General features: G+C 40.8%; 3 protein-coding genes across 4 annotated transcripts in view; 2 read left to right on the top strand and 1 right to left on the bottom strand.

Annotated features, from left to right (window-relative positions):
- Positions 1–18247: 18247 nt before the first annotated feature.
- On the top strand, positions 18248–60239 carry LOC143733093 (transmembrane protease serine 9-like). Its single transcript, XM_077224652.1, has 19 exons — positions 18248–18466; positions 18608–18690; positions 19432–19455; positions 19530–19701; positions 19791–20065; positions 35341–35498; positions 38320–38551; positions 41567–41694; positions 43503–43781; positions 45163–45258; positions 45375–45507; positions 45649–45773; positions 45864–46142; positions 46260–46352; positions 46455–46590; positions 48027–48228; positions 49669–49937; positions 50067–50212; positions 58761–60239. The coding sequence occupies exons 2-19, from the start codon at positions 18651–18653 to the stop codon at positions 59202–59204; spliced, it is 3231 nt and encodes a 1076-aa protein (XP_077080767.1). The 5' UTR covers positions 18248–18466; positions 18608–18650; the 3' UTR covers positions 59205–60239.
- A 2707-nt stretch (positions 60240–62946) lies between these two features.
- On the top strand, positions 62947–66375 carry coa3a (cytochrome C oxidase assembly factor 3a). The gene is made up of 2 exons (XM_077224677.1): positions 62947–63234; positions 65612–66375. The coding sequence occupies exons 1-2, from the start codon at positions 63030–63032 to the stop codon at positions 65704–65706; spliced, it is 300 nt and encodes a 99-aa protein (XP_077080792.1). The 5' UTR covers positions 62947–63029; the 3' UTR covers positions 65707–66375.
- A 312-nt stretch (positions 66376–66687) lies between these two features.
- wnk4a (WNK lysine deficient protein kinase 4a) overlaps positions 66688–72089 on the bottom strand; it is a 74819-nt gene continuing 69417 nt past the window's right edge. Inside the window, exons 18-22 of one of the 2 annotated variants that reach the window (XR_013201267.1) lie at positions 71059–71541; positions 70968–70987; positions 69586–69791; positions 68512–68615; positions 66688–67348 (exon numbers count right to left, since the gene is read on the bottom strand). Coding sequence is in view for 1 of the 2 variants with exons in the window: in XM_077224640.1 (XP_077080755.1) it covers positions 67346–67348; positions 68512–68615; positions 69586–69791; positions 70968–71541 (887 nt within the window). In the remaining variant the exon portion in view is untranslated. Of the gene's footprint in view, positions 67349–68511; positions 68616–69585; positions 69792–70967; positions 71542–72089 lie in introns of both variants that reach the window. The other variant, XM_077224640.1, reaches the window with a different exon arrangement.

The following is a 72089-nucleotide window of genomic DNA, read 5'->3' as shown; positions in this document are numbered from 1 at the left end:
GACTGTGAGTCTGTCTTCCGGGTACCATCCACAAACCAACGGACAAACCGAGCGAAAAATCCAGGATATAGGTCGGTTCTTGCGTACTTTCTGCCACTCCAATCAGAACATCTGGAGTCGGTATCTCATCTGGGCAGAATACGCACAGAATTCCCTCAGACAGTCATCCACTCAGTTAACCCCATTCCAATGTGTCCTTGGTTATCAACCTCCGCTATTCCCATGGTCCGGAGAACCTTCAGAAATGCCTGTTGTCAATAAGTGGTTTGAGGAAAGCGAACAGGTTTGGAATCAAACTCACCATCATATCCAACAAGCTGTCAATAGACAACAACAGTTCGCTGACACACGCCGACGATCTACTCCAGAATACCAACCTGAACCTGGCTTTCCACTAGAGATATCAGACTTCGGCAGTCCTGTAGAAAACTAAACCCCAAGTACATCGGACCCTTTCCAATCGTCAGGCAAATAAATCCAGTTACTTACCAGCTCCGGTTGCCCCCTTAATACCGCATCCATCCCACGTTCCACGTTTCTCTTCTGAAACCCCATCATCCACCGGTACCCCAGTCAGTCAACGAGGTCGTATCCGAGAACAACCCCCCGATACCACCCATCGAACCAGATTCCATCTATCTCATCAAGGAGATCTTGGACTCTCGACGTCGAGGGGGTCAACTAGAATATCTCATTGACTGGGAAGGATATGGGCCAGAAGAGAGAAGTTGGGTACCTCGTAAAGATGTTCTTGATCCCAGTCTGCTCTTAGAATTCCATGCTCAGTATCCCGAGAAGCCTGCACCAAGACCCAGAGGCAGACCCCCACGACGTCGAGGTCCAAGGTCCGCTGGCGCGGACTCTGGAGGGGGGGGTAGTGTCAGGAGCCAATCAGAGACCTCACAAACCACCACGCAAAGATCCCTGTCCCCAGATTATTAATCACCAGCACCTGTTTTCCACTCAGCGATCACTTCCCAGCCAGTATAAAAACACCCAGTTTACTCACAGTCATCGTCAAGCCTCCGACAGGAAAAGACCCTTATCCAGTCTCCACTTATCACGCTCTGAGTCATCCTACAGCAACGGACGGAACGTATATCCACCTGTAAGATACTAACCCTGTTATCCTTGTTCTGCTGTTCCCAGGATATGCTCCACGACTCTCGTTCCCCGTCTCCTGGAATCTACAAACGAGTCTTACGTCCCTCCGGATACTCTGCAAGTGAAAGTGAAAGTATCATTGAACTGGTTAAGTTATCACCGATTGCACATACTGGATCAACTCACCTGGAGCCCTTCTTGAATCCTGTCCGTCCCGAGATGATCTGTGAAGAGAGAAAGGAGGGTTACTGATCCACGAGATTCACTCACGTTTCTGCACTAAGAAGAGGAGTTACTCACCTGGATTCGTTCCTGCCACGCTCCCTCTTACATGAGCACTTATGAGCATCTGCAACTTTGAATACTTACCTTTGTTTGAAAATAAAGAAAGTTTGAGTTCATCACTTACCTCTGTCTCCTGGTCTGAATCCTGACAAATGGGTTATGGTTCGTCATTAATATATCAATAGTCTTATTACAGATCGATTATATGAGATAACCTTAAATGGAATTAATTTAGTTATCGAACAATCTGTTCGTCCAGCAAACGGCCGTAAGATTAACTTATCAATTTTCAACAAAAATTATCTCTTTCTTATAATTCAAAAAAAAGCTATTTTCTGGCCATGAAAAATCACCTTCTTGTTATTATAAAATTTAGGTTACTGAAAAAGTAACGAATTGTAAAGCTTTGTAGCAAAAGGGTCGAACACTTCATTGACTTTGTAAAAATGAGAACTTTAGACAATTAGCAATCAAGAATATAATGGTTTTAATAAAATGAAACTACGGATACAGAATTCTACATTTAAACCCGGGATACATGTATGTACAATAAACAGTAAAACTAACGAGACAAACGAATAACAACGGGAGTGAGAGAGAGAGAGATTTAGTGAGAGAGAGAGAGAGAGTGAAATATATATATATATATATATATATAGAGAGAGAGAGAGAGAGAGAGAGCGAGAGAGAGAGAGATAGAGGATGAGAAAGTGAAACTAACGGTCAGGATGAGAGAGATCACCGGGGTGATCGCAGCATGGCAAAAATCACAGACAATAACCCTTAGAGAGGCAACAAGAAATCACATCAATCAAATCAAATCAAATCAATAACCTATACTTGCGTATATGGTTCTCTTTGTGTGAGCTGAAGAACGCAGAGTCGTATGCGTGTTTGTCCTTCGGCGCTATAGGCTTGTTCTCTCGTGTCTTCCGGGGCGAGCAGACTCGCGGGAAGTTTTAAAGGTTCACCGAACGTGAAGTTACCAAGGAAATAGTTCAGAGTTCATCTCCCTCGGGAGGGAGAGGCGAAGAATGAAAATAAAACTTAGTAAAGAAAGGAAAAGAAAAGAAACGCGGTGTAATGCTCCCTAAGGAGCCATGGGACCGGACACCTCTCACAGGGAAAGTGCTCTCTTTTTTTTTTTTTGAGAAACTCCTGTGTCAGTTTCTTATAGAGTGGAGGGGTTCACGCCTGCTTCGCGTATGTGAACCAATCATCTTAGAGCATCTCGAGCGGGAAAAGTTCTTCTTTGTCTTGTCAGGATAATTGATGATGCTATAAAATTTTGTCATTTCTAGCCAGAAAGATTGTACACACAGAACAATACATTTTACTGTAATATCCTATGTATGACTGGTTTAGTCAAAACAAGACGGTCAAACAGGTACCAAGAATGGCCGGAAAGAGTAGAAGAAACATAAAGTTACATTCATATGGAGAATTACACACATTTAATGTTCACTCACACGACTTTAAAGCCATAATACCGGCTACCATGACCTAGGAAAGATCAAATTCATGTTTATACATTTCTTAAGTGGTTATACTTATAGAAAATATATAATTGCAGAGTCTATTCCTCTTTCTTTATCAGAATTCAAGTGGGAGCTGTGATTCCCTTGGAATTCCTTTTGGGGGTCATAAAGTTTTATGACCTAGCAAGAGGGAGAGTTTACAGAAGATGATACTGTTAGGTAATCTTTCTTTAGAAATACACTTAAGATTTGAAGTTACAGACCAGTCTCCAATTACATCTATAGAATAAGACTAAACTAATTAGATATGCATGCATACAGGAAGGTTAGATACAATTCTGTGTTATATACATTAAGGACATTCCTATCCTAAGTTGCACACAAAGGACGTTTGTGTGCGGGTATGTGTGGTGTGTGTGTGTGTATCCTTAGGGCATATTGTCCATCCGTGGTGTGCACCACGTGAGGGTTTCGAGAACAACGGGGACCTGTTTCTTGATTGCGCAATGCGTCATAAATGGAGTTAATCAATGACCGGCTGACAGACATTGGGGCACCATTTCACATGATTCAAGGTTTTGTGAATTAAACATATATGTGTTCATATTTGTTCAGTAGTGAAAGGAAAACAGGATTCGGTCAGTCGCTACATATTCCCCCTTTTCGTCGGATGAAGTCCCTGTGTGAACATCATCGGACGACAATCATCACAATGGCCGACTGGCAGGTGAATCCTGATGGTCATGTAGCAGGTGGACCATGGTAGTAGGCTAGCAGGTGGAACCTGATGGTAGGATGGCAGGTGGAACCTGACGGTAGGATGGCAGGTGGATCTTAAAGCTGAGGATTCAGCTCGATGAGGTTTGGCGTGGTCTCTGACTTGGCACCCCCTTTCCGGGGATTCCATCTGAGACCTTCAGGCACGGCTTTCGTGAGCTCGGCTGTGTCGCATCTGGTGGAGTCTTCTGTACAGAATGAATGCCACGCATAGTGTCAGAGTGTGGCTGATTACCTGTAGAGATGCACAGCACAATGTCGGCTGAGGTCCAGCCTAGGACCGCAGATGAAGTGTTCAGAACGGGCAGTCGAGACAGTGCTTGGATGGCTGTGTTGACCGGAGAAATGTCAATGAATTGGGACCCCCTTTCCTCGATACAGAGTTCCAGTTCTGGATCTAAGGTGAAGTTGTAGTTCTTGAAGGATGGGAGTTCCAGTGCTGTCTGGTACTCTTTGCTCGGAAGATTGTACAATGCCAGATCACTCAGGTGGAATATGGCACCTTTCGGGGCTTGAATCCACGTACTGTGGTTGAGCATGTTGACACGGCTGGTTGTGTCATGCTGGTCGTAAGTGAGAGTAGCTGTACGCACAGGTGTGTTAACGAGCCACCTGTCACCTACAATCTCTGCTTGCGTCTCTGTGACTTTTGCTCGAGGCTTAGCTTTGGCTGGGCAGCGTGTGTCGCTGACCAGGGGTTGCAACCCGCAGGTTCCTTAAGTGTTGTCTCTGAGGAAGGGTTTGCTAGGGCAGAGATAGTGAATGAATTTGGTGAGGTACACATGTGCAGGTTTGGGGCCAGGTGCAGCTGTCGTGGTAGGCCACCACATCTGGAATGTGTGCCTTGTTGTGGATGTTGCTTTTCAAAAACCTGACATTGGCAATGTCTTTAAGTCTGTAGACTTGGTTTGACTCGCTGATGGATTGGTTCAAGAGCACATCCACTTCCCTCTGCTCGTGATCGACGTAGAGTAGGATGGCGCTACCCAGAGAGTAGGCCAGGTGTATTTGTAGAGGATCAGTTGGCCTGGTGATGGCGGAAACCAGCATAGTTAACACAAGGCTTAAGGGTTTCAAGTACGGTGGGATTCTACCCGTGGTTGGGCTGTCATTTGAGGAGTTAACCTCCCAAGCATGTCTGTTATCAGGGCTGTAACCAGCTGAGTTTGGGCAAAGTCATTCTGGAAGACAGTAAACAGCGGTTTCATGCAGTTCATGGTCTGATTCAGCAGGACGCTGTGAATGTTGAGAATGACCATGTTCTTCTCAATGTCTTGCCGATGGTTTGGAAAGATGCACTCTGCGTGGTGAGTTGCTCTTTTAGCTGTGAAAGTTCAGTCTGGATTTCAACCACATGCTGTTTCACAGTGGCTATGTTTGCTGTCTGGACACTTGGCATACCAGTGTCGAACAGAGTTCTGGCGGCAGCTACGGCTCCGAGCAACGCTCCCAGGAACCGTTTTGAGTGTTAGTTGGTGCTTTAGAGTCCTGATTGTGTAACAGTCACTTTCCCAAGTTGGTTGGACATGTGTTCGACCTTGGCCTTGGCATGAGAGAGGGAGTCCTCTGTCCATCGGGCACTTGCCCAGCTGTATTTGGCTACGGTGCTGGGGTAGTGTGCTCTGTAGGCCTTGTGGGGCTGGATGAGTCGAACATGCGCTTGATGGGTGTAGGTCCTGCAGTCGGTGATCAGGAGTCTCAGTCGTTATCTCGGTGGCAGCTGTCCTCTGGATGGCTGACAGCACGGCATGGCAAACCACAGCAGCAACCTGGTACAGACAACAGGGAGAGAGAGAAAGAAGGGGGAGGGAAAAAAAAACAGCGAGGGTTGTCTTTGGTTGGACTGGGCAGTCTTTTTATTTCATGGGTGGCAACTAGGTTTTGCTTGCCTTGGCCCATGTTTTGCCACATCTTGCTGCTGGCATGTCGCTTGCTTCAGTGTATTGTCAGTGGCTCTGGTGCTGTGGTTTGTAGCGCATGATGCGTCATGGACGTACATTGGCCTTATCCCCCCTTTGCGCCGTTGCATTACACGTCTTTGCGTTGTGGTGTCAGACGGTGCACACATAGAATTTAGCTCTGTGCATGCAGCATGTGCTTGGTGTCATGTCGTGTTCTGAGTAACTGGTTGTCAGTGAGTGTAGACGGCAGTCAAGGGTTGGTTGGAGGGGTCTGAGAGGTGGTGAAGCAAAGTCTTTATTGTGTCAGAAGCCCGCATGTTCGTTATGTTTGTGTTTGTAAACAGCGGAGCTAGCGTAAACTGCTGTGAGGTAGACAGTTTAGGTTGTAAAGTTCTTATGCTGTGTGTAATCACTTCAAACTTCAGGGTGGGTGGGCGGGTTTGAAGTGACCACAGCTAGTCGTTAAGTGCGCCAGGCTTGGGGAGGGTATGGGTTTGGTCATTCAAGTCTTTATCAAGGCCCGGTTGCCTTGAGTGTCCTTTCACCTTTTTCCAGTAGACAATCATGTTGTTTGTTCTTGTGATGTCATCGCATGCCTGGAACCGGTGTTGGTGTGTGACAGGCATGTGGTTTGAAGTCTTACAGCCATTTTGTTTCCAGCCTGGAAGTTGGTATGGGAAACTGAGTCTGGCATAGTTAAAGTCTGTGCCCATAAGGAGTTCTTTGATGTTATGTGTCAACGCGATGTGCAGCGTTATGAGGATGGCTGCTACCTCAGCATATTGTGATGACTGCGGGCCCAACTTGAAGTATTGTGGTGGGCACGGTATGTCATTTACCTACAGCATGCCCGCACCTGATTGACGGGTGCCCTCATGGTGGTAGGAATATCCATCGATGTAGGGTGTGAGCATACCTTGACACGCATTCTCTTTAAAGTACCTGTGACAGGTCAGTTGTTGTTGTTGGGGTTCTTCTACATTCACCGTCGCAGCTGGTGTGTTATCAGAGCAGTTTTGGCAGGCTGCCAGGCCGTGGCCTAGCGCACACTTGTGATTTTGAGCATAAGTGCCTCAACATTGCGCCCCTGGAGGGCCATTAACCATGTGTCTATGCGTGAATTGGTGACCACGCCATCTCGGATGCACTGGCTCCAATGTAGTTGGAGAATCTCTGGATGGCCCATACAGTGCAGAGCAGGGCTTTTTCACAGTCTGAGAATTTAGTCTCTGGTGGGAGAAGTGTCCTGCTGACATATGTAACGACTCCTTTGTCTTGATCATGCCTTTGGTACAGGCCAGCACTGAGACAGTGGTTGGAGAACCCAGCTTCTAGATAGAACTCTTTTTGTTGGTCAGAGTAAGCCAGACATGGAGCTGTGCATAAGTGTCGTTTTAGCTCATTCAAGGCATTGTCTTTAACTTCTGTCCATACAAATGGGCAGTCTGTTTTCAGAAGGGCAGTTAGAGGTTTCGCAATGTCTGAGTAGCTTTCGCTGAACTGCCGTGAGTAATTGCGCACCCATAGAAAGCTTGTAGCTTGATATGTTGGTGGGTGGCTTGATGTTTTGAACAGCTTGAATACGGCTGGACTGCGGTTCGATGCCTTTGTGATCCGATGAGTGGGGCCACATAGTTGACTTTGGTTCGACACCACTGTCCTTTGTGGAGGGCGTTCTTGGCACCGGCAGTGGATAATTGGTTGAAAACATAGTCTAGCTCTTTCAGGTGGTCAGCCACTGTTGTGCTTTTCATGAGAACATCATCAACGCACATAAGGTTACCTCTCATTCTGGCATCTGGGCATGCCTTGTTCAGGAAGATGTTGAACTCAGCAGGTGCGTTGGCATAGCCCAATGGGTACCTGGTGAAAGTGAATTGTCTGTTGCCGAACGTGAATGCTAGCTTGTGCTGGTCTTCTGGATGCACAGGTATGGTCCAGAATCCAGAGGCCACATCAAGTGTTGAGAAGATTGTGGCTTTTCTGATTCTGGGTATTTCTTGCTCCAGCTGGGTCATGGGCCATCGGGACAGTGGCACCTGTTGATTCAGTTTCCTGCAGTCAATGGTGGGTCGCCACTTGCCGTTTGGTTTGAGGACGGGCCAGATGGGGGCAGAATGGGTGCTGTTGCATGGACGGATGACACCTTTTTCAAGCCTGGATTCGATGATCTCTCGCACCGGTTCGTGTGAAGCGATGGGGATCTTGCCTGACTGCCTGACAAAAGTGGGAGGAGCATTAGGGTGCGTTGGGATGCGCACAGTGTGGGGTTCAGTGAGACCACAATCTAAAGAGTCTTTGGCAAAGGATGCTTTGAACTTGTAAAGGACTTGTCTGAGTCTTTGTAGATCTGCATCATTTTTAATTGCGTCAGCGTCTTTTAGAATTTGCTGAACTTGAGACTCAAATCCTGGGTACGGCTCCTCTGTTGGTGTGTCGTCTGTCGTGTTGGCAGGCAGAGGTGCAGCAGTGTCGTCAGTCTCGCAAGCAAGCTGTCTGGAGACTTTGTATACTGCAAGGTATTGGTCCTCTGTCAGTGCTGTTCTGCATACCTGGTCTTTGTCCATTGGCATGACCGAAGTGATGGAGATGTGTTTAAAGGGTGCTGTGAACACTGTGTGGTTTGTGCTCCCTTCGGGTATCATTGAAGATGGGATTGGCCCAATGATTGGTAGTGTGAGTTCAAAGTCATGGAAGTCGTGGCTCACTAGCCATCCCACCCGATAGACTTTTGGAATGGTGGTGTCCATCGCCACACAGTTGTTGAAAAGGATGTAGACTACACGCGATGACACTTCAGAAAGGGGTGTGGCTTCCAGCGTGAGTCCAAGTTCAACACATTCGGGTGAAGGTTGAAAGAAGCCCAGCGTGTGGTTTTAGGGTTTGACCACAACGCATGTTGAGCCGGACGGCGACCCCTTTGGTGTAAGCTGGTATTCAGTGTCCTATTCGTTGATTAGGGTGCCAACCTCAGGAATGGTTTGACCTGACAGGAGGTTCTCAGTGTTGGTTGGAACAACAGGGGGCTGTAAAGTCAATGGGGCCCACACTACCTCATTAATGATGTCCACATGAGCCTTGAGGTGAGTCAGGATGTCTACCTCAATGTAGAAATCATGGGGCGGGTCCGGAAGGACCAGGAAATAATGGGTCAGACACCGGTGGTTCCAGTTCAGGTTCAAAGCGAAGACACCTTTGGCCGTCATCATGGTTGATGGGTACGTGTTTAAAGGAAAACGGGTGCGCTTGCTGGCAGAAGGAAGGTCTGGTGTGTCTTAATGAGAGGATTGAATAGTGAGACACTGATGGCTGAGTTGTCTGCCCATAGTGCAAGTACAAAGTCAGTAGTGGTTACATCATTCAACTGCAGGTCAGTTGTGACCTTGGGGCAGAAGGAATCAGAGTCTTTGGTGAGCTGTAAGGTGCATGGTAGCGGATTCGAACCTACAGTTGGTGTTGAGTCTGTGTCTTCATGGCTGGCTGTGGGAGTTTCCGTGAACTCTGTGACTTGAAAGTCTGGTTTTGCTGGAATTCCCGTGACCTTTGTGATCGACCGTCTGGCTGTGTCTGGAGGGGGTCAAGTTCTCGTACTTGAGCCCAGACTTTGAGCTGTTTCAAGTCCAGTAACGGTTCAAAGCGATCTAGCACGTCTTTGCCAATTAGAAGTGGGTAAGTGTTCATTTTTTAGGTGTGCACTGGGTGGATCAGACTCATAGAATCAATTGTCAGGTGGATGGGAGCTACCTGTTTGAGCCGGATGTCGTTCTGGCTGTGGGATTGCACGTTCAGTTCACAAGTTTGAGGTGTAAGAGTTCGATCTTGTCTCTTAGCTTGAAATTGGAGTCTTTTTGAAAAGGTGAGATGAGATCACCGTAAGATGTGATGCTGTGTGTTCCCTGTTCACTTCCTTTTCCAACGTGATGTTCAGGAGGAGTTACCGGCCCACCCCCTTTTCGACCAGGTTGCCCAGGAATGTTGTCATTGGGGCAGGTCTGACGATCAATGGGTGGTTAGGACCGGTTTTGTGTGGCTGTCTGCGGGTGCAGATAGCCAAAACAGCATTTTCTGGTACCTTGGGATAGTGGTACCTGATATGAGGAAGTGTGCGGTCTCATTCAGGGTGTGCAGCTGTCAGCTGTGGAGCTTGGGTGATGCTGTCACCTTGTGATGTGACAGTTAGCTCTGTGGTCTTTGGCTGACGAGCAGTGTTCGGGGTGCTTGGCTCAGTCAGTTGGTAGTCAGACCGGGCGTTGGTTTCGGTTCTTATGCTTAGACATAGATGTGTGGTTTTTTACAGTCTGGTTGGACACAGTCTTTTGCTTGACATAAGCTTTGTGGGCCAAGTCTCGTAGCTGTTGGGCAGACATGGTCCGTGAACAGGCCAGGTGATGACTCACTGTGGGATGCAGATTTCGGAGAAACAGAGTTCTGAAGTTGAAATCCTCTTCCATACCTGGCTTGTTCCGTGCTCCGAAGTAGGCTTGTCGGAATCGGCCGTAGTAGGTCTGTGATGTTTCAAGTCTTGTCTGCTTGAGATCCATGGCGATGGCTTGGTCTGATTCTGGATCAGAGAATGCTCGGATCAAAGCTTGTCGCAGCTGCTGGTAGTCAGTTTTGACAGTCTTTGTTTGACGGTCTAGGAAGCTGCGCACATCACCGCTGGATGTGATTCTTAACAGATACAAATTGTCCCAAGCTGTCAAGTTGGCGACAGTTTGCAAGTGAAAGTCAATGTCCTGTAGATAAGAGTGAATGTCATCACCTCCTGCAGGGTCTGGATTGAACGTAGGGATGTTTCTGGCCAGCTTGTCGAGTTCTTTGGGGGCCATGCCGTGGTTAGCGGCAGGGGTTGTCTGGAAGCTGGCTGGTGACATCTTGAGCAATGGGCTTTTAACCCCCCCTTTCAGCTTTGAGTTTGTGGCTGAAAGGTACGGACCGGCTGGTTAGGGGAAACTTTGTGGTGTGCGTTTCCCCTTCCCGGTCATTCTGCAGTCTATAAGAGTGTTTCAGCTCTCTGTGAACAATGTCAAGTTCGTTTTTTTTAGATCGTGTCTCTGCTGAGTAAGCTCGTGGATTTCAGCTCGGGCTGCGTGCAAGTGGTTTTTGCAGGCCTTGGCCTTTAGCGTCTCTTTCTTTTAGTTCAGTCTCTGCTCTTACAAGGAGAACTTCACCTTGTCGGAGTTTCTCGTTGAGTTTAGGCATGTGCCGGTATCAAATTTTCATGCTGCGATTAATTGATTGAGCTTTTATCACGGTATACGGTATTATCACGATATTTTAATTGCACAAGAGAAACAGACGGATTGGGGGTATCTAAAAAAAACTTGCATCACAATGTGTAATTGTGATTGTCAAAACATTAATTTTATTTTTTAGTGACAACATGTTATAATGTTTACATGGTACAGTTACTGAGGCTACTGTTTGTATTATTGCTTAACACAATTTTCATGATTTCAATTAAATTCTTGGATTTAATTTCAATCTTGATTCAATATTGACTCATTTGGATAAATATTAGGTAGGCTACAGTAGATAGCCTGCATTTAATTTTTTAAAAATGTAATATGCCGATCATTTTCATTATAATAACAATTATATAATGACAAGTAAACATATATTAAAATATGTAATATAGTGCACATATTTAGCAAAATACTCCTCTCTATAGCTATTTTCTTATAGTCAACTAACATTAAATGGCTTTCCTGAGGTAAATGTAACGTTCTGTGACATAATTGTTCTCCTGCAGTGTTATTGACCTCTTTCCGTGGTTGAAAAACACTGATTGATCGAAAGTACGTATACCTTTCGGTGGGTTGTACTGTATCTTTAATAAAAAGTAACAGATGATCTGTTTACTTTAACTGAGGCGCGCGATCTGTCACGTCATTTACAAGCACCAAAACAGTATTTATTGTCTGAATTTCGTTATAAAACCTGAGAGCTGATATTTTTTTCATATCAAAAGTAACCTGCTCTGTCTAGTCTGTCGGTGTCAGTGTCCTCTTTGCTCCGCGATTTTTCTCTGCGTGAGAAAATGGATGTGTGGCGCGAGACCGTGTGAAAGTGTCAATTGCGTGAGTCTCGAGCTGCTGAATGCTTGAGAGTTGGCAGCCATGCGGGGGATAAATAGTCGGCAGCGTTCCTCCTTCCGCCGTGCTTCTTTTCCATGTGAGGATTGTTTACATTAGACTAGAGTGCACACTGCATTCACACAGTGCTTATACATGTGATGTGGGGATTGTTTACATCAAAGTGCGCACGTGTTTTGCGCAGCATATACGCATTGTTTTTTTAAGCGGTTGATGGAAAATAAGCTGATGCGCGTTCTAAAAATCTAAATTCGGATCTATTATTTTTCACGGTATTTCGAAATCCCCGCGATAACAATATCGTGGATATTCATTACCGCGATTTATCGCATTACCGAATACCGGCACATGTCTAGTTGAGTTCCTCTCTGGCGTTTCTCTCCGCTTGCTTTCTTTGGTCTGTGTCGAGACGAAGATCACACAGAGCCTTTTGAAGTCTTTCCGCTTCTTTCTGTAGCGCTGGATCTGTGTCGTCCCCTTTCTCGCCCTGGTTCTGGGTCTCGAGGAGGAGCTGATCAAGGCGACTCTGGGTTCGGGCCTGGTGCTTCCGGGCCTCCTCCGCTTGAAGCAGAAGCGCTGCTGCTTGTTGCTCCAGGTCGATGTTACTCCGTTCGCTGAGCCTTGCCTTGGCGACGAGGTTGTGTGCGATGCCTCCGACGATTCTGGCCCAGTCTTTGTAGTTGTAGCTCAGGGTTGGATCCAGGGCTATCAGCTTGTCCAGCTCGGTGTCCAGCTGCGTTTGGCTCAGATGCTGCAGGTCACTGGCGTCCTTGGGCAGGAAGGGGGTCGTCATGGCTCTCGACCATGACTGTAGGACAGGAACATACTGGCTCACTGTGGGCGAGAGGAACACAACATACACAAACAAAGCGACCAATGCAAGTCCGTTCTAAGCTTAACAAGCTATACTCATACGGGCTATGCCGTTCATGAGAATTTTGGGGCTAACTGATGTAAACAGTTAGCGAAGCCAAGTGGGGTTGTCGAGATAGCAACCTAAGAAAGTGTGGCTTGGAGAAGAGATGGGCCAAACACTTAAAATATCCGGGAGATATCTAGTATTTTGTGGCTCATAGTAGGTGGAATGGGTTTTTATTAAATTTAGTTTACCTGCGGTGAATTGAATCCACTCCGGTGAGAACCAGTGGCATGGTCAACCTCCCTGGCGCTTCCCAAACACTCAACCGCGGTGTCCTCGGCCCTCCGTTACTCTGTGTCGCGTTGCGCCGACTTTAAACACAACTCGGCAAAGCCAAGATGTCAACCGCCAGACAACACTACAAAATTGGGCTGTTCCCCAGAACCCTCCCGGAGGAGTGGCCTCTTTTTAGGCCCCGGTTTAGGTACTGGTCCCAGAAATTGCCTTTTTGTGTCGGCTGGACTGGTTGACTACCTTTGGAGTGCCAAATTGCTGATGTCAGCACTGCGGGCCGCAACGACGGACAGAGATAAAAGAAACCGAGATTCACGCACAGTAGGGTGTTGGTAACGCTGGTCGGACAACCCTGCTGGCCGGAACACCACCAGAGATGACTTCAAATCACCAAGGGAGTACTACAATAGATACACAAAAGGATGAACAAGGGAAGCTTAAAGTGAATTAAGGCTTGTTTGTTTAAACCAAATTGAGTAATTATTTATGTAGCAATAAGAGTCGAAGGTTTTACTAAATAATAATAAAAAGAGGGAATTATGATAATGTTGGTAATTATCAAAATAACCTAACCCAAAAGAGAGGAAAAATAATTAAAATCAAAATATAAAGAGACAGGATTGAAACACTGTAGATAGAAGAAGCAGGCCGCAGTAGTGGGTTTTCACCACGAGGGGGCGTATTCCTTCTCTGTGCTTTGCCTGGGTAAACAGAACACTTGATTCAAATTCAAAATTCAAAACTTGTTTAAATTTAAAACTTAAAACAAGCAGGAAAGAATGAAAAGGGAAATCAGAATGATATCCTATAATAGCTAATAACACCGTAAAGTATCATTAATAACTATAAAATAATCAAAAAGGGGAAGATGATATAGATGCACAATTCAAAACAGAGTGAAAGGAGGAAAAACGTGATACCGACTTAGGGGGAAAGGCCACAGGGTGGCGCTGTTCCCTCCACATGGATATCAGTGACTGACAGGCAAACACGATGTAAATTTAAACTGGTTTAAAACCAAATTAAAATAAGCGTGAAAGGAGATTGAGAAATCAGGATAAAATTTTATAATAATTAACAACAACAGTAAAGTATCGTCAATAACTATAAAAAGAGAAAAGTAGAAATAGGCAATTCAAACAGAATTGGACAGAGAGACAAGGAGAGTTGAGTGAGCCGACTTGGGCTCTCTCTGGCTGTGCTGGGATTTAGTTTAAGTTTTAATTCAAATCTTGTCTTGAACCAAACTCAAAGTAAATGTACCAGTCAAAAGCAGAAAAATTTGTCTAACACAAAATAATATTCGCACGAGCAAAGGTCTAAATGCAAATAATTCTTGAGAATTTAGACAGGGAAATGAATTCCCTTAATTCACAGGGAAATGAATTCAGCAGTAAAGAGAGCATTATCTGAAACGGCCACAAGATGACGTAATTGCGCTCATGCAGGCTGAAGTCAGAAGGCGGGGCGTAATTCGAGACTCCTAAATACTTAAAGGCCGCCCTCTGGTGTTTAGCAAGCGGAATTACAACCGACTTTAATGTGATTCAAACTAAGAGCTTTCAGCTCGCGTTGTGCGCTGAATTCCTGCAATAAATCACAAATAAACAAGCAGATCTCTGTGGATCTTTCGGTGCTGTACTGCACAAGAGCGTGAAACAGGATTTTTTCGCTGTGAAAACACGCAGATGTGAAACAACAGGAATTTCCGTCTGTTGTTACTCACATAAACATTTTTATGTATTAGATTTATATTTAAATGTATCAGATCTTTAATTGGGTAGCTAAACCAATTTTGACCAGGAGTTTACGTTTTTGTTGAATATCACTGGGTTAACCACAAATTCAATAACGACATTATGGAAGGCCTTTTACCACTGAAGAGAGGAAACTCGCTCTCGATCAGATTTACGTCTTGCTCTGAGAAAGAGATTCTCGTCTTAATCAGGCGTTTAAATAATATTAACATGTACCAGCTGCAAAGAGTTTGCTTTGTCTTTACAGGGACAGGTATAATATGAACTGCGTTGCGCGACTTTCACTGGAGCGCGCATAAAAATATATATATATATATTAATACACAATATACTCATAGACTGAAACTGAATTTGCTCATAAAACAAAGTTTGAAATGCCTCGCGATCTCCACCAAACTGTAGCGACAATGAGTCTTACATTAAATTAGCTCAAATTATATATAGGGAATTTAATAATTAATCATGAATGATTAATATATTGCATATTACAGTTAAATTATCGAAGCTGAAAATAGATCGATTGTATATATGAATGATCACCATAATGGGTTATGGTTCGTCATTAATATATCAATAGTCTTATTACAGATCGATTATATGAGATAACCTTAAATGGAATTAATTTAGTTATCGAACAATCTGTTCGTCCAGCAAACGGCCGTAAGATTAACTTATCAATTTTCAACAAAAATTATCTCTTTCTTATAATTCCAAAAAAAGCTATTTTCTGGCCATGAAAAATCACCTTCTTGTTATTATAAAATTTAGGTTACTGAAATAGTAACGAATTGTAAAGCTTTGTAGCAAAAGGGTCGAACACTTCATTGACTCTGTAAAAATGAGAACTTTAGACAATTAGCAATCAAGAATATAATGGTTTTAATAAAATGAAACTACGGATACAGAATTCTACATTTAAACCCGGGATACATGTATGTACAATAAACAGTAAAACTAACGAGACAAACGAATAACAACGGGAGTGAGAGAGAGAGAGATTGAGTGAGAGAGAGAGAGAGAGTGAAATATATATATATATATATATATAGAGAGAGAGAGAGAGAGAGAGCGAGAGAGAGAGAGATAGAGGATGAGAAAGTGAAACTAACGGTCAGGATGAGAGAGATCACCGGGGTGATCGCAGCATGGCAAAAATCACAGACAATAACCCTTAGAGAGGCAACAAGAAATCACATCAATCAAATCAAATCAAATCAATAACCTATACTTGCGTATATGGTTCTCTTTGTGTGAGCTGAAGAACGCAGAGTCGTATGCGTGTTTGTCCTTCGGCGCTATAGGCTTGTTCTCTCGTGTCTTCCGGGGCGAGCAGACTCGCGGGAAGTTTTAAAGGTTCACCGAACGTGAAGTTACCAAGGAAATAGTTCAGAGTTCATCTCCCTCGGGAGGGAGAGGCGAAGAATGAAAATAAAACTTAGTAAAGAAAGGAAAAGAAAAGAAACGCGGTGTAATGCTCCTTAAGGAGCCATGGGACCGGACACCTCTCACAGGGAAAGTGCTCTCTTTTTTTTTTTTTGAGAAACTCCTGTGTCAGTTTCTTATAGAGTGGAGGGGTTCACGCCTGCTTCGCGTATGTGAACCAATCATCTTAGAGCATCTCGAGCGGGAAAAGTTCTTCTTTGTCTTGTCAGGATAATTGATGATGCTATAAAATTGTGTCATTTCTAGCCAGAAAGATTGTACACACAGAACAATACATTTTACTGTAATATCCTATGTATGACTGGTTTAGTCAAAACAAGACGGTCAAACAGGTACCAAGAATGGCCGGAAAGAGTAGAAGAAACATAAAGTTACATTCATATGGAGAATTACACACATTTAATGTTCACTCACACGACTATAAAGCCATAATACCGGCTACCATGACCTAGGAAAGATCAAATTCATGTTTATACATTTCTTAAGTGGTTATACTTATAGAAAATATATAATTGCAGAGTCTATTCCTCTTTCTTTATCCGAATTCAAGTGGGAGCTGTGATTCCCTTGGAATTCCTTTTGGGGGTCATAAAGTTTTATGACCTAGCAAGAGGGAGAGTTTACAGAAGATGATACTGTTAGGTAATCTTTCTTTAGAAATACACTTAAGATTTGAAGTTACAGACCAGTCTCCAATTACATCTATAGAATAAGACAAAACTAATTAGATATGCATGCATACAGGAAGGTTAGATACAATTCTGTGTTATATACATTAAGGACATTCCTATCCTAAGTTGCACACAAAGGACGTTTGTGTGCGGGTATGTGTGGTGTGTGTGTGTGTATTCTTAGGGCATATTGTCCATCCGTGGTGTGCACCACGTGAGGGTTTCGAGAACAACGGGGACCTGTTTCTTGATTGCGCAATGCGTCATAAATGGAGTTAATCAATGACCGGCTGGCAGACATTGGGGCACCATTTCACATGATTCAAGGTTTGGTGAATTAAACATATATGTGTTCATATTTGTTCAGTAGTGAAAGGAAAACAGGATTCGGTCAGTCGCTACAGTAGCTAAACCGTTTAGGGCCTTATAGGTCAGTAGCAATACTTTGTATTTCATATACGGCACTTAATAGGTAACCAGTGTAGAGATGAAGACATTGGTGTTATATGATATATTTTCTTGACCTGGCAAGAACTCTAGCAGTTTTATGCAAATTATCACATAACAACTGTAAAAACAGTTCACAAGTTTACAAAGCAGCCGGGGCCGGAGGGACGAGGGAGCCAGGTGGAGCCAAAGGACCATGGGATCTGGTGGAGCCGACAGGTCGAGGGACCGAGGTGGAGTGATGGGATCAGCGGCTAGATGTGGAACCAGTGGATTCACTTGCCTGGGCGATGCTTGTAACATGAATATACGAGGTAAGTCCATACAACAGTGGCGTAAGTGGAGAAGTCATGCTGGATGGGACCAGCGGGGGCACAGGAGACTTCTGCTCCAAGCAGAGCAGTTAGACTGCCTGTAAGTCCATTTTTATTTTTACTCACTTTGAGGGTCCAGTATTCTGTCAGGGTGTGGAGTCTGTATTAAGTGCACTACTAAATGGACTATTATCTAGATTAATAAATGCTTCATAAGAAGTTTTCATTGTTAGTTCATGTCACCTAATGCAGTTAACTAATGTTAACAAATGGAACCTTATTGTAAAGTGTTCTGTATTTATATTGTACTTTATTGATTGGTTCAAATCAATTCAATTTCAGCTGTAAAGCAGCTCTATAGAGGATATAGTGTTATCATTCAGCCTAATTCAGTTCCATTTTTTTCTCATCCAACAGTGTGCATCTGTCAGGAAGCACACAAAGACGAAGATTCAAACAAAACAGTTTTTAGTCCAAATATATACTACAACAGGAGAACTCAAGGGAAGCAGACATAATGAACCTTAACATTGGCGAGAACAGACACCAACTGAAAGAAACAGGGAGTATAAATACTAGAACAAATGAGGGAGCTGATGAGATCATTAATAGGACACAGGTGAATGTAATGTCGAAATAGACTGGAGATGGAAAGTATTACATTCACACGCACTTTTTTGCTGCCAAAACACTGTTTACCTGTGCATATTCTGTTGTCTTGTAAAATACACTTGAGTTTTCTGCTGAGCAATTTGTTTTGGCAATTGTAAGTGCTCCTCCTCACTGTTGGTTTTTGAAACGGGACATTTGTTCCCCTTATTTAGTGTAAACTCTACCGAGTAGTCAAGTGGAGTGTTACAGCCTTTATGTGCTGTAATACTTCCTTATTATTCAGAGGACAGATACACAGAAACCTTTTGCATATTGTGTATATTTAAATTCTCATATCAGTGATGTACATAATGGTATTCTGAGATATATAGATGTCAGTAGTGAATAGAGGACAGATGTTGTCAGAAACAGCTATGAACATAAGGCAAGGTATGCAAGGGTTTTTCAGATATTATTTGACTTATTTTGATACAAAAAACTTTGATACAAAAAAGACTTTCATAGATGTATTGCTATGTATTCTATATAATGAGTCATGATTGTATATTTCTACATGCATTTTCTCCACAGCTCCACTCCATTTTTAGAGCCAACTGAAACTGCTTTTATTACAATGGAGTATCTGAAGTATCTGATGCTGATATTTCTCATCAGTAAGTTGTTCTTAGTTTTTGTCAATATTTATAACACGTCTGAAAGAATTTATTTATTATTTATACATTTTTGTAGAAATTAATGCAAAGAATGTATTATTTCCTACAATTGCAATACAACAACATGTGTTTAAAACAACTAACTCAGCACAAAGAAAATAACAATTATATATATATATATATATATATATATATATATATATATATATATTTATTTATATATTTATTTATTTGTTGTTTTTTTACATCTTTTTTATTCTTTTTTCCTACACATGACAGCCTAAAGTATCTAAACTTCTAAACAGATACACTGCAAGAAATTATTTTTAGAAGTTGTTAATAAAACTAAATTGTTTGTGAAATTGACAAACAAAAAAAATCTTAATGAGATTTTCAGGGTAGTAGCCTATAATAGGTCATCTGGTTGTATGTACAGTTCATGGATTGTCTTCAATTGGTATCACTTTATTTTAAGGGTTCTGGTGAATTTTAAGAGGGTGGTGGAGCCTTGCATTAAATTTTGCTGAATACATTTACTAGTTAACAACTCTGGATTCATAGGATGTGATTATCAGCTTATTCATGCCCAGTCAATTGGAGTATCACCAGTATCTAAAATACTGAAATGAGCAGAGATTCTGCAACAGCTAGATTCTGAACCATAAAGTGATTAATCTTGAACATACTCACACTGTGTTTGACTTTTATTTATTTAACTACTTCTGTCCTTTTACATTTTAGATGACACAAGAAAAGCTATAAAAGGTAACAATGTGTTTAAAGTATAAATAATATCTAAATTTTTTTGAATTATTTACAGTTCTTACTATTCCCTTCAGCACATGGTTGTGGGGTTTCCTCACTGAACACTCGTATTGTGGGAGGTGAGGATGCACCTCCGGGAAACTGGCCTTGGCAGGTCAGTCTTTACACCAATGGCTCTTACACCTGTGGAGGGTCCCTCATCAGCCACGAATGGGTGCTCACTGCGGCTCACTGCATTTACTTCTCGTAAGAACACAAAATAGATGTATAAATCAAATAATGTGTGATTTAATGTGTAAGTCCATTTGTTAGAGTGAACTGTTTTTCACATTCAGACCCTCAGACAGTTACTGGACTGTTTATCTGGGCAGACAAAGCCAAAACCTTTCAGTCTCTAACCCAAACGAGGTGAGTAGAGGAGTCCAATCCATCATTACACATCCAGACTATGACCCTTCACAGTCGACCAATGACATCGCCTTGCTGAGATTGAGTGAGCCAGTGAACTTTACCAGCTATATTAGCCCAATCTGCCTGGCTGCTAATGACAGTGTCTTTTACACTGGCACCACCTGCTGGTCCACTGGATGGGGAATAACCGGATTTGAAGGTAATGATCATCATCAAGTACTTGTTATTGTACAACATTTTATTGCAAACCTTACCAGTAGTTATAAATTGGTAAAGTGAGATACTTTTGCCAATTTAGTTTACTTAAACTTTTAATTAGGACGCACATACTGAAACCTGACATTATAACTTGATGTAAAGTCAAAGTCTCTTACCTGAGTCAAAAACCAAAAATTAAGAATTACTGTACTGGATGATTGGAAGAACAACGATGAACCTCTTCTGACCAAATGTCAGAACAAGTCCCTTGGCCAAACTGCAGACTTTCTTCAGGCAATACTGGCAAAATAAAACACAACAAATCTTACATAAATATTATAGTATCTACTTGTTAAATCAATTAAATCTAATTAAAATATTCATTACGTTTTATTAATCCATTAACATTTTGCTTTACCATGTTATTGTTACCTTCAAACTCATGTGTTGATTTAAAAATGTCTTGATCCTTTCCTTAATCATCTTAATGATTCTAAAGTAAATATAAATTATATAGAATTACTTTCAATATTTCTATATTGGAATTAATTCACATTATAAAAAATTGGGAAACACTTTATTTGACAGTGTCCTTGTTACACATGTCTGCTACTATAGTAATAAGTAAAAAAGATGCATAACTACATGCAACTGAGACGTATAGTAGATGACAAGGAAGTGCCCGAAAAGACGAAACGATCACAACTGGCTTTAATAATATAACTACTCGGTTACTCACGTAACCTCCGTTCCCTTTCGAACGGTCATTTCGTATTGCGTAGCTATACGCAGTGGGAGAAACTCCTTTTCCTCGATTTACTGAAGCCTTTATGTAAAGCGCATTTGCAGCTGCACAGCTAGAACATGAGCGTCTGGCTCGCTCATAGGCTGCGCTGTGGCAACTGCACATCCAATGGCGCGGGCGCCTCTGACGTGCGACCAATGAGATCACTCTGCGTCATACACGTCAGAGCCCGCCAAGGGGGCGTGACCTCAGTCTATAATAGTCCCCGAATTCGCCATTATAGCAGGTTTAATGACTGAAGCGACAACTTGCCATGTTACTATAGTGCGGCTGGCTACGCAATACTCGTTCCCTAACTCAGGGAACTGAGGTTACGTGAGTAACCGAGTAGTTCCCTTTCGAACGGTCACTTCGTATTGCGTAGCTATACGCAGTGGGGACGCCATGCAAAACGCCGCACTGAGTAACTGGCTGCCACTGCAACTCAGGACCCCTGAGCATACAGAACAAGCCATAACCGCATAATTATGTATAAATAGACCAGACACCGTCAGGTCTAAAATAGTCCACATCAGTTAGAAATAACCCAACATACTACACCAATGAACCCAGACACTGTTGGGGTTATTAGTATATGAACATATAACCAGTCAAGTGGGTTTATATATGAAATTATAACCGGCCAAAGCGGGTTTTATATATATGTAAATATAACCGGCAACAGCGGGTTTATGCATGAATACAACCGGCCAGCAGCGGGTTTTATATATATATATGTGAATGTGATAGTGCACAGTAATATATGACAAGACCAGCCACCGACGGGTCTGAATCATACCGAAAGCACCTTCGCCTGCAGGGAAGGCACTTCCCTATTATAGAAACTCATAAATGTGGAAGGCAAGGACCAGCCAGCCGCCTCACAAATATCACTAATGGGAATGCCAGATGACCAAGCCCATGACGAGGCATACCTCTGGTCGTATGGGCCTTGATACCTTTAGGGCAAACTTGACCCGCTGCGGTATAAGCCATAGAAATAGCATCCACTATCCATCTAGACAGTCTTTGCTTAGTGACTGGATCTACCACCAAAGCAGACAAAAAGCTGTTCTGATTGTCTAAAAGACGCAGAAAGCTCCCGATAGATTCTCAGCGCTCAGACAGGGCAGAGAAGATTAACCTCTCCATCCTCTGCAGAAGGAGGGAGGGCTGATAATGTCACTACCTGTGCTCTGAACAGTGTTGAGAGCACTTTAGGAACGTAACCATGTCTGGGCTTGAGGATGACTCTGGAGTCATCTGGACCCAACTCCAAACATGCAGGGCTCACAGAGAGCGCCTGCAGATCTCCCACTCGCTTGATAGATGCCAACGCCATAAGGAGAGCGGTCTTCAGCGAGAGGGTTTTTAGATCAACCGATTGGAGCGGTTTGAAAGGCGGACCTTTCAGAGCTCCCAGGACCGTGGAGAGGTCCCAAGGCGGCACAGACGGAGGTCTGGAGGGGTTCATTCTCCTCGCACCTTTCAGGAATCTTACGACCAGGTCGTTTCTTCCCAGTGACTGGCCAGCCGTCAGAATATGATGTGCTGCTATGGCTGCCACATACACTTTGAGCGTGGACGGGGAGCAACCCGCGTCCAGCAGCTCCTGTAAGAATGAGCGAACCACTGATATCACACATGACTCGGGGTCAGCCTGATTTTTCGAGCACCACCTTGAAAAACCTGACCATTTTGAAGCATACAGGCGCCGAGTCGACGGGGCCCTGGCTTCAGATATAGTGCTTAAAACCTTCTCAGGAAGGTCCTTGGGTACCCGTTGAGGGGCCAAACATGAAGGGCCCATAAATTGGGTCTCGGATGCCACAATGTCCCGTTCACCTGTGTGAGGAGGTCTTTCCTCAGTGGGACAGGCCATGGGAATGTGTCCGATAACTGAACCAGTTCCAGGAACCACGGTCTGGTTTTCCAGAGAGGGGCCACCAGAAGGACTGGGCACCCGCTCTCTCTGACCCGTTTGATGACTTGTGGAATCATCGAGACGGGGGGGAAAGGCATAAAAGGGACGGTTGGGCCAGACATGGGCCAGCGCATCCCTGTTCTTCGAGAAGAACAATTTGCAGTGGGTGTTGATTCTCAAGGCGAAAAGGTCGATTTCGGCCTCGCTAAACACCTTCCATATTAGACTGACCGTCTGTGGGTTCAGGGACCACTCGCCGAGGGGAGTGTTGTCCCATGAAAGCATATCCGCGCCCACATTCTGGACGCCCGGGATATGCGCTGCTCTCAGAGAGCTCAGGTTGGTTTGTGCCCATATAGAGGAGGTCTCTCGCCATCGCATGCAGGTTCCCTGACCTGATGCCCCCCTGGCGATTCATGTAGGCCACCACTGACGTATTGTCTGTGCGGTCTAAGACGTGGTGACCTCTGAGGTTCGACAGAAATGCCTTCAGGGCCAACCCAACTGCTTTCATCTCCAGACAGTTGATATGTAAGCTCTGCTCCGTGCTCGACCAGAGGCCGGATGCAGGCATGCCCTCGTGCAGCGCTCCCCAACCCAGGTTGGACGCATCTGTAAGAACCACTTTCCTCCTGGAAATTGTTCCCATTGTCACCCCCTCGTGGTGCCAGTTCTGAGCCCGCCAGGGAATCAGGGTTCTTAAACAACCGTGATTCACCATAACGCGCGAGCTGCCTGACTGCCATGCATGAGTTGGCACACAGCGTTTCAGCCAATGCTGCATCGGGCGCATGCGCAGTAATCCCATGCGGAGTACTGGCGATGCTGCTGCCATGAGACCAAGCAGTTTCTGAAATTTCTTCAGTGGCGCGCGCTCGCGCAATCTGAAAGTGCCTGCAAGCGCTCGCACCGAGAGCGCGCGCTCTGTGTGAGTCACGCTGTCATAGCTCTCGAGTCTAAACTTGTGCCCAGAAAGATCATGCTCTGGCTGGGGGTTAGTTTGCTTTTTGAAACATTGATTGTGAAACCCAGGCATTTTAGATGGCCGAGAATCAAATCCCTGTGAGCTAATAGCTCGATTCTCGACTGTGCTCGCACCAGCCAGTCTTCGAGATAATTTAACATGCGCACTCCCTGAAATCTCAGAGGAGAAAGTGCTGCATCCACACACTTCGTGAATGTACGGGGTGCCAACAATAGACCGATCGGCAGAACGGTGTATTGATAAGCCCGGCCCTCGAAGGCGAATCTCAAGAATGGCCTGTGACGAGAATTTATTTGAATGTGAAAGTATGCATCTTTCAGATCCATTGTGACAAACCAAACCCCCTGAGCGCACTTGCGCGAGGATATGTTTGATAGTTAACAATTTGAACGGCCGTCTCATGAGAGCTTTGTTCAAATGTCTCAAATCTAGAATGGGTCTGAGACCGCCGTCTTTTTTCGGAATCAGAAAATAGCGGCTGTAAAAACCCATATTTTTTAGCGCGGGGGGGACTAATTCTATCGCCCCTTTTGCTAATAGATTTTGTACTTCGGTGTGAAGCACGTGACCCACGTTGCTTCTCACCGAAGTCTCGAGAACCGCCTGAAATTTCGGGGGTCTGCGAGCGAATTGGAGCGAGTAACCTCGCTTTATAGTGTTTATGACCCAACTCGACACATCGGGGATAGCTTGCCAGGCTATAACCCGTGTGGCTAGGGCTTGACACACTGATTGGGACGGGCCGTCTAACATAGGGGGACCTGATGCCCTTATATTGTGATTTTTGCACACATTGATTGTTGGACTGACTGTACAAGCATTTGCGTGTGGGGAAGTCAGTGTTACAACAGGGGAGGGGCCGCCTAGTGAAGGGGGACCGTGAACCCATATATTGTGATTTGTGCACACATTGAATGTTGGACTGACTGCACAAGCATTTGCGTGTGGGGAAGTCAGTGTTAAAACAGGGGAGGGGCCGCCTAGTGAAGGGGGACAGTGAACCCATATATTGTGATTTGTGCACACATTGAATGTTGGACTGACTGCACAAGCATTTGCGTGTGGGGAAGTCAGTGTTACAACAGGGGAGGGGCCGCCTAGTGAAGGGGGACCGTGAACCCATGTGTTGTGCTCGTGTGCTTTATTTGGGTCGCCGTGAAAACGGCGTTTGTTTGCAAAGACGCGCTCACTGCTGAAGGCCTGTTTATAATAATAAAATCCCCAGCTGCCTGAACTGATCAGGGGGCTGTGGGAAGTTTTGCTGGCTTCTTTGAGGGTGGTCTCTTTGAGGGTGGTCCGGCAAGCGCGGGACACGCGCCCTCTCTTTCCTTTGCGTGCTAGGACGGCTTTGGCGGGAAGCGTTCGGCTAGCGTTGGGCATCAGCTGCAGGGCGGGGCTGAGAGGCCTGTTTCGCCGGCTGTGCTGGTCGCTGGGTCCGCCGAAGGAGACGAGGCCCGCCACGTGGGGGGGGGGGGGGGGGGGGATGGGCTGATCTCCCTCGAACGGGACCGGAGATGAGCTGGAGTGAGTGAAGCACGCGGGGACGTGGCCGGCGTGCATTCACAAACGTCCGTGCTCTCTGGATGCCGTTGGCTGCGGCGCCTCTTCTTCCTCGGCTGAAGTAGGGCCGGAGAAGGAAGCGCGGGTGACGCGGCGCCGCCGTCTCGAGAGAGAGCTAACGTTAGCCGAGTTCGCAGCACGGAGATAGGCATGCCGCACATCCGCCGACAGAGAGTGCATTCCCTGCGTGGTAGAGTCCCAGGCATGAAATGCAGCTCGCATGTTCGTAGGCCTCGCTTAACACGAGGCATATGGAACAACGCTGATACAGATATAAACACATAATAAACAGATATTGAAAAGGATATCGCCGGATAGCCACAGGAGAGACGGCGTCAGGAGAAACACGGTTGAGATGTGCAGTCTGCTGAACTAAAGCTCGCTCAGGCTGAAGGCTTGTTCGACGGCGAAGGCTCAATAAATGGTCAGAGACGTGAAGTTTGTCGCTGAAGGAGTAAAATCTGCTATAATGGCGAATTCGGGGACTATTATAGACTGAGGTCACGCCCCCTTGGCGGGCTCTGATGTGTATGACGCAGAGTGATCTCATTGGTCGCACGTCAGAGGCGCCCGCGCCATTGGATGTGCAGTTGCCGCACCGCAGCCTTTGAGCGAGCCAGACGCTCATATTCTAGCTGTGCAGCTGCAAATGCGCTTTACATAAAGGCTTCAGTAAATCGAGGAAAAGGAGTTTCCCCCACTGCGTATAGCTACGCAATACGAAGTGACCGTTCGAAAGGGAACTTGGGAACTAACAAAATAAACGTAGGAGTTTTAGCAAATTTTACCACACAAAGTAAAGACGACACCGTAGGACACGTGAGGCAGTGATCGTGACTGTCAGATGGAGACGGGAAACACCCGCATCCAGAAACACAGGTTGAATGACATCTTTACAAAGACATAATGTCACACCCGTGAAGAAACAAGCTCTTTAGTTTTGAGGCGCACAGGGTGTGATGTTCTAGTTTGGATGTTTGAAATGACCAGACGTAAGTTGAGTATTTAGTATACTTTACTGTGACGATATGTTCCCACAGGTATCATACATACAGCTGTCTACTGCTAGCTCACTAACTCTCTTCCAGACTAGTGGCAACATTCTAAACACAACATATGACGGCAGTCGTACCACAATACGTCATTGTTGTAAACATCATACTAATGTTGCAAACTGAACATTACAAAACTCTCTCTTTTTTTTTTCTTTCTTTTTTTTTTTAAACAACTTGACCCATAAACTTGGATATATGTATCTGATTTACTTGTTAACTGCCATAACAATATTACTTGTCATTAATAACTCAGCGGTGCAAAGTATAAGCATATAATTCAGGTCTGTGTTGAAACACTCACATTCGGGTAACTTATCAGTATACTTAGAATTAACAATATCAAATAGGATAACACTTCCAATTGTTGAAGTACATTCATATGTATTGTGCAAACAGTTTTAAAGACAGAACAGTACTTTAGAAACATTTAGATTAATCCATTGGACAGAACAGTCATCTGGAAACGTTTAAGTTAGTCTGTTGCTGGATTAAATGTGGACATTCTTTAAACAGGCTCATAGTCATTGAGGTAAGATGGGCGCTGGTGATTGACTCGAGAGGGATACCTCGGTGTAACAACAACAGTGTCCTCATTCTCCTCATCAGGATCTGTGAGCGCATCCTCTGTCTCTGAAATTATCTGTTTAAAGAAGCAAGAATTCCTTGTTATGGAATGGCCATCTCTGGTCGCTGTGATCATGGAGCCTTTGACCTCTGACACCGCTTATGGCTTGCTGTTGAATGGGGTAGTGAGTTTGTTGTGCTTGGGTTGTTGGACATCTGAGTTGGACTTCATCTTTGCTTTTGCAGTCGTGTCCCGCTCTCTGATGATGTGATCAGGGTTGTCTTCGCAGGTTGTGGTGATTAGCGGGATCTTTGTGTGGATCTTTCGCTGGAATAACAGTTCTGCAGGTGACGCTTCTGTGGTGCTGTGTGGTGTGGGACGGTACTCACAGAGAAACGCGTTGAGTCTCTGTTTCCATGGGGTGCTCTGTGTTTCTGCCAGACGGATTGCTTTTCCAAGTGTACGCATGAAGCGTTCTGCTGTTGCATTTGCTTGAGAACAGAGAGGTGTTATTTTCCGATGGTCAAAACCTAAATGGCCTGCGAACTTAGAAAACTGTTCGCTATTAAAAGGGGGCCGGTTGTCTGTTTTCAGGACTCTGGGAATTCCAAACATTGGGAACACTTTATCAAGGATTGGGATGACCGTGTTGGCTGAGACAGATCTCACAATTTCAACAACTGGGTAGCGGGAGTATTCATCTATGATGACTAATAGATACTCTCCCGTCGGAAGTGGGCCATAGAAATCTGCACTGATGTTATGCCAGGGGGCTTCTGGCAACTTGGACATTTTTAGAAGTTCTGACTGTGTAAAGGGTGTGTTGACTTGACATGGTAAACAGTTCTTAACGGTCAGTTCTGCTTTCTGGTCTATGTTAGGAAACCAGACCTTTGATCTGAGCAATGTCTTAGTCTTTACAATGCCCTGATGTCCTTCATGGGCTAGCTGTAGCACTCTGTGTTCGAGGGATGCAGGGATGACAATTCTTGTACCTCGCAGGATGATATCATCGGTTTGGGACACAGTGAGCTCCTCCTTAATCTGTCTGTACTTTTGTTTTTAGCATGTTGTGTGTCGCCTGTGATTCTGTGCTATGTGTTGTCTCTGATGTGGGTACTAACCTTTTGCAGGAGTAGGTCTTTTAGCGTTTCATCTTATATCTCATTGAGAGACATAGCTTTGGGTGTGGCATACTCAGCCACAAAGTTGACATACTCCTCTGCAACTTTCTCCGCTCTTGTGCTTTCACTTGTCTGCATTGAGATGGGGTGACGGGAGATGTAGTCAGCAGGGTTGTCTGCGCCTTTCCTGTATTCTACCTTGAAGTTGTAGGGCTGTAGTCTCAGTCCCCATCTCTCGATCCTTGCAGGCGGTTTTGAACGCGGGTTGTTCCATATGACCTCTAGGGGTTTGTGATCAGTGACCAGGATGAAAGGGTTGCCATACAGGTACAGGTGGAAGTGTTCACAACTCCACACAATGGCCAATGCTTCCTTTTCAGTTTGTGAGTAGCGTCTTTCAGAGAGCACGGCTGGCGTATGTGTGGCAAGGGGGGCGTGGTTTTGCTAAGTCTGTAACGAGAGAGGAGCCAGTGAGCTCCGCGGTGAGTAAGTAGGTCAAGTGCAGATGATGAACACCTGTGTCTGATTGCAGTGATTGGCATGGAGAGATGCATATAAGCCACTGGGAATGAGAGAGCGGGAGAGAGAGAAGGACTTGGGACTCGCACGCGACACTTTTACTGAGAGCTGACGGACTAAGAGCTGATTTTGATACTGAATACTGATACAGTGGAAAGAGTATTTTATGAACATAGCTGTAGCTGTGTCTACAGTGAAGGCGCGTGTAGCGCAACTTTTATTTATTTTTCGTTCATTTTTGAGTTAATAAAGTGTGAGTCCCAGTCAAGCCGACCCTGTCTTCTTCCTTCCACACACTGAACCTCATCACACTGGTGCCGAAACCCGGGAGGAAGAAGACTGCCACCGCCATGCAGACACCGGCAGGAACGCCATTTGCGGAGCTCATCCAAGCGCTCGGGGGTCTTCACAGGGAGCAACATCAGGCCCTGCTGGCCGTAAAGGAGGAGCAAGATCAACACTTCCAGCTGCTTCTCCGAGGCCAGCAAGAAGACCGCGAGCTGTTCCGGAGCTGGCTCGAATGGGAGATTCGGGCCATCCCCTCTCCAGCTACGACCTCGGCCCCGCCCCTACCTCTCCACAAAATGGGGCCCCAGGACGATCCAGAGGCTTTCCTGGACCTCTTTGAGAGGTCTGCCGAGGCCCGGGGATGGCCCCGCACGGACTGGCCCACGCGGCTCATCCCACTGCTGACAGGGGAGCCGCAGATAGCCACCCACCAACTGCCAGTCCAGAATCTCCTGGTCTACGAAGACCTGAGGCGTGCCATCCTTCAGCGGGTCAGCCGACCCCTGAACAATATCAGCAGCGGTTCAGGTCTCTGAGCCTGGAAGAGTCCGGCCGACCCTTCGTCATGGCGCAACAGCTCCGGGACTCCTGCCCCAGATGGCTGATGGCCGACGGAGGCGACGTAGAGGCTGTCATCAACAAGGTGGTACTGGAGCAGTTTGTGGCGAAGCTGCCCAAGGAAACCGCGCAGTGGGTCCAGTGCCACCGCCCGGCATCGCTGGACGAGGCCATCCAACTGGCGAAAGATCACATGGTGGCGTGCCCAGGGGTCGGCAAACCCCTACCATCTGTCTCTCTCCCTCTCTCTCTTTCTCATCCCCTTCTTTCCCCAAACCTCTCCCCCTTCCCAGGTCCCGTGGAGGTCTGACGCCCCGGCCGGCGCCAAGGTGGAGAACGGGGGCCCTGGCGGAGCCGGTCCCAGCGCACAGGGCCCCACCCCGGGGGGCTCCATCTTCTAGCCACCCCTCCTCGTTACCGGTGGCCCTGCTCTCTCCACGCCAATCCCTTGACCCGCTTCCTGCCACTGGGGTGGCGGGGAAGCCTGGGCCGGCCTGTTGGCGTTGCGGGGACCCAGGACACTTGATTGACCGGTGTCCAGAGATGGAAGTGGGGACACTGATCCGGGTCCCCGACGCACCACAGGCTGCCCCCGATCAAACTGGCCTGTACCAGATACCAGTGAGTATCAAGGGGGGTACGTATCAGGCTTTGGTGGATTCAGGCTGCAACCAAACCTCCATTCATCAAAGCTTGATTCAACCTGGGGCATTGGATAACAGCCGCATGGTTAAGATACGGTGTGTGCACGGGGTGGTGGAGAGTTATCCTATAATGCCTGTGGTAATCCAATTTAGGGGACAAAAATATAGTGTGGAGGTCGCAGTTAACCCGCACCTCCGGCATCCGCTAATTCTGGGGACCAATTGGCCTGATTTTAGCTAATTATTGGGAACTTTGTGTGTGGATGCCTCTTGGGTAAAGAAAAAGAAGGGAAAGACAGCGGTTGTTCAGGTGGGAGACGCTGAGCCGGGACCTCTGGATCCTGCTGCAGGGGAACGGAGCGTTCTGGAGAGAACTATCCTCACAGAGTGCAATGATTTTCCTCTGGAGCAGTCCCAGGATGAAACGCTGAAAAATGCTTTTGATCAGGTCCGCTCTATCGACGGCCAGTTACTCCACCCAGACCAACCGCTCTCTTATCCCTATTTTGCTATTTGAAAAGATAAGTTGTATCGGGTGACCCAAGATGCCCAGTCAAAAGAAGATACAACTCAGTTGTTAGTTCCTAAAAGCCGCCGGGAAATGCTGTTTTCATTAATCTCCCGGGTGGTAATCCCTAAAGAGATTCTCACCGATCAAGGCACGGCGTTTATGTCACGCACTATCCGCGAACTTTATGAATTATTGGGCATTAAATCGATTCGCACTAGCGTCTACCACCCACAGACAGACGGACTAGTGGAACGGTTTAATCGCACGTTGAAATCCATGATTCGAAAGTTCGTACACAAAGACGGCAAAAATTGGGATAAGTGGCTAGAACCCCTCATGTTCACCGTACGCGAGGTCCCCCAAGCCTCCACAGGGTTTTCCCCCTTCGAGCTTCTCTATGGGCGTCAGCCCCGAGGGGTGTTAGACGTCCTCAGAGAAACTTGGGAGGACGGACCATCCGCTAGTAAGAACAAAATTCAGTATGTCTTGGACCTGAGAACAAAACTCCACACTTTGGGGGGGCTATCAATGGAGAATTTGTTATAGGCTCAAGACTGACAGAGTCGGCTGTACAACAGGGGGGCTAGACTTCGTCAATTTGCACCGGGAGATAAAGTGCTTGTATTACTCCCTACCTCCAGCTCTAAATTGCTCGCGAAGTGGCAAGGGCCCTTTGAGGTCACACGGCGAGTGGGCGATCTCAACTATGAGGTAGTTCGGACAGATAGGGACGGGGCACATCAAATTTATCACCTCAACCTCCTCAAAAGGTGGGTTGAGGCAGAGTCAGTGATGCTGGTGATGGTGGTGAGCAGAGAGCAGGATCTCGGTCCAGAAGCGAACCAAAAGCAACAATCCCTCGCTCTGGCGCTTAGTGGGGACCACATCTCACCCTCCCAGCTCACTGACATTAAGAAATTGCAAGCTGATTTTGCAGATGTGTTCTCGCCCCTGCCTGGCCGAACGAACCTCATTCAGCACCACGTTGAAACAGAACCAGGCGTGGTTGTGCGCAGCCGCCCGTATCGTTTACCTGAACACAAGAAAAAAGTGGTACAGGACGAATTGGAAGCTATGCTGGATATGAGGGTAATAGAAGAGTCCAACAGTGACTGGGCGAGCCCGATAGTTTTAGTTCCCAAAACCGACGGCTCGATCCGTTTCTGTGTGGATTATAGAAAGGTGAACGCGGTGTCCAAATTTGATGCTTATCCAATGCCGAGGGTTGACGAATTGCTTGATCGGCTGGGTACTGCTCGCTTTTATTCGACACTGGACTTAACAAAGGGATATTGGCAGATCCCCTTTGTCACCCTTCCTTTCGGCTTGTTCGGGGCTCCTGCAACTTTTCAGCGTCTAATGGACAGGATTCTCCAGACGCATGCTGCATATGCCGCTGCCTACTTGGATGATATCATAATGTATCGTAACGACTGACAGCGTCATATGCAGCATTTGCGTGCTGTCCTGAAGACGCTGAGTAGGGCTGGGGTCACGGCCAACCCTTGAGGGTGTGCGGTTGGACGTGTGGAAGTAAGGTATCTGGGCTTCCACTTGGGTCACGGACAGGTGCGTCCCCAAATTGCTCTGGCCGACTTCCTCTCCAGGAGGGGGGGGGGGGGGGGGGGAGGCTGCAGGCTGGATGGCTCCCCGGCCTCAGTCGGGCGGTGGGGGAATGTGGCAAGGGGGGCATGGTTTTGCTAAGTCTGTAACGAGAGAGGAGCCAGTGAGCTCCGCGGTGAGTAAGTAGGTCAAGTGCAGATGATGAACACCTGTGTCTGATTGCAGTGATTGGCATGGAGAGACTGCATATAAGCCACTGGGAATGAGAGAGCGGGAGAGAGAGAAGGACTTGGGACTCGCACGCGACACTTTTACTGAGAGCTGATGGACTAAGAGCTGATTTTGATACTGAATACTGATACAGTGGAAAGAGTATTTTATGAACGTTGCTGTAGCTGTGTCTACGGTGAAGGCGCGTGTAGCGCAACTTTTATTTATTTTTCGTTCATTTTTGAGTTAATAAAGTGTGAGTCCCAGTCAAGCCGACCCTGTCTTCTTCCTTCCACACACTGAACCTCATCACAGTATGCTATCGTGTGCCTCTCTCCTTTTCGATTCTTTGGGTAGAGAATGGCGCCTAGACCGACTGGACTGGCATGCACCACAAGCTCTGTGTCTTTGGCTGGATCAAAGTATGACATTACCGTGTTGCTAGTCAGGGTGTCTTTGATCGTCTGTAGCGCTCTGGCGTGCTCAGGGTTCCAGTGCCACAGTGTGTCTTTCCTGGTCAGCTCACGTAGTGGTGCAGAGATGGAAGCAAAGTCCTTGATAAAACGAGCGCAGTAATTCGCCATGCCAAGCAGACTCCTGACTTCAATCGGGTCTTGTGGATCGCTAGCCTGTTGAATGGCAGCAACTTTTTTGGGGTCAGCTGAGATTCCACCAGCTGAGAAGATGAACCCAAAGAATTCGAGTTCAGCTTTGTTGAACTCACATTTCTTTCTGTTGAGTGTGAGCCCTATGTCTTTTAGTCTCTGGAACACAGCTCTGAGGCTGTCGTCATGGTCTTTCTGTGTTCTACCATACACAATGATGTCATCACTCAGATTTTTCACTCCTGTGATACCTTGCAGAGTCTGGCAGATCGCATTCTGGAACACCTTCGCCGCTGAAGATATCCCAAAATTCAGGTGCTTGTATCGTCTCAAACCAAGGTGTGTGGTGAATGTTGTGATGTACCTGCTGTCTGGGTGGAGTTCTAGCTGATGGTAACCGGCAGTCAAATCAAGCTTGGAGAAGACTGTAGCTCCATTCAACTCGTGGATTACATCGTCCATGGTGGGAGTGATGTGGCGTTCACGTCGAATGGCAGTGTTGGCCTGTCTCACGTCGACACAGATTCTAACCTTGTCCGGATCCTTCGGCTTGGGTGGCGTCACAATGGGGGAGACCCATGGCGTAGGGCGTATGATGGTTAACAGTTGATGGTTTTATAATCATCATGAAACAGACTGATTCACTGAGGTCTTTTAATCTAACAATTATGTTTTTTTTTTCACAAGAAAACCTTGTGTTACTGCAGCATGAGATCAAGCTGCTTTACGTGCAAAGTTTCATGCTGAGCGTTTCGTGATATACTGGCATAAAATCAACACTTGATCAATTAATACTAACACTTTCTATTCTATTGTACTCTCTCTCTCTCTCTCTCTCTCTCTCTCTCTCTCTATATATATATATATATATATATATATATATATATATATATACATTGGACATTCGCACATTTAGGGACCGTCTCTAAAGTTGCATACAACATTGGCATGTACGTTTCTAACTTCAATAGCAAACTTAAATTTATTTGAATAAATATCAAAAATCCAAAGGGTGCGCATTATGCCTGACACTACATGAACACTTTACAGTTGGTTTTATGACTGTAAGTAGTTCTATTCAAATGCTATTGAAGTTAGAAACGTGTATACCAAAGTCGTATAAACTTTAGAGACGGTCCCTAAATGTGCGAATGTCCAACATCAAGCCATCTTTATGCCAGTCTATCACTGGGAAAGGCTCAGCTGTGCGCGTTATTCTGAGTCCTTCTGCTTGCCAGTGAGTTTGGACTTTTACATCAATACTCCATTAAGCTACGTTAAGCGTTGTATGTCCAGCAGGGGAATCCTGAAGTATTGAGGGAAACCCTAATAGCCTGCATGCAGCACATCGCCACAATGTAAAGTTAAGGCAACTAAACAACCAAGAGAAATATATGTCAACCTCAAAAATGTAACATTGGATCTGTATATCCGCATCGGGGAATAACATTATGATCTCGTTCACGGTAGAGAAATATGCATGTAGGCTACACAGGAAAAGTAACCGTGAAGGCACCGAATTTAACATAAACAGACGTCATAATAATCACAAATAAACTTAAATTGCTGTAAATGAGTTTTATGAATGAATGACTTGCTCTAATTTTTCTGGTCTTCGTCAACAACAAGTGCTTGCACCCCCTGCTGGTGAGATCGACTAACAGCAGATGGAGGTTACGATCGGTAATCTGCTGCTTTTCCTGCAGTTCCTGGGCGTCAATGTTGAATCTACTGTCGAATTTGAACCACTGAATTTGTGGAAGCGAATTTGCAAAGCGAAATAAAATGAACCGAAAATTGCCTGTTGAATATTATAGGTTGTATTTTTAAACAGTTAGAATATTTTGGAAGTGAAATATGAAGGGTGAATATGGATTATTGAATTTTTAATAATGGAATTGTGTTTTAAATGTTTTTAATTGAAATATTCACAGCTTAAATATTCAACCATGTTGAATTTCAGCCCATAAAAATGCAAGCCCTCTAAAAATACAATGCATTAAAATGCAAGCATGGTTAATGCAATGCCTATTTTTTTTCAAGTAGTGCAATTCAACAGGCTTTTTATTTCAAAAACATTTGACATTATTTTACTTCCATACAAAGGTCACATTTTGTTAACAGAAATATAAAGTCATATAAAGTCATCTGAATTACATTTTGAGATTATTTTTCATGGAAGTTGTTTCCTGTTGTCAATGGAATTAAAAGTTCTTATATATTTTAATGGCAAGAATTATATTTAATTTAATTTAATTAAAATAACATTTATTTGAATCGTATTATTATTATTTTTAAATCTGTACTGTAAGTGTATTATACAATGATACATATTTTCACCAGAATGTCTTAAAAGCCTGTTTTCTTGATATGACAATTAGGTGCTGAGCCCAATTCTGGAACTCTGCAGGAAGTGCAGGTAAATGTGGTGGGGAATAAGGAGTGTGACTGCAGGTTTCAAGACGTTACATTTTGGGACATAACAATCACTCCGACAATGATCTGTGCTGGAGGAGAGACAGGCAAAGGAGCATGTTATGTAAGTTATAACAGTTCCCACAACATTGTTGAATTCTTGATTGTGATTTATTGTCAAACTTTCCAAGGTGTTTTCTTTAACATGCACTGCTACGAAGCAGATCCAGATGTGTGTGACCATATTGTTCCTTAATATCACTTGATATTGTCCCTGAAATCAGTGTCCTGTCCTGTCACAAACCTCTCCTGAGGTGCAGTTGTGTCTCGATGTCGATGTGCTGCCCACAAGCTATGGCTCTGACAAGAGTATGCTAGTCAGAATACTAAGGGGTGATTCTCTTATAGGCCTATGTCTCATTTAGGTATCAGGTTTGTCTTCAGATGTCTTCAATTTTACTTTAGGAGAAAATTGTTTTAAAAAATCAGTATTGTAAATACTGAAACTATAATTTAAATAGCATTATACATTTCAGAATATCAAGGGTTACTAGTTTAAATTTATCTTCAATGATAATGCATGTATATTTTGTTTGATTGAAATGGTGTGGGTGAGCAGTTGCTCATTATCATTTAAAGAGACATGCACCGAAACGGGTCGCTGTGAACAGAGCTGTTTTTCAGGAGGTAAAAAGGGTGTTGTTTTACACAACCATTGAGGAATTTTAACCAAAGTATGTTACAAACTTTACATGAAGACCCAAAAGAATCATACCAACTTGTGGAAAATGGGCATCCGATGACCCCTTTAAACTAAAGACTCTGGTGGTCTCATATTTGTCTCCTCTAAAGGTTCAGTAGAGATCTCAAACAGCATCACATACTGCTCAGATTTTTCTCCTTGGCTAGAGACTCTTGAGCTCTCATATTTTAGTCTCCTCTAAAGTTAGAGATTCTTTGCGAGATATTTAACCCTTTAAGGTACTACTCAACCATTTGGTAGACCACACTTTAAGTCACTATATTTTATTGAAAAATGCATCAAGCTTAACTCAACCTCAATGAGCCATCTCTACCGTTCGGTGTAGTTGTGCAATGCTAAAAAAATCCACTAGATGGCACCGTGTTTGTGAGCAGCATGCCATTTCAGTGTTCCTTCAAACAGCACATGACACAGCGAAAATTTGCTCTTCCTTTGATGACGCATATCGGCGGGAATTTTAAAGGTAAGACTATTTGGTTGACATATTATAGTTTCAGAGGAGTTGTTAAACAGAATTATGTATCTTAATTAAACAAAAATAAGTCTTGTAAAGGTCAAACATTTTTTTTAAAACATGCTCTACCAAACGGTTGAGTTGTCCTTTTATGGTAGTGTTGGTCATATTAGCTAATGTTGGTAAAATTAGCTATTTACAATGAACAAAAGGGTTAGTGTTGTTAAAATTATTAATTTTAATATTATTCAATTACATATTTGATGAAAAATATTTGATCAATATCATTTTTTCACAATTTCTGTAACGTTACTGTATTACAGATTATTATTTTATTATGAACAGACGTCTCAACCGTTTGGTAGAGGATTGTATCTAAAATACTGTAGGGTCTAATTTAAAAAAAAATTTGATTGTTGTTACTGTTATCATAATTGAATAAAAAATGCAAAGAAATAATTGTTCCTTTGCTTTTTTCATGGTGCGTACCTTAAAGGGTTAAAGTGTACCTAAAGTATAGAGGGAATGCGCGTGACGTCACCGTCAGCTGGAATGATTGAGGCCACGCCACACTGAGTGGCAAAAAGACTGAGCGACAGCATTGGTTTTCAGCGTGAATGCCGTGAAAAACACAAAAAACACATCTAAAACGGGAACGAGCTTTACGATTGACTGTACAACTACATTTGACAAGAAATCTGAGGTATATTTTTACAGACTGCCGAAAGCTACAGAACAGAGAAGCAAATAGATCGCTGCAATTCATAGAAACAACTGGACTCCAGGCAGCGAAAGGTGGATTTGCAGTTATAATTTTTGTGTCAATATTCTGAATTTAGTGGTAAAATCATTCTCTATATATTGTATTGTTATATATTGCAGTGACAACTCATTAATCAAATATTTACCACTGTATATTCTGTATAATTTGACATTTTTAAATAAACACTGACAAAAAACTATACAAGTTTTAAGTCTAGACGATATGATTATATATATAACATTGATATAAGTGATAACCTGGATTTAGACCTGCCTATATTGTATTTATATAAAGCGTTCACAGGCAAATTTGCTGTATGTCAAAATCAGGCACATATAAATGTCAGGAAACACGATTCCTGCCTGCATGTCAATATCCATGGATCACTGGATCTTTAGTAAGTTGTAAGGAACACTATATTGAGTCCAATCTTTAGTTTAAACTGATAATCGTTTGTATTACTTGCGTTTTCGCAGTTTCCCCTATTAAATCCAGTCACGCAGCTGCTCTTCTGCCACTCAGTCCGGCTGAGGGGGCGTGTTCTGGCGGGAAAGTGACGTTAATAGATTCCCTCTATACGTTACTTGCAATAGTTCCACTTTAGTACAATCAAATACACTTAAGTATATCTTTAGTTGGACTTCAACAAATGTTGTACTTAATGTACTTTAAAAGTAAGATTGCAGTGTATTTATATGAAATACATACTGTAAATATGTATACATGTAAATATTTTAGAGTCTTTGTCTCAGGAGACAAGTGTGAGAACGGGAGACTCAAGCTAAAGTCTCCATTTAATGTTAAAGTAACCTCATTTCTGTCTAGGAGAAACATTTGAGATATTAAAGAGATCCCTCTCTCTTTTTTTCCTCCGGGAAGCTTTCTTCAGACAAAATATATATGGTAGGCTATCTTTTAAATTCATATTTTATATGAATTCAAGTTCTTCTCTTTCATTTTTTTAGGGAGATTCCGGTGGTCCATTACAGTGTAAGCAGGATTCTGTATGGATCTTAGCTGGTGTCACTAGTTTTGGGATTCCTTGCAGCACTGGAATACCTGACGTTTATGCTAGAGTATCGGAATTCCAAAACTGGATCTTGGAAAATGTTAATGGACTGGACATTGGATTTGTGACTTTTAAATCTGATGGTGAAGATATGGACAACAGCTTTCTGTGCAATGGAGAAAATACAGGTAGTTGTGAAAACGGGGGACAAAACGGGTTCTATGCGTAAAGCCAAGGACACACTTAACAACTGTAAGGCCGGTTGACGATTAGGCCATCCTTAAAAATATTTTGGTTTGCAGTAACAGCAAAAAAAAAAAAAAAAAAAGGGTCGGTAGGTAGGTTTATATATTTTTTTTCAAGATTCAATGTAAAAAAAGCTTGAGACGCGCTTGAGACGCGCACAAGTCAACAATATTTCTGATGATTTATTGGCGTGAAGTTTCGTGCACAATGACAAACAGGAGTGCAACATTCAGGGATTGAAATTAACACCCTCCAACCCACCAAATAAGGGTAAAAATGAACTTTGGAACCAAATCTGCGCGGATTTAGCGCAAATACGCAACTTATGAGTCCTCATGATATATTAAATACAGCGTATTGCGCAGAATCTGCGCATTTCTGGCTTACTTGAACACACACGTCACTAAGCAACAAATAACGGCGAGCATGTTCACTTGCATTGAAGTAATAGCGAATATTAAAAAGCATTTGGTTAACAGAAAAGACATTGTTATTTTCCAACATCCTACATGTTCTGTGTACTGTATTGATCTGTCCACCTAAAACACATTTTTGGTTAAAAAAAAAAAAAGGCCGGTGGTGGTGGCTCACTTTGAAATTTCAATTTAAAAGAAACCACTTTGATTTTAGGGTCAAATTGTAGGACGTCCTCAATAGTTTGAGTTTCCTCCACCAACATTTTAGTGGTTTCCTTCAGGTCAGTCGACACGATCACTGTTAGACAGGGGAGAAGGGAGGGGAAAAGATCTGGGCACAGTTTTTCCAGAACTTCGTGCCAAGTTAAAGCGGTGTCGAGATGTTTTAATGCATTTTTTAGAATGCATTTATTATGGTGCCCAAACCCATATGACTTTGAACGGTGACCGCGAACATTTTATACTGCATCATTACTAGGGATGGGTATCATTAAGGTTTTAACGGTATTACTACTCTTACTGATACTGTTTATTGATCCGGTACTTTAATGGTATTCTTATCGGTTCTTTTTGGGGTTTTTTTTTTATATTCGGGTAATAATTAACATTTGCTTTATATTTTGAAATGTAAAATATCTATAGCAAAAGAATAATCAATGCATTAACAAAACGAATAAAATATCTAGGCTATTTGTTATGCAGCAGTGTGCAGGCTTTTTTGTTTTATATACATAGGACACGATAAGCAAAAACAAGTACAAACACATGTTCAAAAAAAGAATACAATTAAACAAAGATACAAATTATATACACAGCTTTAATTTCAGGAAGGTCTAAAATTACTTTTCAGGTAAGTGTTTCTGTCTGAAAAGAAATTTAATTTAGTATTCAAATGTAAAATAACACTGCATAGTTTATCATAGATAGATTAATGCTTATTAAAGTTTAAGTTATTCATTCAAGAGCTGTGAGTGATTTTCTCTGCCTTTTGTAGTTTGATTCGCATTAATGGCTCAATCGTCACAGGTTTATTAGACGCTGCCCCTTTAAGACCGAGTGCAGATCTGATAGGTGACTGATGCACCATCATTTTCTCCCAACTATTTACGTCCATTTAAGACATAAACTGGGTTTCAGTGAATCTCAGAGCTGGTCATTTTTATATTTTATGTATATTTGAGAGTTTAGATGCGAACATGAAGCCCAAAGTTAAGTATACTTTTCTTGTCTCGTTGCAGTCCATTTCGGAGCGCGCGTCGCCTTGTGAACAGCGTCTCTTGCGTTTTTGTGCTTATAATAGCTCTTTTAATGATTAAACGCGTCCGCAATTTAGCAACAGTAGAGTCTGCATTTTACAAAAATCACCGATCGTGCTGATTCTGACAGTATGTTTGAGTTTTAGGAAGAAATGACAGCGCATCGCTGTGAAGGGAAGGAAGTTGCGCTAGACAGAAAGAGTAATGGTTTCATCTCAAATATCTTTTTTTATAATCTCTGAAAGCCCAAATCTTAAATAAAATTAGAATAATATTCCAGATCTAAAGTGTAACCACATTTGAATGTTTAGTTCTGTCCTCATTGTCACTCATTAAGCAGGGTTGTGTGTTGTGAGCGCTGTGGCTCCGCGTTAGAGATCGCTCTCTCTCTCTTCTGGACTGCGAATAGCAAAATTGCATCACAGACAAATGGTTTAATATTATCATATATAGAAATGGCTGAAATTCAGCCCCAGGGCCCGTTTAATACCGGGTTTCGGTACTCGTCCCTAATCATTACCAAGCGCGAACAGTGAATGAAACGAAGCGAATGTAAAAGCCATAGTGTGACATGCGTAAACCAATGGTGTAAACAATCATATGACGATGACGCCGCACGGGTTTTATATTTAAAAGAAAGAACGTAGCCTACGTTTGTATGTAGGCATAAGCAACTTTCACAATAGGCTACTAACTAAAATATAATTAATATTATTTTATTTTATTTGTATTAGTTGTTTGAAGAGTAAAAAAAAATCGGTCGGTCTTAACGCAAGTTACAACCGGCAAGTCGGTCGGACTAAAAGGGGAAAAAAAAAAAATTGGGTCGGTCCTAAAATGACAGGGTCGGTCGGGTTACGGCAAACAAGAATATTTTTAAGGATGGCCTTATGAATGTAATTTGATCGACTGATCATGCCCAATCGCGCCGAGTCAGAGACAGTTGCGTTCAGTCTGTGTTCACAGTCGTGTTTAAAATCTGCTCCAGTCGTTGGAAACATTCTGTAAGTGTGTTCAGTTCAGTCTAGGAATGTTTCAGCTAGTCATTACGTGTGTCCTCCCCGGCTTTAGTGAATGTATAGCTTGCATGAAATAAAATCAACAATATTTTTTACAGCATTTATTAAACTTAGGAAGTGTTTATTTTACATTTACATTTGTAATATTAAAAGTTGTGTGGATTAAAGTGAAAGTTTACCCAAAATTGTGTAGTAAGTAGTTAAGAGATCGAAATTTCAGCCAATTCATGTCATTTTTAAGTGTATGTATGTATATATTTATATAGTTTCAGGCCTTTTCTACCCAATTGGAAATGGAGACATAAAGAATCCCTCTCAAGATGATGGAAGCTCTCCAATAGTATTCTTGGAAAAACCCTTTGTATATTTTGGACGTGTTTATCGACAGACCTATGTAAGTACATTGTCTTCATAAATTGTGTGTATGTGTGTATGTACATTGCATTCAGAAGGTATTCACAATTCACTCCATAACACAATGACAAAGCAAAAACCAGATTTGCGATAACAAATTAATAAAACGTTAAATACTGCACTGACATAACTATTCAGAGCATTAACTCAGTGTAAGCACCTCCGACAGGTGTTACAGCCTCAAGTCATTTTTGGGTGTGATGCAACAAGCTTTGCTCTCCTGGATTTGAGGATTTTCTGCAATTATTTTCTGCAGGTTGATGTGTTTACATTTTTTAAAGCATTAAATTATTCCTCAAAAGGCATTTTCAATATTAAACCATTAAAATCATAATTTTGAAATAATCTGTTGAATTGATTGTTTCATTGTCTCTATAACAATAATAAAAACAATATTAAAATCATAAAAACAATATTACTTTTTCAGCTTTTAAACCAAAATTTCATGATGAATTGTACATTACACACAAGCATGTAAGAATTCTCATTCTTACATGGTCTTTTCTTAAAAAATATATTTATTTATAATGTTATATATTTTTTTTAATTATGAGTTTATTTAATACTAATTATTTTAAAAACTTTTGAGTTTTAAACTGCATTTTATACATTTTTATAAAATTGCAAACCTCATATAAAATGAATGTGAAATAAAACAATATCACACACTATCCATTTGTTAAAAAAGAAATCAACTTTAGATTTTGGTTCCATTATAACAAATATACATTATACATTATAAATGCTAAACAAGTGTAGCGATTAGCTGCATGTAAAAGGCTATACATAATATATTTCAACATTATATGACTAATATCCACATTATTGCAATCAGAAGTTAATACAACACTCGATGGTGGTTTAAAGTGAGTTGAGTAAAAGTGTAATATTTATCTTTTAAATTGTGTTATGTAGCTTGATGCTAATTTTAGCTCTAATGCACCGCGTCAGGAACTATTCTATTCCATAAACTAATTTGTTAAACAAATTCACACAAGGTCCCAAGAATATGTGTTTTTGTTTTGTTTTCTAGAAAGACTTCAGATAATTGGTGGATTATTGTATAGTGAGATGAAAGTTGTGTAGATTGGCAAGCCGTAATACCAGAATAAAGACTAAAAATGGCTGAATACAAACAAAAGAATAATGATAAAAGAATAATGAAGATTAAGTCTCATATCGGCGGAGGTGTGAAAAGTTTGTTGAGTGAGAACAATAGAAAAATGAATGATAGCCTCACCAGACCTTAGACAATAGACTGCAAATGTGTGTTTACAGGGCAATAAAATATTTTATTAGCATCTTAGCCTTCTCTAAAAACTCACATGACATTGTCTTACAAAATGTTTCATATAAGTTATAAGTTTTTATGCATTTAAAATTATATTCTTAATATTTCTATTGTTTTTTATGTTTGAGCTTATATATCTCCATAATAATAATAATAATAATGTGTTACATTTATATAGCGCTTCTCTCTGCACTCAAAGCACTTTACATAGAAGGAGGGGAACCTCCTCAACCACCACTAATGTGCAGCATCCTGGATATCCATATTAATAACAGTCTGAGTAATTCTGAGTCTTGAACTGTAAACTCCCAAGAGTCATCTTTCTAAATATATGTTGATTATGTGTCTATCCAGAATGACTTATGAGCAGCAACCTTATTTTTTGGGGGGTATGTCATTTATGCCTCACTTTCCAAAATGGAGTATATGGGGTACAGTATCCAATATATATTGTAAAGCCAAATCTCTTTTATAATATAGTTTTATCTCTGCTTCAGGTTAATAACAACGGGCATTTGACATTCGATGGGCCTTTTTCAGAGCCGGTACCCAATTATTTACTGTCGCAAGTCAACAGAGACATCATTGCTCCACTGTGGACAAACATGGACAACACTGTCACTGGAAACATCTCCTATCGTCAGGTCACCAGAGGCGGACTCTTACTAGCAGCCTCAAACAACATAAACCAGTATTTTCCCAATCTGAACTTCACTGCCTCATGGCTGTTCATTGCTACATGGGATACAGTACCATACTTTAACAACTCACGATCGGTAAGCCAGCCAATATGTTAATGTTATAAGTCTTTTTGAATTTTTGTCTTCCAAGCACTATTCAAATTATTTGGGGTATATCGATTTAATTCCAATATATTTTGGTGTCTCTAAACAGACATGTTGATGGATTAGAATGATCAAATTTTATTTTCTCTTACATGTTTTTATTTTTCTAAGTATGCAGGTAAACCCATGTTAGGCCAACATAACTTTCCAAATTGTTCCAAACTAAGATAGCCTACATTTTAACTATAGTTGTAAAACTAACAGAGTAAAGGTATTGTCAGGTTTTGTTATGTATTCCCAGTTTTGTTTAACCTTGTGTTTTGTTATGTGGACCTTTAGGTTACTTTCTGCCCTGTTCTGTTCCTGTTTCCTGTGCCACATGTTGTAGTCCTGTGTAGTTTTTTCTGTTAATTAGTCCTTGATTGTCCCCCTGTGTGTTTTGTCATCTTATTACCCCTGGTGTTTGCCCCTGGTGTTTAAACCCCTGTGTTCCCTGTGTTCTTTGTCAGGTTTTGTCCCTCTGTGGATGTTATACGTTGGATTTCTCAGTTCTGCTACTTTGATCATGATTCCTTGTGTTTTGTTTCTGGATTCCTTGTTCTTTACGTTTTATTGATTTGTTTTTAAACTCCACTGCATTTGGATCCTCTCGAGTTTCACCAACATAACACTTTTACGATTTCTTGGCAAAATTTCAAGGGCGAAATCAGAAAAAGAAAGCTTATTGTTTAGAAAATTGCTTCTGTGTGAGGAGTGAATTCAATAGACAATGAACCTTTTTGCCAACAAATTTCACTGAAATGTCGCTTCAAAAAAGTGGGTAAAAGTAATAGAAAAGCTGTTTATGAATATCAAAGCACAAAATTGGAAGATAAATATATTTTATTTAAGGCACTGCAAATAAAATTAAACAAAGTAATCTGTTCAAATTAATCAAGAATAAAAACGGCATGAATCTATTAGGATAATTTTCTATTTCAATTCAATTCAAATTTATTTGTATAGCGCTTTTCACAATACATATTGTTTCAAAGCAGCTTTACAGAAAGTGCATTTCAGAAATGTACATAGAAAAAAATACAGTTAATTAATCATGTATTCATTTAGGGCATAACATATCGCCGGCGTTGGGTAGTCTCTTCACAGGCGTCGAGTCGTCTCTTCACAGGCGTTTAGTCATCTCATTGCAGGTGTTGGGTCATCTGAAGTCTCCGTGAGAGGCTGGATACAGACTGGAGCTGACGAACGCTATTTACCTCGGGACTAGCGTCCCGAGATAGAGGCAGAAAAGCAGATGGGAAATTATTAGCATAGCTGCTGTTTATAACAATAATGCATTCGGTCTGATTCAACAGTAGTATTTCTGTTACAGAGTTCATCTTTTCAAGTTGTTTTGGTCTCTGGTGGCTCTCTGTCTTTTGTCATGATGAACTACGGAAATATCTCCTCTACAGATCAACGGTTTCAGGTTGGATAGAATAAGAATCCTGTTACAAATCTTTTAGGCTCAGACCTTAAATAAATGTCTTGGTCTACTGGTTGATTAATTATTATTATCATGTTTTTTTTTTTTTGTTTACTCAGGCTGGTTATGACACAATAAACTCAACACATTATTTTTCAATACCTGTGCCTGATGAAAATAAACTCTCTAACTCCAGCAATGTGGATGTGCCGGGGCGATGGGCATTTCGTGTTGATGGCGGGCCTGAGGAGGGTAACGTCACTGTTTAATAGAAAGAATATCAGATTGTTTGATAAATAGTCATGAAATATAACATGAAAACAAATGTAGGCATTATAAAATATCCTCCTTCAAAACTTTAAACACTCATAATAATACCGTTGGGAATATTAGGAATATTCTACCCATATGGAGATGTAGAGGATGAGAAAAACCCACAGTCGGGTGATGGAAGTTCTCCACCGATCCCCTTGCGGCAGCCATTTGTGTACTTTGGCCATGTATATGACAAAATATTTGTAAGAAGCATTCATTAATGACATTCATTAATATATATTCCTCATGAAAATGTTACTTGAAAATCCAGATAACATATTTTGATCCTACAGGTGAATAATAACGGAGACCTGACCTTTGATGAGCCACTTTACCAGTGGTATCCTGATTATTTTCCTGCATATTCGACTAGAGACATCATCGCTCCACTGTGGACAGACATTGATAATAGTAGGAAAGGAACCATCTCTTACCGACAAGTAACAGATGGTCATCTCTTGAATCGGGCTTCGAGAAACATAAACCAATATTACCCCAACTTGAACTTCTCTGCCTCATGGGTTTTTATTGCTACATGGGATAAAGTACCGTACTATGGATACAGAGAGGCAGTACGTTTTTCATTCAACTATCATGCACTTTTATTGCATAATATTTTAATTGAACTGAAATGTATGGAATATCCAGAATGATGCTTGTATTAATGAGGAATTCCCGGTCTCTTCCAGGAGTCGACCTTCCAAGTGGTTTTGGTGTCTGGAAAAAACCTGTCGTTTACACTCATGCATTATGATCATATCACCTCCACCTATGCTGCAGAGGTAAAGCAGTGTGGAAAATGTGCTAATAGTTTATGATCTTTAGTAGTGTGAAGTGTTTTTGGATTTAATGGATCTTTTTCTTTGTGCTTTCTTAATTAACAGTCTGGATACGACACAATTTACTCTACCAATTTCTTTTCAATTCCTGTTCCCGACATCACAAACCTCCCATACACAAGCAATGTCAACGTCACGGGTAGATGGGTATTTCGTGTCGACAATTCATCAGAAAGAAATGGTGAAGACATGTCTTAATGAAATGTGCCCTTTATCTCAGTTTCAGATGTCTAATTTTATAAATGGTGTCTCAAAACATGCATTTGTATGTTTCTTTAAAATCCACAAGAAACATGCCAGCAGGGTAAAACCAAAAACAGGAAACCAAAGGCGTTTCTTAGAAATTCAGTATGACACTAGGCAAGTGATTGAATAAACAGGGCTTATATGGGCAGAGTTTACAAGGGTAATGGGAAACAGGTGTCAGTAATCAGAAAAGGGAGGTTTCCTCTGGTGAAAATCAAGGGCACTCAATCTGGTAGATGTAACATTTACATTGACAATTTTGTTTATATAGTAAAATAAGTGATACCTCTGTTCTTGGTGAAAACATTTTGCAAATAATATATCTATAGCAGAAGTACATTCAAACTGGCACTTGTGCCCTCAGATTTTTGAATGCAACTTCCTAAACAACAAATTATATTTTTACCTTTAATAATTGATTATGATTATTGTTGGTGAAATATATCAGTGCTGAAAACTCTCCCCTATTTATTAAGATTTGTTGTTTTGAATCTTTTGAATTTACATGATTTGTGCAGAAGTCTTTGTTGGTGGGTTTTTTCCATCTAAAATTTCAAAAGATTAACTTATTAATCATTTAGGCCCAGTTTCACAGACAGGGTTTAGATTAAACCAGGCTTAGACCTTAGTTAAATTATGACATTTAAGCAGCTTTTAAAAATGTGCCTTAGAAAAAGACATTACTGGTGTGAATCTTAAGACAAAACAATGGCACTGATATATTTTAAGATATGTCAGAGCAAGTTTCTTTCCGTTAAAACAGCTCTAAATTACATTTTAGTCTTGGGCTAGACTTAAGTCATGTCTGTGAAACCTGCCCTTAAATGTACTTATCAATAACTTATAAAGTTTTGTAATTTACTTAAGTTTTATTATTTATTGAAATATTAAGTCATCTTATGTGACATGTGCCTTTTGATTGGCTCGTAGGGCTGTGAAACGATTAATCCCAATTAATCGCATCCAAAATAAAAGTGTGTGTTTACATAATACAGTATGTGTGTGTACTGTGTATAATTATACACAGTACACAGAAATATATTATGTAAACACAAACTTTTGTTTTGGATGCGATTGATCGCGTTTAATCGTTCCACAGCCCTAAGCTGCTTGAATACAGCAGTGCAATCTCAGGAATTTTTCATATTTATCAATATTTTATGTGGGGTTGGAAAGGATAACTTTTTCATCATGTTTTTTAGTTGTTGTTTTTTTGATAATACTTATTATAGTAATAACATAAAATGTAGGCTACATATATTGAATCAGGAATTAAACATGGATCTCCATCAAATGAGGAGCATGACGCTGTCTGCAGCTGTACTGCTGGAGAAGTTGGATAAAACAACATTGTGTTTTTTGTGTTTGCAGCCTCAGATGATTCTCCCAGTGCTCAGGTGTGTGGGAGAACCACATTTAACACCAGTAGCAGGATAGTAGGAGGTCAGAACGCTTCAGCTGGACGCTGGCCGTGGCAGGCTAGCCTTCTTCTGTATGGCAGTCACAGTCACTTCTGTGGAGGTTCTCTCATCAACAAACAGTGGGTGCTGACCGCTGCCCACTGTGTTAATAGGTAAACTCATTCAACTAAATATACTTCAGCTTTCATAGATGCTTTGAGTAGATTACATTTTGATTGAGGAATTTATTTAACCTTATTAAAGCCTAATGCAGTGGTTCTCAACTCCAGTCCTCGGACCCACTGCTCTGCACATTTTGTATGTCTCTCTTATCTGACACACTCAGTTCAGATCAAGGAGTCTATCCTAACGAGCTGGTGATCTGAATCAGGTGTGTTAAATAAGGAGACATAAAAAATGTGCAGAGCAGTGGGTCCCGAGGACTGGAGTTGAGAACCACTGGCCTAATGTATCATTTGATGTGCAAATTTCTAAGGCCAAAATGATCAAAACTTTGCTGAAAAATGCCTTTTTGTTTTTTATTTTAGTATACATCTTCAATAAATAAAAGCCTTTTAGTATAACTGTAAAAACATCCCCTTTTAGCTTGTGGTTCACGTGTCTTTTTGCTGTGAAATCTTTACTGTTTTTAGACAGTATGTAAGAATTAAAAATGAAGTATTGTTAGTAATATTTCAAGACGAACATTTACTGGACTGAAGCTACTTAGATTTACTTGATTATCCATTTTTCTTGTTCAAATGTAAGTATCAAATATGATCCATCAGCTATTTGTTCATCTCTCAATCATTATATTGCATTTTATAATACATTTTAGAACTACAGAGTTGAATCATAAAACTAAGCATTTAAATGTTATTTTAGTAGGGTTGTAACGATACCCTCATGTCACGATTCGATACATATCGCGATACTGAACTCACGATACGATATTATTGCGATACTCCAAGACAAGACATTTGATAAAAGGTTAACAAAAAATTATAAAAAGTTTTATATTATTGTGGGTGTAAATGAATAGGCTTGGTGCTGGGAACCAATGCACAAGACAATAGTGACACCAGAAAAAAATATTCATGATTCTGAAGCTGAAAATACAATTATTTTAGACGAATATGCTTGCACTCTGTCACTGACTCGATATATTTAACATAATATAGGTCACTGGTAACATAATACATTTGGCATTATCAGGACCCATAAATATGCCCACATTGTATTATTATACATTATATTCAACATTATGTAGTTTAATGTAGTACTGACACTAAAACTCTGTAAACTCTGTCATTTTTATTTTGAGTGAAATATCCACGATACATTTTGTCACTATCCACGATACATATTGTTGCATTTTTGTATTGCGATATATTGTGACACGATATATTGTTACACCCCTATATTTTAGTAAGACATATTATTGGCAGATATAGAGTGACAACTGATATTTAAATGCATTTTATGCAAGTAGTCTGTTCAAAGAGAGAGATTTTTTATAGTATTCTGTCTAAAGTCTCAAACGGTAAAAACTAATTTTAAATAAAATCTTCTTGACTACTTTCTGTTTTTTTCTTTATATTTATATATTTCAGTTATAACATCGATTATTTAACCGTGGTTTTGGGGCGACAGACCCAGGAAGGCTTCAACCCGAACGAAGTGTTCAGAGGTGTGAGGACAATCATCAAACATCCCAGTTACAACTATCTTACGAAAGACAATGATATCGCTCTGCTCAAACTGAGTTTTCCCGTCACCTTCACTGACTACATCAGACCCGTGTGTCTAGCAGCTGATCACAGTGTGTTTAACAACGGCACACACAGCTGGATCACTGGATGGGGAGACATTGGTGAAGGAGGTGATAATTAATTTCTATTTAATTTCTTAGTTACATTAAACTCAACATGAAATGCCTTTCACAATCCCATTCAAAACAGGTTAATTTGTGACTATGTAGAGGAAATAACTTCTCATGTCTTTCCTACAGTGTCTCTCCCGTCCCCTAATGTTCTACAGGAAGTGGAGGTTCCTATAATTGGTAATAGACAGTGCAACTGTCTCTATGGAGTTAGAAATATAACAGACAGCATGATCTGTGCTGGTCTTCCTGATGGAGGCAAGGACTCATGTCAGGTACACAAACCCTGTTCAACTTGTGTTTACAAGGTAAACAGTAACGCTGCGTCCTAAATCGAATACTTCCCTACTACAGTATATAGCATGCAAAAAACAGTTCACTAACAGAGTAGTACATAGTATTCAAAAAATAGTAGGCGAAAAGTACAAGACCGGTGAGATTCTGAAGTGTGCATAAGATTGTAACCGTCTCCAAAAAAACCTCTAAGGAGGCAAACTACACAATAAATTTAAGGGAGGGACCCACCGACCAGATTTGCAATCGACCCCAGTGCTATAACTCAAACATATAAACTTCATAACACATACAGGTGCTGGTCATATAATTAAAATATCATCAAAAAGTTGATTTATTTCAGTAATTCCATTCAAAAAGTGAAATTTGGATATTATATTCATTCATTACACACAGACTGATATATTTCAAATGTTTATTTCATTTAATTGTGGTGATTAAAACTGACAACTAATGAAAATCCCAAATTCAGTATCTCCGAAAATTAGAATATTACTTAAGACCAATACAAAAAGGATTTTTAGAAATGTTGGCCAACTGAAAAGTATGAACATGAAAAGTATGAGATGTACAGCACTCAATACTTAGTTTGGGCTCCTTTTGCCTGAATTACTGCAGCAATGTGGCGTGGCATGGAGTCGATCAGTCTGTGGCACTGCTCAGGTGTTACGAGAGCCCAGGTTGCTCTGATAGTGGCCTTCAGCTCTTCTGCATTGTTGCGTCTGGCGTATTGCATCTTCCTCTTCACAATACCCCATAGATTTTCTATAGGGTTAAGGTTAGGCGAGTTTGCTGACCAATTAAGGACAGGGATACCATGGTCCTTAAACCAGGTACTGGTAGTTTTGGCACTGTGTGCAGGTGCCAAGTCCTGTTGGAAAATGAAATATTCATCTCCATTAAGTTGGTCAGCAGCAGGAAGCATGAAGTGCTCTAAAACTTCCTGGTACACGGCTGTGTTGACCTTGACCTCAGAAAACACAGTGGACCAACACCAGCTGATGACATGGCACCCCAAAGCATCACTGACTGTGGAAAGTTTACACTGGACTTCAAGCAACGTGGCTTCTGTGCCTCTCCTCTCTTCCTCCAGACTCTGGGACCTTGATTTCCAAAGGAAATGCAAAATTTACTTTCATCAGAGAACATAACTTTGGACCACTCAGCAGCAGTCCAGTCCTTTTTGTCTTTAGACGCTTCTGACGCTGTGTCTTGTTCAAGAGTGGCTTGACACAAGGAATGTGACAGCTGAAACCCATGTCTTGCATACATCTGTACGTGGTGGTTCTTGAAGCCTGACTCCAGCTGCAGTCCACTCTTTGTGAATCTCCCCCACATTTTTGAATGGGTTTTGTTTCACAATCCTCTCCAGGGTGTGGTTATCCCTATTACTTGTACACATTTATCTACCACATCTTTTCCTTCCCTTCGCTGCTCTATTAATGTGCTTGGACACAGAGCTCTGTGAACAGCCAGCCTCTTTAGCAATGACCTTTTGTCAGTTTTGTCAGTGCCACAGACTGATCGACTCCATGCCACGCCGCATTGCTGCAGTAATTCAGGCAAAAGGAGCCCCAACTAAGTATTGAGTGCTGTACATGCTCATATTTTTCATATTCATACTTTTCAGTTGGCCAACATTTCTAAAAATCCTTTTTTTTTATTGGTCTTAAGTAATATTCAAATTTTCGGAGAAAAAATCGTGTGTGTATATATATATATACACACACACACACACACAAGTGCTGGTCATATATATATATAAATAATTTTTATTTTATTTTTTTATTTTTCATTTTTTCTGTCATGACAACTCTCGGAATGATTGGCATGGTTGTTTGTTTGGTCTTGTCAGAATAGATCTGCTATCAATCAAAAGTTCATTATGGCGTACCACAAGGCTCAGTACTAGGACCGTTGCTGTTCACTCTGTACATGCTACCCTTAGGAGATATCATTAGTGTCACAGGGTAGTAGAAGAAGACGGCTGAGTCAAAAGCTCCAATTCAAACAGTTTACTAAATTATCTCTCACAGGTACAGACAGGCAGGCAGGATGACGGGCAGGAACACACATTCACTAAACAAATCTAAATACAACTAACAATCGACAAGGACAGACTGAAGAGAAGCAAACTAAATACAAGCACAAATGAAACGTAACAAGGTGAAGACAGGTGACACAGATGGTGATGATGATGAATAGGCTGATAAGTGAGGGAGTGAGTTCAGGTGTGGAGACAAGGAGGATTCTGGGTAGTGTAGTGCAGACGAAGACAGACTGGTGCAGACAAGTACTGTGACATAACTCCCCCCTCCCGGTAGGCGTGACCTCACACGGAGGAACAACTGCGGTGGGGGGGTGGGGGCTGTGGGGGGCCACGTGCAGGCGGCCACGGCGGAGAAGGCCCCTCGTGCGGCCACGGCGGAGAAGGCCCCTCGGGCAGCCACGGCGGTGAAGGCCCTTCGGGCGGCCACGGCAGAGACGATTTTTCTGACGGCCGTGGACCCTTGGGCGGCCACGGTGAGGACCTATGCCATCCCCCCCCCCCCCAAAAAAAATTTATTGGGGAGAGTGACACAGTCAGGAAACTGTTCTCGGATAGGCTCTGGGACAGGTTCTGGGACAGTCTCTGGCTGGGCAGACGGGACGAGGAGCGGTGAAGGCTCTGGGCTGGAAGGCGCCTGCGGTGAAGACTCTGGGCTGGACGGCGCCAGCGGGTGAAGGCTCTGGGCTGGACGGCGCCGGCGGGTGAAGGCTCTGGGCTGGACGGCGGGTGAAGGCTCTGGGCTGGACGGCGCCAGCGGGTGAAGGCTCTGGGCTGGACGGCGCCAGCGTTGAAGGCTCTGGGCTGGACGGGACCAGCGGTGAAGGCTCTGGGCTGGAAGGTTGTGTTTCAGATCGGGGATCGACGCTCTCCAGACACCGGATAACGGTTTCCCTCCAGTTCAGTCCGGTGGTGTCTGGGAGGTCGATCTGGTGGTGATAGGTGGCCCCGATCTGGAACAATGTACACAACCTCTCGTCGTCAAGGGTGCTGTGGATGGCAATGCAGACAAACCCCTTGACGAACGAGAGGAAGTGTTGGCTTTTCTCAGCCAGGACGATGATTTTTACCCCGTCGTCCATCGGGCGGTCGGTTGTTCTGTCACGGTGTAGTGCGGGTAGAAGAAGACGGCGGAGTCAAAAGCTCCAATTCAAACAGTTTACTAAATTATCTCTCACAGGTACAGACAGGCAGGCAGGATGACGGGCAGGAACACACACGCACTAAACACATCTGAATACAACTAACAACCGACAAGGACAGACTGAAGAGAAGCAAACTAAATACAAGCACAAATGAAACATAACAAGGTGAAGACCGGTGACACGGATGGTGATGACGACAAATAGGCTGATAAGTGAGGGAGTGAGTTCAGGTGTGGAGACAAGGAGGATTCTGGGCAGTGTAGTGCAGACGAAGACAGACTGGGGCAGACAAGGACTGTGACAATTAGGAAGCATGGCATTAGTTTTCACTGTTATGCTGATGATACTCAGCTCTATATTTCTTCACGCACTGACAAAAGACTACCAATTCACAAAATTAATGGAATGCATAGCTGATATAAAAAACTGGATGACTAGTAATTTCCTACTACTTAATTCTGAAAAAAAAAACAGAGAAAAACTTCCACACTTGATGGCTGCTCTGTCAAGTCTTCATCGTCGGTTAGGAACCTGGGTGTGCTCTTTGATACCAATCTTTCATTTGAAAGTCACGTTTCTAGTATCTGTAAAACTGCATTTTTCCATCTTAAAAATATATCTAAATTACGTCATATCCTCTCAATGACAAACACATCTCTTTGACCTAGCATATACACATAACAAACTATAGACTTCTATAATTCAATGCTAGGGTGCATAGATTAGGTCAGCCAGAACTGGGAACACTTCCCATAAATCCTGATGTACTTGTTACATCATAAGAAGGATGGCGTATCTCTGTTTATCCTGAGGTTTACCACAGTCGACCGGATCCAGGCCGTATCCGAATCTGATGAAGGACCGAATCTGATAGAACGTTGTCGGGATAATTCCGGTTTACATGGCTACGCGGAAGGGATAAAAAATTCTGTGTTATAAATTTTCCAAGGCTTGTACCTTGGAACCTATTTCATGTTTTGCGTTCTCGAGCCACCAGGCACTGTTTTGTGCAAATGAGCAGCCGGATCGCATTAAGGGTTTTCTGTTAGAACGGTGTCGTGTTGGCAGCCCCTAAGTTAATAACTAATGATCGTTGCGACGGTAGTGAATCAATCAAAACTAACTTTAGCTAGACAATAACTTTATTCTAGAGCTGCTGTAAAGCCAAAACAATATCTGTTACTTTAATTTCCTACTATCACTGTAAAGCTGCTTTGAAACAATCTATATTGTTAAAAGCGCTATTTAAATGAAAGTGACTTTACTTGACTTTTGTCTGAGTTACAGTGCTAATGCGTTATGACTTGGCATTACATATCTGTCCCATTCGATGGTTAGGTCAACACAATTTGAGAGTGAATCCCACGTTACTCCAGAACTTTGCAGCCTGCACCCAACTGTCAGTCCTCACCACAGCATGAACACTTATTCAATGAATGACATATATAGTCGCTTGAGCATGCAAACTGCTCACTCATCTCAGCCCATGCGATCTCAGGAAGTGCCGCTACATAAATGGGCTGTGCAAATTGCAATGAGTCTCCAATTTACAGTCCTGTTGTTAAGCAAATACTTCTGCGTTGAGTAGTGAGTGATTCTGACTGATAATAAACACCTCTGATGGCCACCCCACATGATCAATGACATGTCCGTTATCAAAACGCCCATCGCTGCAAACGTGCCACAAACAGAATCCTGATGTTCTCCAGCGCGCACATGTCCACACATTTTGTCATTTTTTCACACATTTTGTCCACATACCCGGTAGAGCGTTTGCCAAAATGATACAGCATCGCTGTGGTGCTTTTCATTTTAGAAATACATGAAAACTGCCTTGCACACTCTAGGTAGTTGAAATGATCATCATTCTACATGTGAGCAGTGAGTCTAATACGAAAGGTATCCGACATTAGCATTCATCACTAGTCGTCCTGTAGTTATGAAATAGTTTATGCCCAAATAAAATTCTGCCGAAAATGCAGCTTGCGTACTTTGTATGTAAATAAGGTGAATACACTGTATTTTAAAATTGGTAATGTAATGTTTACATGATTGTCTCATTAGCCGACACATGGACTCAATTTAGCAAACACATAGTGTCTACTTAACCACAACGTCTGCTACTGCTGTTGATATTCGTTACTGTGGCTCTGTTATATATGTGATACAAATAAAGCCTTTCACTTTAAAGAGTTCAGAGAAGCTTTTCTCTGTATCCTTACATTGCCTGCGTGCTGCAGCATAACTTAAATGTAAAATGCACATTCTCTAGCTGCTAATGCTAGTGATTAACTCTAGCATTAATTCAGGACTGCTGACATGACACATGATTTAGACCTTGTGAATGGTTAGTTCATAAGGAAATGATTAAGCAGACTACGCAAAACACTGTGATATAACGTAAAAACCCATGACTTATCTTAGATGGTGAATTTTAGAGGATTTCCAAAAGCGCGCTACACTGCTAAGGCAAATGCTACCCAAGTATTTGAAGGCAGAAACCAATCAGCTGTGCCCTATAGATAATAAGGTGATTATGAACAGGTGAGTAAAAGGATCTATTAGCCTGCACCATCTAGAGTTTCATGCCAGAACTTTGTATAGAAATCCCAGCAACACAAAAACCCAAAGTCATACAAATGCAATCCTGTCACTGTTGTTTTGAAATGGGGGAAAGAGAGAAACCCTTATCCGACCATTGTCCATAGAGCAATCTAAATGTCTTCTAGATTAATGTCCGTAGTTGCAGAGATGAGGATAAATTAAAGAAATGTCCGTGGAATGATGCAGTTTGATGAAAAAACAATCGAAATGAAATCCAAACACCATGTTGAATTTTTAGGCCTAGCTTCCACTGTACTTTTTGGTAGGTTGAAAAGTCTTGTGTCTTTAGAGCTCTCAAGCTCCAGGCAAAAGAGTTAAGACAGCACCATAATATGAAGCCGATCAATGAAGAGAGGTAGTATATAAAGAGTCCTTTTGACTGAGCAACAACAGTTTTTCAATCAGGATTCTGAGCAGTTGGGTAAGCACAAGAGAAGACCAAGGGTGTTTCTCAATATCCCTACTTGTTTCCTCGCTCCTCCATCCTATGACCCGGAAACCGACCGAGCTAAGCCATCTTGAAGGACATCTCAATTCTCTAATTGCACCATGAGGAGTCGAGGATCGAGGAGTGAGGAAGCTTCCAGAGGAGTTATGAGCGAGGATGCACAGGTGTATCTTATGCGGAAGTCTTACTTGTCAAGAAACCTGACACATATGTGAATTTTCCTCCCCCTTCACATCTGTCACAATCATTTTAATTTATGCTTTACCTTAACAGTTTAACCCTTTCATGCATGGTGTCCACATTTGTGGTTCCATTTAGGGTTCATTTATCATGGTAGTTTTCTCCAAACCACTTGAGGGCAGTGTCAGTAGATTGACAGGAATATTGTAACACTTGTTTGAGATGAGCAAAATCTGTGCAGAACGGATCACCGGTGATCAGCGCGAGATGCATGCCGGTTAGAAATGTGTCCGTGTGGGGTCCGTCTTGCTCTGATGTCATGCTGACGTATGTCAAAAAACTCTTGCGAGCGCAAGGCGGATGTAAAATTTAGCATAATTTGAAAGTAATAAAAAGAATCTTACAAAAACCTAGATAATGTTTTCCATAATTAATGCATGAAAGGGTTAAATAAATCATATATTACACATCAACAGGGCATCTTGCTTTATCTTTATTATTTATTAGATAACTGCTGAATATTCCAAGAATATTCCAATATACAAATAAGCTTTCCTTCGATTCCTCAGTCCTCATTTGTTTCCCTTGTATCCTACAGGGGGTGGAGCTGAGACGAGAGGAAAGGAAACGAGGATGCACAAATAATGCTTCTCTTTCACCAAACTAACTTCTTCTTCGTCCACTTCTTCAGTTTTTGACACTTTGCATCCTGTGTGCATATATCCACCTACTTTTGCTGTTGTGCAGTCATGGTTTACTTATAATCAATTTCTGCCTTGTTTTTGATCTTTCTATTCTTTCACACATATCCATTCATATCTTCCTACTTTTATAATTACTCGATGCTTCATCCCATTCCATCTTCCCATGTCCTACCTGGCACTGTGTGTTTAGCTTCTCCAGAACACTTCCATAGTCACCTAAGATCCAGAATAGATTAGAGCATCCTCATTCCATATTTAAATTTTTCCACTTACCCCTTTAATATATATGAATTTTATGAATTCTTCAAAAACTGCATGCCACAATCACATTTAAATTATGTATTTCAAATCAGCAACAAAAACTGACATGAACTGCTGCATAGATGTTTCTTAGACGATGCGCATGTGCAATCTTCTGGATTTCTATGGCAAACGGACATTCTAACAGCAGCTGAAGTGAAGCGATGACTTTACCAATCAGTGACTGGCTCTGCTAATGTCTTGCTAAAGTCTTTGACCTCTGAGCTTGGTATCTCTTACTAATAAGACCATCTCTGATTTTCATTGTTATAATAGAGCAAAAACAGTCAAAATGGATTTATAGTGCCTAAAAATGTTTACTTTAGAGAATTCGATTTTCCATTCGACTCACACTACTTTTCCATTGTTTTCAATGTAAAGACGCTCTAGATGGACGTGTTTCACCGGTCCAAGCGCATCTCACATCTTTTGCAACGTCTCGTGCATGACATTCTAAAAATGCAGAACTTATTCGCTTCACTGCCATTCATTGTGCGTTTTTAACCACAACGACACGTCCTGTGTGAACTTACTGTAAGCAGTTATCTGGCACACGCTTAATTGAAAATAGATATCATGGGTCAAATTTAAATAAAAACTAAAATACATATTTAAAAAATATCTTGCAAAAAGAGGACTTATCTAGCCAGAAGCCAAAAGGGAAGGTGCAAGTGGAGTCTGAATATTTGCAGTTAAAGATTATTTTTTTGCAATGATGATACCCAGCAATAATAGTCAATTTAAAATAACCTTCTTTTTTTGTTGTTGAAATTTTCAGCATAATTACTCCAGTCTTCAGTGTCACATGACCATCAGCAATCATTCTAATATGCTGATTTTCTAATCAAAAACTTTACTTCTTACTATCAATGTTGAAATAAAAATGTCCGGGATTCCTTGATGATGAATAGAAAGTTCAAAAGAACAACATTTATTTGAAATAGAAATCATCTGTAACATTATAAATGTCTTTTGATGATTGACTTGATCAATTTAATGCATCCTTGCTGAATTATTTTCGTTAAATAAATCTTACTGACCCCAAACTCTTGAACAGTGAATGTCTGTTTGTAAAATGATTGCATTGATTTGTATTTTCAGGGGGATTCAGGAGGTCCGATGGTGAGCAGGCAGAGCTCTGTATGGGTCCAGTCCGGTGTCGTTAGCTTTGGGATTGGCTGTGCTCGACCTGAATATCCCGGTGTTTACACCAGAGTATCCCGCTATCAGGAATGGATCACCTCCTTTATGTGTAGCGATCCTCCAGGTTTTGTGCAGTTCACCTCTGCTGGAACAGATTCTGATAACAGCTACACCTGTCCTGGCCCGACTCCTCCTACTTCTCCATCTTCTGCAACTACTTCTCATCCTCCTGCTTCTCCTCCTCGTACTTCTCCTCCTAATTCTCCCCCTTCTTCTCTTCCTTCTTCCTCAACAATAGTTAACGCAACTAAAATTCCATCTTCTGCAACATCTCTTCCACAAAATTCTTTGCTTCCAATTTTTCTATTGCTTATAGCAGTACCTTTCTTATTTTATATCTAAAATACACCACTAAAGACAAACTTAAAATTTTGGGGTCAGAAAGTTTAAAAAAAAAAATTTATTCTTTTAAATGAAGGTTGTTTTTTTCTGGCAAGAATGCATCCAATGCTTTTCAATTTTTTTCTTTTTTTTCTATTCATCAAAGAATGGCTGCTGAAAATTCAGCTTCCCATCACAAGAATAAATTACATTTTAAAAAAGATCACAATAGAAAGCAGTTTTTTAAATCGTACTAATATTTCACAATAATCCTGTCTTTCTGTATTTTTGATCAAATAAATGCAGCCATGGTGAGCAGAAGAGACATATCAATCATATTGACCCCAAACTTTTGAATGATAGTGTATGTACAAAAATAATGTTGTTTGTGCTCAGTGACAGTCGATTACACTGATGTAAAGAGTTTTGATCTTACAGTATTTTGTTGTATTCTTGATTAATCTTACACAATGTTAATTATTCCCTGACTTTAAATAGTTCTTAATAATAATAAATTTCTTCTATATCCTGTATCCCATCAACTTCTATACAGTATACTGGGCTATGATAATATGTTATCTTTTATTGCTATAAATATAAATATGCATGTTACATGCAGATGGATGTTGTTTTACAAATCACTGAATTATATTTGTTTTACTGGGTTTTGATGTGGCAATATAATTTGTCACACTCAGTTTTGTATTCTGTTGATGCTTTCCCACATATCAATGTCATTTCAGTTGATTAAGTGTTTTTATCTATTTTTAAGTAAGCGCTGTTCTGTTAGACTGACTTCTGGGTGGGCTGATAGACTTTTGTTGCATTGTGGCATAAAATTATCTTTATTATCTTTTTCTTTAGTCTGTATCCTTTCATTAGGTGACAATATTAAATACAATTTGTAATACACTTTTTAAAAATAATAATTTCATTGTGGTTATGGTGGTATACTGCCTATAATGGGCATTATTTCTTTTCTTTTTTTGTAAAGTGAATGTATCGTTATACAATAATTGCCTAAATAAATAATTTGGAAGTCTTTAGAAAGTGCAAGGAAAGATTCCTGGGTTTCTTTACTGTGGGCAACCATTCATTTTCTTCCTCAACACAATGCTTGTCGTCTGGCTTTTGAGTGAAGTTGCAGACTTGCACTGCCCTCACTTCTCATTTGAAATAGTTCCCCTCACACTTCCTAGGGTTTTCTACAATGTAGATATTCCGGTAATTGTTAATTGTCTACTGAAAAGTGGAGCCCATATACATGTTCAGCAAACCCGTTTGAAAGCACTCATTATTTTTGCTTTGAAATTACACACTTCAACTTTTAAGGGGTGGTTGATTATGATTTAACTTTTCTAACTTTAGTTAGTGTGTAATGTTGCTGTTTGAGCACAAACAACATCTGCAAAGTTACAATGCTCAAAGTTCAAAGCAATTTGCTTTTAAAGAAATAGTTTAAGGACTACAACAAACGGCTGGTAAAGACTACACGACATTCCTCCCGGGTTAGTGACATCACTAACCCTAAAATGTACATAAACCCCGCCCCCGGAAACGTCACGCCCCTTACCTTTAACGGTAGTTTGCTATGGTACTTTGTGCTTTGGTGTATTATAAACAATGGTGTCAATAAAACCAATCGGACCCGGGGAAACGTTAGTGAAGATGATCGAGCAGAACCTGTTCAAGAACGGCTGTTAAACGACGTTTCAGAAAGGTTTGTTTTTTGTTGCTCTCATAACTTTTTAGATATGCTGTTATTTTATTGTACTAATTATTATAGAATTATAAAAAAATAAGCTTCATAAACAAGAATTTCATATAATCCTTATAACAAATTATAGCCTACTACAGTCCTCAAAAGGATTTTTTTGAGTAAAGACTGCGGATCTATAGTGATCGTTTCTGACTGTATGACACCTTTTCTTCTGTATTTTTAGAACGATTTTAGACAAATATCTGTCGACAGAACTATTTACCCAAAACGAACACTAAACATCGGCAGCCAAATCAAACACAGAACCATGTTTAGCCTGTAGATAAACAAGCATGTAGATAAACATAAAAGCTCAAATCAAACAATAATTTACACTAATTCCAAGTTCGCTGTTGAGATTAAAAAAAAAGTTTGTAACGTTAGGTGTTTGTCAGATCACGTTAAGTATGAATGAGCATTTAACAAACCAGCAGAGCCAAACAGTGTTGTCATTTGTTTACTTCTTTGCTACAACGTACAATTAACAATACGAACTATTACAGGAAAACAGATTGACGAAAAATAAATCATACTAACAGGATGTGGCCGTAAACAAAAGCTTCCGTTTTTAAAGTTGGAACTGCTCCATCTTTCAGGACAAGCCGATGTGGGAATCCTGCATTGAACTCGCGAAGATTGTGAAAGCTTTCCTTCGTGTGCAGCACGGACAGCGAGATTTGGGTCATAAATAATTATGAGGGACCGAGTTAAAAATAAATTTCAACCATTGATCCCTAACTCCCTCGTCCCTAGGAAGGCTGAACAAAGTGGACCTGCAATCCGGATAAAAATAACAGCAGCGTTTCGACGGTATTGCGACAACTCATCTCCAAAACAGCAATATGGCCTCGCCTCGCTTATTAAGTATTCTCGGAGGAGGGGTTTATGTAAATGATGTGATATGCTGATGTCAGCAACTCCCGAGAAATGTTGTGTAGTCCAAATCCGATCGTTTGCTGTAGTCCTTAGAAATTGAATTTTTTAAAAGCAAATATCTCCCTTTACTTTGAACTTTGAGCGCTGTAACTTTGCAGATGTTGTTTATGTTTTATGTATACATAAAAGTCCTGGGAAATAATTTAATGCACCGCAGTTGTAGTTTGAGTATTGTGTTGTTGTTGTTGTTATGACAAAATTACAGTAGGCCTTTGTATATGAAGTACAGTACAACAAGGCATTGTGAACAGTAATCGAATTAAAAATGATAGAGAAATATAAAACTTGTTTTAAAACGTGCGTATTACATACAAATATTTAAGTATTTGAGAGCATAGGGAGACTCCATGACTGTCATTCTTGGTACTTATAAGAGTGGGCGTGAGTAAAGAGCTCTTTTGGGACATTTTTGCTTGTTAGGACTCTGATTTGTTGAATTTTTTGTAGGCCTACGTCATCATGGGTAATGTAGTTTTTCACAACGAATTCAGATGTTAAACATGATTGTTTTAAAACTAGGTATTAGTTAAAACTAAACTTCCCTGTGGAGAAAATGATTTTACTTCCGGAACCTGAGTGTGGCACTCTATAAAAATGTAGGCTAAGTTTATTTTAGATATATTATTTACAAAGCAAAGGTAACAGCCAACTATCTTTTAGATGCCACCGATTAATTCATTAACATATTTATTTAAAATATATTTTTTATTATATTACTTTAATACATTTTCTTATTTAATTTGATCAATCTTATTACTATTATTTTACTTTTATTAGCCCATAGCATTCCCTTGCAATGATGATGCCTGTTATTTGAAAAGGTTTAGCTTATTTTTTTGTATTTTTAAGATTACAAACAGAGAACAAAACATGTTGATTTGTTGTCGGAACGTGTTAAAGCTAACATATGAATCATTATAACAGGATAGGCTACTGAACTTGTGTGCGGGAGGAATTATTTTTCTTTCTTTAAGAAAAAAAATTGGGCTACAATAGTGGAGACCATAAACAGTAGAGTGCAACCACGCATCTTTTAGAAATCTAGACCATTTCCGTGTGCGGGGGGAAATGGCAAGGCGAGCTGCGCAAAAGAGGCGCAACATTGACGTTTAAAGTAACCTCGCGTTACGTCACAACACGGCGCTTCAAACATGGCAGACAAGAGTAGTCAAGGGGACCTCAAACCTGAAGCCCCGTTTGCAAAGAGAATAAACCCTGCAAAGGAAGAGCTGACGAGGGAACAGTTGCAGTTCATCCGACAAGTGGAGCTGGCGCAGTGGAAGAAGAAAACAGGCCAGCTCCGGGGTCGAAACGTTGCGACAGGACTCGCCATCGGCGCGGTAGTGCTCGGCATCTGTATCCTTTACAACTCTGTTACACAAGGTTATGTCAGTCAGTCACAGGGTGATACACTGCGTTACATCTATCAGATGAGATCGCTGGTTATATTGGTAGCCTATTATGAATGATAGTAATATTAGGTCTTAGATTACTGTGCATTATTACATGATCAACCAATGTGACATAAGTGCTGATGTCATGATGAGCAATGCTTCACTAAATTGGTTACATGATCATCAGTCAGACACTTGAATATGTTATTAACCTTCTGGTGCTGTTATTCACTTGCGAGATACTCTTGTGCTCTTTCAGCCAGACAAAACAGACCGAACGCATGTTTTTTACTATATGTAAAAACATATAGCCTATTGTCATAACTTATGGATCATACATTTTTTGATTAGTGTACTTGTTTTCTATTATACTTTCACTTTAATAGTTTGTATTTTGTGTCAATTTCATGGTACTAAACAATATTAAGGCTACCTCTAAATCATGCAACACGTATTTCCTTTTAAAATAATTAAAATAATAGAAAAGTTATTTTAAACTATTTTTCGGTTAATGCAGTATTTAAGTTAAACCTAGAGCAAAGGAAGGTGAAAGCATTCTGTTAATCTGATTCAATCATACGATTTAATAAAATCGAAATGCTTTTTTTCTGGATCGTGGCTGATTTGTAGATCTATTGTCTGAAGGGCCCATATAATGTATAAAACTAAAATATTAATTTTAAATAAATGCAGCCTAGATGAGCGAAAGAGACTTACACACACACACACACACACACACACACACACACACACACACACACACACACACACACACACACACACACACAGATATATATGTACATACATATATTTGTGTGTGTGTGTGTGAGAGAGAGAGAGAGAGAGAGAGAGAGAGAGAGAAATGAGCGAAAGAGACTTACATATACATATACATAAACACACATACACACACACACACACACACGCACACAGAGAGAGATATATAGGCACATACATATATCTGCGAGTGTGTATGTATGAACATGTAAGTCTCTTTCATTCATTTCTTTCACACACACAAATATATATATATCTGTGTGTGTGTGTGTACATGTAAGTCTCTTTTGCTCATCTAGGCTGCATTTTTTAATCAAAAATACAGAAAAAAACAGTAATACTGTGAAATATCATTACAATTTAAAATAATGGTTTTCTATATTAATATTCTTTCGAATGTAATTTATTCTTGTGATGTAAAGCAGAATTTTCAGCATCATTACTCCAGTCTCCAGTGTCACATGATCCTTCAGAAATCACTCTAATATGATGATTTATTATCAATGTTGGAAACAGTTAATGTTGCTTAATATTTTTTTTTTACAACATGTCAAACTTGTTTTGGGATTCTTTGATGAATAAAAATTAAAAAAGAAGAAAAGAACAGCAAAATAGAAAATATAAATCTTTTGTAACAATATACACTATACCATTCAAAAGTTTAGGGTCAGTCATTTTTTCTCTATTAAAATAAAAAATAAATTAATCCTTTTATTCAGCACTGATGTTTTAAATTAATAAAAAGTGATAGTAAATATTTATATTGTGAGAAAAGATTTATATTTAGAATATATATATATATATATAAAAAAAATTTTTTTTACTTTTTATTCATCAAGGAATCCTAAAAAACAAGATCACAGGCAGAGGTGCCGCTAAGGGGGTGAAAGTTAGAACGATTCTAAGGGCCCACGCACTTTTGGGGGCCCCAGAGATCGATGTTGTTAATGGAATGGGTGTGGTAGGGGGCCCAACATCATATTCTTTTTTTTTATAGAGCCCAAAATTTATAGGGCCCAAAACCTGTGATCAGCCCCTGATTACAGGTTCCAAAAAATATTAAGCAGAACAACGGTTTCCAACATTGATAATAACTGAATATCAAATCATCATATTAGAATGATTTCTGAAGGTCATGTGACAATGAAGACTGGAGAAATTATGCTGAAAATTATAAAGTATATTAAAATAGAAAACCATTCATTTAAATTGTAATAATATATCACAGTATTACAGTTTGTCTGTGTTTTTGATCAAGTAATGCAGGCTTGATGAGCAGAAGAGACTTCTTTCAAAAACACACAAAATTGTAATGTTTCAAAACTTTTGACCGAAACTGTATAGCCTACTACACACGATACACACACATAATATATATAAATATACACACACACACACACACACACACACACACACACATATTATGTAAACAAACACTTTTACGTTGGATGTGATTAATCACAATTAATCGATTTGACAGCACTATATAACAAATTGTTACTCATTCCAGTATGAACTCTCCAGATCTCTGTGTAATATTTCCCTTCACCAGCCGTCATCAGATGGCTACACCTTCTACTCAGTATCCCAAGAAAAAATCATGGATGAAATAGATGAAGAAGCAAAAGCACGAGCTCCAAAGACTGGAGCGAACTGAATTTTCAAGAACTGTCTCACTGACACGAGTAGCGAGCGCGCGCGCCAGCAGAGGGCGCCACATCCAATCAAATCACTGTATCCTGTCGGTCGGACACGAGACTCGTCGAGGAGGAATCCTTCGTTTGTCAAGACAGTTTCACATCATTTCTATTCGTGTTCGTGGAAACTGAATGTCATAATATTCCTTATACTATGAATACAACAGTAATTCTACTGGACATCTTGCTTTGAGTGTAAATACATTCATAATCACAGTAAGATTCATTGAAATAATAGCCTTTTGAAATAAATGTTTGCTTTTTTTTTTTTAATAAACACAATGTGTCCTAAATAATATTGCAGTGTTTAAAATGAATACTCGACCAACATTCATCTTTTTTATAGCTATTTATTGACTAAATGTTTAAATATGATTTAGAATATAATACATAATCATCATAAGACAGAGAAGGCACGGCATGGCAGTGTTGCTTTGCACATTGAAGCGATCGATATAACAGAGCATGAAGTCACATTTATCTCAATCTAAAACACATTGTCTGTGTTTGTGTCTGTAACTGATCTACTGATTTTGATGCACATATAAAGGCATTCATATGATTTTTCACAGTTTTAATGAGCCATGGATGTTCTTGGGTGTTCATATTAAAGATCTTGTTGGCATGTTTGAAACTGAAAAAGTGCTATAGATACATAATGTCAGATATCCACCCTAAAGTATGAAGCTAAGTTTTTATAAATCATAAAATTATCTATTTCTGAATGTTTATATTCAGAATTCCTCTACATCATGCAAGTAGATGTGTCTCATAAGTTAATTAGACAAAAAAAAAAAGATTTCACCAAATATTGTACATAATGTTTAAACACTAAGACTACAGAAAGCATAAATATTGAAACTTTGGGCTCAATGTGAAAAATCTGAACATATGTATTAATATTACAATGAAGATAATGAATGCACTTTTATTGACTGCTCTTTGTAAACATCAAAAATCAATCATTTATTAATGACTCTATTGTACAGTCCTAGATGGGACTGCAACTTAAGCCAAAGTGCAGTGTGCATATCATTTACACTTTATGGCTGACACTTGCTTTGATTTTTGGTGCAATTATTAAATCAGTCATACTCAGACTGGTAAAAATAAAAATATATAAGTAAATGTACATAAACTTCAAGGTAAAGACGTTCTGCATCCCAGTAGATGAGAATCTCAAAGCTGGAACAACCAATGCAAAAATATATATTTAGCCCACCCATCCTCAATCTGTTTGTATTTATTGTTATTCACATTTGAACTATTATCATAAAGCAGACCCCTCAGGTGCTAGCAGAGATATCTCTGAGTTCATGGAGACTGCTGTGACTCTTGCGTGATGATCTGGTGTTTGTCCAGCGCGAACACAAGCAGCAGAACAGAAACAGCAGGGCATCTGTTGATTCAGATGTTTGCCCGTTCAGCAGGTTTTTACAAAAGTGCAAAAGAGAGAGTTAGGAATCATCGTCAGTGCTGAGTCCCGCCAAACCATTGGCTCTTCACAGAAATGAGCGGACTGGTTAGTGCGTTTGCACTAGAAACATCCCTCACGTCAGTCACAGATGGATGAGGTAGTCGGATATAGTCCCAGGATTCTTACTGATGGGAAAAACAGAAAAGAGAAACGTTATTCAGATGTGAATGCATGAAAAGAATATACTATCAATGTTCCTTGGGTTCAGCTTTAAGGCGAGACACTCCAGGTGAATAGGGTAAAAAAAATAACTAATAAATATCACCTGAAAAAACACTTTATGAAAAGCCAAGAAGCCCAAAATCAAAAAAAAAACACTGTTTTTGCCTGTACTGTCTTGCCTTAAGTATCGTAAGATTACTAATTAATCCTGGGCGATATATTGAATATCCACAATATATGGTTTTGTTGTTGAAATTGTTAACTAATAAGAAATTAGGCGTTAAGACAGATACGTTTCTACATCAATACAGAAATGCTAAAACAGTCTGTTTCTAATTTACGCCTTGTAGCATTTGTCATGTTTTAGTAAATATGTATGTAGGTAAATATTGCATTGTTATTTTTGGTGCATATAAATTATAATCATTTAGTGAAAGACAAACATGTCTTAATCAATTCTAACAATCCTGAATCTACTTGGTAAAAAATGAGATCAGGTTGAAATGATATCTCCTCTTTAGGAAAAATCTAGATTTTATACTCAATACTATTAAAATGTTCACAGGTGACAGCGGTATTTGTGAAGAAAAATTAATGTTGCAATATTACTGTCCGAAAAAAGCGTGTACGAGTAAGAAAATTTTAAATGGTATTCAATTTTTAAAAAAAATATGTTGTATTTTATTTCATTTTAAATTGAAATTACAGTTTTCTTTTAAATTTGTCTAAATAGAGTCAACACTGTGTGAACCAGAAATGCAGGAATGTTTATCCATTAAATTACCAATCCATTAGATCTGAAAAATCGGGTCCATCGGAGACGTCCGATAGATTTCTTAGGCGTGCCGAAAGAACACGACACAGTGGGAAAATCTCACAGTAAAACTGGCAGTTATGAAAAATATGATACACTGGTGTGTTGCCAGATGAGAAGTTTATCTATGCATCATCATTTTACTCTTTTAATTCCTTTTATAACTGTTTTAATGTTCCTTGCTTTTATTTTGTGATTATTTTCATTCCTTTCTGTGTAAAGCACGTTGAATTAACATAGTGTATGAAATGTGCTATATAAATAAACTTGCCTTACACTCATTAAGCCCTGTGCTGAATGCAATCATCGTACCATTCTAGTGAAATCAGCAGCGAAAGTCACTCCTTTAGTTGGCCGGGAATCTTCCTGGGAACTGCTGCTACTGTTGCCGCTCAGGGAGTTCTTCCTCATGATCCCTGTGGGCCAATCACAGCACGGCAAGATGTTAAACATTCGCTCATTTACAGGTTTCATTTAATTAAACAATTGCTTATTCAGCCCCACCTAAAACCACTAATATGACTGTACTAAAAGATAGTGTGCTGTCTATGAAGACAGCATAAACACAAAAGATGCTCCTAAAGGTACTAAGATACTGTCTTTTGGCTGAATACTAAGGCAGGATCCTGTCTTTGCAGGGAAGGAAAATCCCATAATTTATTCAACAACAAAACACATAGATGACTAAATAGACTAGATAACACTTTACAATAGTTATTAGTTAACATGAACTAAAGCACTTATTAATCATAGCGAGATATGAAATATGATGATTATAAACAATACATTCAATACCAAAAAATATTGATTAAAAACCATCCAGGTAACACTTTACAATAAAGTTACATTTGTTAACATGTGTTAAGATAAACTAACAATGAAAAATACCTCTGAAGCATTCACTAATATTAGTTCATTTTAATTTCAACATTGCCTAATTCATTATTTAAATCAAACATTTTTTATATTATTTAAATGACCTGAACTGAAATAATCTAACGATGAAAAGTTTATTTACATTGTTATACACTAACATTAACAAAGACGAACAATTATTACAAATGTAATGCTCATTGCTAATTAATGTATGGAACGAATGGGACATTATTGTAAAGTGCTAATTAAAAAGTTTTGTATTTCACCCATAATATCTGTGTGATGCTGTCATTTTATGCTTATTAAAGTATTGTAAACACTGAACTGTTGCTGCCTGTGTAGAGCGTTCCAAATCCCTCACTTATAAGCTGCTATCTCAGTGAGTGCTCTCTTAGAAGGCCGCTCTATGTGTATGCGATAAACAGCAAGGCAGCCTACTAGTTTTCGTAAGAGTTTTACTATAATGATTATGGGTAAAATCTGTATCTATAAAAGGCTGAAACACTGAACCTGCTAAAGGCAGAATGTCGAGTCTCTGGAGGCTGTTTCTGCGGGACGATGGGAAGTTTCCTCCTTTAGACATGCGCCGCTGACGGCTGGAGAGCATGACTGCTGGAGACACTATACAGGGAGGAGGAATCTTCCCCATCTTACAGTACAGTTCCTCGATCTCTCTCTTCTGCAGCGCCTGTAGAGACTGAACCTCACACACATGCCTGAGCGGGAGACAGAGACACGAATCAGGGCGATCTGCAGGATTCAGGCAACATCATAATCACCATTATTTTGGTCAGAACTGTAATCGTGATTATTTTACTTGATGTTATGAGCAAACTCTTTTATAAACCTATAGTCATTTTTGTCATGATAATGAATTATTTCCAGCTAAGTATACGGTAACACTTTACTTAAAGCCTTTATATATAATGCATTATAAAAGTATTTTTTAATGCATTACTTATGCCTTGTATTGCTCCTTATAGTGCATTGTATGATCTCATGAATAATTGTTACCACATTATAACACATAATACGTGTGTTACACATTTAGAAAGTATGACGTGTTAAAACACAACAAACGACCAATTTCAGATGTAACAAGAAATCTGAAAATATTATAATGCATTTAAACTTTGGTTACAATTATTTATGAAAAGATATAATGCATTATAATGTACATTATGAATACCTTTATATATATATATATATCAAGTATACTTTGCTGGAAATAAGGTGGCTTTGATATAAAAAATTTAGATCAGTAAATATTACAAGCAGAAACTAATGTATGTAAAAATGTCCTCAAACAATTATAGAACAAAGTAATACAACATTCAGTAATACAATTTTAAAAAAAGAAAAGAAATGACAAAAAATAGGACAACTACAAAAGAATAAAGATACAAATTAAATAAACAATGCTTTCTAAAAGTATAGAATTTTGTCTACTTTAAACAAATGTATTAAATTAAATGTAAAAAATAAAACTGCATAGTCTCTCTACTATATGAATTAAATAGTTATTCTAAAGTATTACTACTAAAGTTATTCAGTCAAGAGCAGTGAGTGTATTCTTTTTCTTATGTTGTTTGATTAATATGAACAGAACAGACATCAGCAGTTATACTAGACTATATGCACAGAACTCTTTTTAATATCAAGCACGACCCAACTGCATATTACGGCAGTAACAGTATATGATTTGACTGTTTTGGACGTTACGTTTGGGCTTTTATGGAGGGGCGAAAGCACACTGCTTTAAAAGGAAAGAAACTGAATGTGGCACAATAATCCTGATTATGGTGTTTTAATAATCCTTGGAAGCCAAAATCGAAACAAAAATTCGTTGAATCTCACAGCCCTAAGAGAAATACAATAAAACAGTGCCTTACTTCTCCCTCAGCTCCTGTAGCTCCCCCCACATCTCTTCATCCTCGCTCTCTGATTCGTCGCTGCTCAGGTAGGAGGAGCTTCGTGTGTAGCTCATCCACAGGTTGTGAAAAGGAGTGGCATACGGAGGACTGGTGGTGTTTCCATCCCACACTCTCCCCTCTGTGTCCAGAGCCACAGAAAAACCACTGTCCACCGACGTTCCCATCAGACCCGGACCACAGTCCACCCTGTGTCCCTTCTTCCTCCTGTGCTTCTTATCCAGAGGGCTCTCATCACGATCGTCATCATCGTTATCCTCCTCTTGCTCATCGACCTTTCTCCCCGTCTCAGGCTGGCCAGCATGACTCGCATCACGCCGAGCCTCACAGGAAGGAAGAACCGACAGGTTTTTTGCTGGATTTTGAGCTGAAAAAGAGCACGTAGGCTGATCCAGCGTCCTGATGAGATTATCCCGAGGGACGACAGGTGGAGGATCACTGGGTGGAGTTTGACTTTCTGTGTGTGTGGCGGGAGCAGGAATCTCTTTACTGGGGGACACTTGAAAACGGCCCACAGTCACAGTAGACTTCGGCTCTGTAATAGAAAAGGTGTATGATAATGCATGATAATGTTAGCAGAATTATGTCACTTGACCTCATAATCACAATACATTCGAGTGACGTCCAGTTATCATCATGAAAATAATGTGCTTTTTTCTGTTTTTAATCCTCTGATGGTCTGATGAAATTTTGAATTTTTAAAAAATTTTACTTCATCGGAATGGTATGAAAATCTGTTGACTTTTGTGGCACTTTCTATATGAACACACACACAAAAATGGTCAGTTACCAAATAAATGGGAAATACAAAAATACAGAGGCATCTACAAATTAGCCATGATAAAGTAGTCTTTGATGGTGTCGTGATATAGATTTAAGAAGAATTAAGATTTCATCATTTTAATTTTGACTGTATTGATTGAAAAAAATAAGATTTTGTCTTTTACAAAATTTTTGGATTACTAATTTATCAGCATAATTTAGAGTTGAATATTGTCTGGTGTCATGAAATATTACAAAATATGATAATATATTAATGTTACAAAATATTAAAGAATAAATATTATTAAAACACAATATAGT

The sequence above is a fragment of the Siphateles boraxobius genome, unplaced genomic scaffold (assembly GCF_051911475.1).
Source record: "Siphateles boraxobius isolate OS27281-9 unplaced genomic scaffold, OSU_SipBor_1 90, whole genome shotgun sequence".
NCBI classification, from domain to species: domain Eukaryota; kingdom Metazoa; phylum Chordata; class Actinopteri; order Cypriniformes; family Leuciscidae; genus Siphateles; species Siphateles boraxobius.
Note: the sequence above shows the minus strand (reverse complement) of the source record. Positions and strands in the feature narration are given on the sequence as shown.

Coding starts and splice junctions, on each gene's coding strand:
- coa3a (XM_077224677.1), top strand. CDS start 63,030: ATGGCAGACAAGAGTAGTCAAGGGGACCTCAAACCTGAAGCCCCGTTT. Junction 63,235..65,611: donor CGCGGTAGTGCTCGGCATCT/GTATCCTTTACA, acceptor AGCCGTCATCAG/ATGGCTACACCTTCTACTCA.
- LOC143733093 (XM_077224652.1), top strand. CDS start 18,651: ATGGAGTATCTGAAGTATCTGATGCTGATATTTCTCATCA. Junction 45,259..45,374: donor CTACAGATCAACGGTTTCAG/GTTGGATAGAAT, acceptor TTGTTTACTCAG/GCTGGTTATGACACAATAAA. Junction 50,213..58,760: donor GAGGCAAGGACTCATGTCAG/GTACACAAACCC, acceptor TTGTATTTTCAG/GGGGATTCAGGAGGTCCGAT.